The sequence below is a fragment of the Ostrea edulis genome, chromosome 7 (genome assembly GCF_947568905.1).
Source record: "Ostrea edulis chromosome 7, xbOstEdul1.1, whole genome shotgun sequence".
Classification (NCBI taxonomy): domain Eukaryota; kingdom Metazoa; phylum Mollusca; class Bivalvia; order Ostreida; family Ostreidae; genus Ostrea; species Ostrea edulis.
In genome coordinates, this window is record NC_079170.1 from 19,670,779 (window position 1) to 19,727,186 (window position 56,408).

General features: G+C 34.5%; 2 protein-coding genes across 9 annotated transcripts; one reads left to right on the plus strand and one right to left on the minus strand.

Annotated features, from left to right (window-relative positions):
* Positions 1-2,679: 2,679 nt before the first annotated feature.
* On the minus strand, positions 2,680-28,647 carry LOC125656862 (uncharacterized). 8 transcript variants are annotated; one of them, XM_048887484.2, is made up of 11 exons: positions 27,773-28,647; positions 26,111-26,139; positions 14,652-14,724; positions 13,598-14,410; positions 12,965-13,103; positions 11,107-11,191; positions 10,085-10,123; positions 8,526-8,619; positions 7,706-7,808; positions 5,169-5,214; positions 2,680-5,018 (listed from the first exon to the last, which is right to left on the minus strand). In XM_048887484.2, the coding sequence occupies exons 4-11, from the start codon at positions 14,309-14,311 to the stop codon at positions 4,409-4,411; spliced, it is 1,830 nt and encodes a 609-aa protein (XP_048743441.2). In that variant the 5' UTR covers positions 14,312-14,410; positions 14,652-14,724; positions 26,111-26,139; positions 27,773-28,647; the 3' UTR covers positions 2,680-4,408. The 8 variants fall into 8 exon arrangements, with proteins under 8 accessions (XP_048743441.2, XP_048743440.2, XP_048743439.2 ...); XM_048887483.2 differs by lacking the exon at positions 14,652-14,724; XM_048887482.2 differs by having other exon boundaries at positions 13,598-14,724.
* A 2,411-nt stretch (positions 28,648-31,058) lies between these two features.
* LOC125655506 (uncharacterized) lies at positions 31,059-50,437 on the plus strand. Its single transcript, XM_048885829.2, has 10 exons — positions 31,059-31,233; positions 34,611-34,782; positions 36,490-36,635; positions 38,765-38,882; positions 41,865-41,923; positions 42,189-42,305; positions 44,202-44,288; positions 46,371-46,437; positions 47,036-47,122; positions 49,250-50,437. The coding sequence occupies exons 1-10, from the start codon at positions 31,135-31,137 to the stop codon at positions 49,309-49,311; spliced, it is 1,014 nt and encodes a 337-aa protein (XP_048741786.1). The 5' UTR covers positions 31,059-31,134; the 3' UTR covers positions 49,312-50,437.
* The last annotated feature ends 5,971 nt before the right edge of the window (positions 50,438-56,408 follow it).

The window sequence follows — 56,408 nt, forward strand, 5'->3', positions numbered from 1 at the left end:
GACTCGTGCACGTCAAATCGCGAGAATATAAATTCACGAGTGCTCTGTTGATCCAGAGTTTTTACATGTATTTTAACAATATGAAAATAAAAGCAAATAATTTTATTTCGCGATTGTTCCTTCTCATGAAATTACGCGATGAGTCCCTCGTGTATAATTAGGAATTTCACAGTAATCAACAGGAATGCAGCTGTTGAAATACAAAATACTAGAGCACTTGTAAGGCACACTGTATTGACCAATCCAAAGAACCAGCAGCTCTTTGGGGAAATAGCTCTGAAGCCAATGACAAGGAAATTAAAATACTTTCAAATCTCAAACCACATCCATGTGCCTTAAAATCTACTTTTGACTGAAGCCTCTCTCTACACCAATTTCCTGGGTAGTTGGCAGACAAACGAATGAAAACTAACCTTAATGTACAACCTTCAGTTTATGAAGGGGGACAACTCTAGTTTATACTTTTTAAAAACTTACCCACACCAGGTTATATTGTGTATGCCCCAAAATTAAATCCATTCCTTAAAATGTAAATGTGTATATATATATAGATAGTAAAAAATATAACAAAGCCGATTGAGTATATACCCAATTAGTTTCTTCAATTCTTCAGTAGTATATGAATGTTTAGTGTACATGTGTAACTGAGCAATATTCCACATATACAATGTACTCCTGAAGAAACTAGTTGAGTACACATGTATACTCCATCGGCTTTGTGATGTTTTTAGGTCACCCGAGTAAACCCTTCTTAATAACTACCATGCCAATTCTTTTCAAATTTGACAATGCCCGGAGTAGGGGTTCTGACCCCAGGGCGGGGCAAAACTTGTTATTTAGTGTTTATGTGTAAAACACTTAAATGGCATCTTCAGTGCTATCGATACTGAATTGAAAATAAATGGATCTTTAGAAAGAACAGGTATTCCTTTACCAAAATATGTAAATTTGATGATCCCAGGAGTAGGGGTTTTGGTATCAGGGTGGGACCAAAATGATCAGTTATTAAATGGGTGAACAATAGACATTTTTAACTTGATATAACTACCAATTCTTTTCATATTTGGTATGAAACATATTTGGAACAAGGGGAATTGACATAAATTGTAAAGAGGTATAGCGCATTTGCTTTGGAAAAGGCCGACTCAGAAATCTAAATGGAATACACCGGTTTCCAATAATAGACTGGCGTGTTATATTTAGATATAAGGCCAACGTTTTTGATGTGTCGTTAACTGCCGCAGTTTATCATTACTGAGATTTATACGAGTTGTTCTTTAATCAATAAACCATTTTCCTATTTGGAATGATGGACAGTTGAATATTTTCATAGGTGCATTCATATTAATTACACAACAACCCTTTTACATGTGGCATTACTTAACTGACTGTCTTTTTCTGACATGACTGCAGCACCTTTAATAGATTTCATCAGTTCATTTGCTGTTGGTTGATAATTCGAGTGTTTAGCTTTGCCTAAATATCATACGACAGTTGCTACATGAGTTTTTATATTTACTTTCGAGAAGTCAAATTGTATTACAGTTCTTTTCCTCCCTTGACCTATTTTTACTTATTACATGCTGTGCATTTGTGCCCTTTTTCTTGTAGTATTTGTTTAGCTTTTCATCAGCCACATTACGTTTGAAAATCCTGTGCACACAGGAACATGTTAGTGTAAACAAACGGAACTACAGTGATCTCGAAATTAATTCCTTTACTTTAAGTCGTAACTTGCAAATATTGGAAGTTATGATGAAAATGATTAATATTTGTTATAATATATGTATCACATTTATAACACACACACACACCCTCAAGAAATGAAAAGCAAAACAAAAAAAAATAGATTGGGAAAATATTGGACTTGAACTCCGAATGTTTGGTTTAAGTGTTAGATTACCGAGCACCTAAACCACTAGGCCACCCAGGCATGCAAGTTTAAAGGTTGAACGTTTGACAAGCTGCTATATCTCGAGGTAAATTTTGAGAACGTTTTTTTTTCCATATTTTATCATTTTCAACAAGAGGGCCACCTTAAACCAAATTTCCTCAAATGGACTTATGTGCAGTCATACTCAAGTAAAACAATTTCAATGTTTTATTTCTGGTTTAGGATGGCCTTTTGCAACTTTTAGGCCCATTACATTACATCTACTATATATGATCACAGTGATGTTTACGCTCATCAAATAAAGATACTATCAACATATAGATATCTTGATTAAGTAATTTGGGTAAACAGAAGTATAAACTGACATTGTATAGCAGAATATTTGTAAAAAATGATATTCAAGAAAAAAGTATTTATGTAGGCGAAATTGCATACCAAGTGCGCTATACTCCTTTCAGGATTCCTGCACCCCTCGGGTCTTAGGGGTGGGACAGTGAAGTTTTAAGAACACATCTTGTTTTATACTGTTGCTGGACATTAGAATTTAGCTTAGATATTCAGAACAGGATTTTTTTCTAGATTTCATAGCCTGTCGGAGTGGTACTTTTTCCATTATAGTATTCAGGTGACCGATAAAGCCTCTTGTTTATCATACTTCTCGTGTACATTTTTCTATACCTATTCTTGGATTACATACATGTATGATATATATATACACACATATATATATATATATTCACACAAACATAAATTATTTTAATGTCAATAAAAACAAACACAACTGCTAAAAAATAAAATGAATATTTAATTCTCTTAGTCATATATATTAAACATAAATTTGTAAAAAAGAAAAAATAAACCCACCAGAAACTGCCTTTGGATACATGCACAGCATACACAGTTGATCAAAGAAGGCCTCATTCTATACATTCACAAGAGATTTCAACAGTTCGACCTCTACAACTATCACCCATGTCTACCAGTATATATATATGCGATATAGAGATCGAGTATGAATTCACACATTTCATGATATAATAAAAAATTAATTGCACTTCACTCCATTTTCTTGTTGATCTTCGCTCAGAGTTGGTGTGATTCTAAATGAGGCCAAGGAACATTTGCTGCAATGCATCTATGCAACGAGATAGACAATCAATTTTAAAGTCTTATTTTACTCCATCATGTAACACTACACATTTCTAAATCACATGTATAATGCATTTGTACTATCATAATGGTTTTAACAATTTCTACCAATGACTGCACAACAGATCGATGTCCGAGACAAGATAGAATGGACTGATGAAGTATTAAGTGAATGTTCGGGGACGCTTAAGAAATGAATATCATTTCTGAAAATGACGAGGGTTGACACTTCATGCTTCAAGCATTGCAGTTCATACCTGCATATATCTTAAAAATTGAAATTTACTCCTTATATTTATGTTCTACTTTCATTTCCTTCCGAATTCCCAGCCGTTCAAATAGTTTTACTATGTTTATCACGCATGCCCATTTTTTTTTTTACAACTTCAGGAGAAAATGGCTATCATTACCATTTGTAAAAAATATCTGCATCAACGTTTCGCATTGGATAAGTAAATATTAAATATGTAGAGCAGTGACTGAGCAACGAAAATAAAAATATAATTATATAAAGAATAAATGTTGGGGTATATTGAACAAATATGCAAAATTCATCTACATGAAATATACATTCATACATAAAACAATAAGAACAAGAATTTGCTATTTTCCCTCGCTGGTTTGAAGTGGATGACTTGCATATGTATTCATAATGTGTGCGATCTGTATGGGTGTGACAAATACACAATTATCATGACAGACTTGTACCTTATGCAGCGTCTAAAATGTATTTTGAGCCAATTTAACAATATATATACATATGTATCTTTTTGTTTATTTCACCATATTCAAAAAGTAACTATTTTAAAAAATGGATTAAAAAATCTTCTCTTCAAATCTGTGCATTCACCCCACAACATCTATAACTGCACAATTCATCACAACCTTGGCTTCTATGCATTTTCTCATCTTGGTACAAGTTCCAAACACTTGTTCATTAATATCACAGACAGAAATATCCTAATCTTTATATACAGACACTGTGAAAATCATTCTGAAAGCACAGAGGAATGAGTCTGGGGAAATTTAAAATGAAACGTAAAACGTTACAAAAAAAAAAAACCTACATAGCAAAAATGTTGACAAAGCTAGGGTACCTAAGTTTTCACTGGATGCCTTAACTTCTGAAAGTACAGGTAGGTATCAAAATGAGGATATTATTTAACAATGTAGAAAGACATTATATATACAACTTTGGTTTCCAATATCAAGGTGCTAGTTATCATCAGTACGTATTCAAAAACAAGATTACACAATTCAATGTAAAAATGAAAGTAAAATGGCATAAACTACTAAGGAGAGATCATCTCCCATTCTGTCTGAACAGAGGATATGATATGAAGAGTTAATGGAATACATGTAACATTATAAATCCCAATCAAAATCGTCGCTTGGAGGCGAGGTCTGGTACAGAGAGAGTCGAATAGCTCGCTGCCGTTTCTCCATCCCCATCTGCAGGGCCATCATAAGGTCCTGATCCCGCCGTGACATCCTTTGTGGCCGCTGTAAGGGGTGAGGCGATTGTGACCTACTTCTAGTGTACTGCACCACACTTCTTCCCCTCACGGCGGGGGACACGTTTTTCTGTACGGCTCGTCCTCTGCGCTCAAACTGATTCCCACGACTGTCTGCAGAATGGCTCCGAGAATGGGGATTTTGAGACGCCACATTTGGAGTGGTGATAAAATTGAGCTTTTCAAAGTATTTTCTGGCGGCCTGCCCTTTAGGGGACAGCAGCCAATTGTTGGTGGAGTCATGGATACTGGGACGGCGGTGATAGGGGTTTTTCTCCACATCTGTTGCTAGGTGGAGCTGACTGGGACTCTTGTATAGGTGTTGGATTGGATCGTAATCCGCCGAACTCATGTCTAGTGGATTGTCGGCCTGAATACCATCCGGAGTATCCGAATTGAAGGAATTGTTAAATTTTTTAGAGACAGGAGAGGAAGTTGATTCCGGAGTAAATTCACCACTTCTGATAAAATAGGAATTTAAATTAATATTTCAAATGAACAACTTTGCTGAATTTGTGTATGCATAAATTCAAATATCAAAATTTTTTAAAGATTAAAATTGATGAAACACTGCTTGTTGTGTATAAGGGAGATGTTAAATGACAACTTACAAATTCCTCAGGTTTTTCAGTCCAAGAGGAACCAGCTGGCCTGTACCTGAAAATAAAAATGATAAGTTGCCTGCATTTTCTGCTGTATTGATGCAGTTTGAAAGGCTATACATGTACATGTGTCTGTTGGAATGGGTTTAATATGATTTTTGTTAACTTTTAACTGTACAGTAATTAGAAAAATCATTGAGTTATGTGTAATAGAATGCAGTGTTGTATATATCCCAATTTTCTACTTGAAACTTAATTAATCATCATCAAATCATCAACATTCTAATAATAAATAAATTCGAGGATAGAGTACTCTTCTTTAAAATTCATGCTCAGTGATAATTTTTTTTTTTTTAAAAATAGAACAAACATGCATACAAAAACTATTCCACACTGTAATCAGTATATACAAACTGTACGTAGCTCTGATTATATAAAGATCTAACTGAACTATTCTGCATATATAACGATTACTTTTAAGTTGCCCATCCCTTCATGAAAGGCGTACAGTAACACTATATCACAGAGATTACTATCAACACTACTAATTATAGGCTCTATTTTTCTACCATTTCTAAAGGCTGTAATGGAATTTATAAAAGTCTACAGATCCAGATGATTACAATTCAGATGATTACACATCCCGATGCATTTCAAAGCAAAATAAATAACATGTTATAAATATTGCAGATTACATGTTTATAGTTCACGATTGTGGGAAAATTCCGTAAAGCTTTATCAAGACATCTGGTTTTCTCAGATTTAAATACCCATGTAATTGATGAAAAAAAAAATAATAATACCCTAAAATTTTACTACTTCAAATATGCTAACAAGACAATTTGGCTCTGGTGTTGCCAAATAAGTCAAATTTTTGGGTCATGTGACCTGTCTGTTAACCAAATATAATACCTTTAAAACACAGAGTTCTCATCATCGAAAACCACGGGTTATTGTTTCATTCTATTTCACAAATAGAATGAAACAATAACCCGTGGTTTGCGATGATGAGTTCTCCTTTACTAAGTTGTTTCACGAAGAGATGGAGAAAAGGACCAGGCTCTAAGATCGTACACTGAGAAGAGACTTGTGTCAAAATTTTGATTACTTTTACCTTAAGATTGATCCAGCACAGATGTTTTAAAAAACTGCAGGATTATATAAAATTCAAATGCATTTCATTATACACTGTCCTGAAATTTTATTTGTTGACGAAAATTATTTCAAAAGTTAGCTGGATTTAGACTTAAGAATATTCTCAGTTCATGGTCTTGAGGCCTAATATCAACAAATATATATGTCAGCCCTATAATGCTTTTCTACTGCAGGAACAGAGTGATAATGATTTTTGACAGTTAATAATAATAATGGTTGTTGCATGGTTATAGCAAAGCAGTTATAAAACTGGTGTGGTTATATTATACTTTGTGCTAGAATCTTGTTAGAATAAATGTGTTATGTTAGAATGAACAAGACTTATAAACAGTGTACCACACACGCAGGGCTCCTAATATGTGAATACAGGAAGGAAAACTGAAATAACACAACATATCAGTTACTATGGCAACCATTTTCATAACACTATAGAACAATTGATATTATTTTACATATATCTGTGTTACAGACTTTGTGGTAAACATCTAAATTCTTCCTGCAAAAATGAAGATCGGATGTAACAGAGTGAAAAGGGGGGGGGGGGGGGGGGGGGGGGGGGGAGGAGGAGGAGGAATAACGTAATTATGGGGAGGGGGGGGGGAGAGGAGGAGGAAATACGTAATTACAAGGGGGAGGAAGAGGAAATATGTAATTACAGAGGGGGGGGAGGAGGAAATACGAAATTATGGGGGGGGGGGGGGAAGGGAAGAGGAGGAGGAAATACGTAATTACAAGGGGGAGGAAGAGGAAATATGTAATTACAGAGGGGGGGAGGAGGAAATACGAAATTATGGGGGGGGGGGGGGGGGGGGGAAGAGGAGGAGGAAATACGTAATTACAAGGGGGAGGAAGAGGAAATATGTAATTACAGAGGGGGGGAGGAGGAAATACGAAATTATGGGGGAGGGGAAGAGGAGGAGGAAATACGTAATTACAAGGGGGAGGAGGGGGGGGGGGGGGGGGGGGAGAGGAAATACATAATTACAGCAAAGAAGCACTTATGAATGTTAATGTCTACTTTTCACAGCAAATATTTACTGGTCAATAGTTACAACAATTAGATTGAAAGATAATGATGAAATGGTTGGGTTAAATCAATCGCTATTGTGCTGCTAATGCCAGATTTTAACACTACCTGTCCCCACTATCAGTGATTTACAATCATAGTTTAATAAAATATGAATGTCCAATATCATTTGTTAAAATGTGATGAATGGGACACTGTATCAGGTGAACATGATAAAATAAAATTCTAGACCATCTGTGCATTTTGTGAAGGTACGGTAGTCCTGGCCTACGACAGGGTGTTCAAAGACAGTTGTATAATCAGTACAATTACTGTACAGTTATAGAGTGTCTCAGATGAAAGTGAGGCTTGACAGTCGGCTTACCATCGTCCTGCACGAGGCGTTTCACACAGACGATAAGACGTTTGGACCGGGTAAGGCAGCTAATTTGTTTTTCTGTTAGAGCTCGGATATCGACGCCATCAATCTGCAAAACATTTGAAAATACCCATCATTCTATCAGTTGGGTTTTTCTAGCTTTACTCAGGACTGACATGTGCCTGTCCCCTGTGTGCCAGCAGTAAATAGGTCAAACATTTTCTATGCATGCCAGGACTGTTCAAAAAGATCACAGAAAAGTTTCGTTATTATACGCCCGAAGCCAATGAAATTTTGTTACTTAAACATTTTATAGCTCGGATCGTGCAACTATGAATTATCCCTTTATTTCCCCATGCGAAATCTGCTGTGTTGTCAGTGATTCTCGGATGTAACTGAGCTAAAATACGAACAAAATAACAAGCACTGACAAGTCATGGTATAGAGATACATATATACAAAAGATAGGTAAAAGTTCGTCATCTTGTGTTTTGTTTTTCTTGATTTTACTAGGCCAAATTTGTATGCTGAGCGTATTTTCTTCTTTGCAATAGATATGTACGAGTTTTTGAATACTTATCACGAATTTCTAGAATTCAAACTAAACAAAATATAACCCACAATCCCAAGCATGCAGTCATTTTCTTGTAATTTACTATTAACAGAGTCGTAAGAATTTTTTGAACAGCCCTCGTAAGCATATATAAGATATTAAGAAAATTTAAACGTTTTCCAATATTTTGAGGAATTATTCATTTCTTATTAAGAATCTAAGATTCAGTGATGTATGTGGAGAATACTTGACTTTTTATGACCACACCGTTACCTTGGTAATGTAGTCCCCCACGACTATTCCTGCTTTCTGTGCAGGAGAGTTCCGGTCCACTTCCTTTACCAGTAAATATCGGATCCTGTTTTGTCTGTTAAAAAGAAAACTTTGAATAAATCATCGGAAATCAAGGGTACTATCAAGCAATAGTTATGGAACAAATGACTTCTAACATGCAATTCTATTGATCATAGATCTAAGAGTAATAAATAAAAGCTAGGCTTGAACATGTGATCAACTTGGCATGCAATAAACATGGTACATGAACATTAAACTTGTTTCCTCTATATTGATTTAGCTTATTGGTTTACAAGTCATTGGTTGAACATTAGTAATTCAATGCACAACAATAAATATCTTAATGATTATAAATGCATCACTGACACATGCACAACAACAACAAAACCCCACTCAAATACATGTATAGTCATAAATGAACGTAAATCTAACCTTTATATTTTAAAGTTCAGTAACAATTTCAAAATTATATGTGGAATTAACTCATGAATATTAGTAACAAAAAAAAAAAAATGAAAAAAATCTGAATGAATTAGTGAAAATCTGGTGAAAGGGAACTGGGAAATACGTACATCATGCAAAATGTTCTCTCTCATTACAAAATTAACATAAAACAGATAAAGAGAATAATTAAACTTAAAATGAATTGAACTACTTGTAAAATAATTAAACTTAAAATGTTGAATTGATCGAACTACTTGTACTTGTATTAGAAGGTGCCTCTTCTACAAAGTGTACTAAGTGTAATATCTATGAAAAAAATCCCAGTGAGATTCACTCTTTACTGGTCTGCTATGTGTTTTTCTTGCTGTCTCTAATTGATTACTTCAAAAGAAATCTATTAAAGATGTATATCTATATTTGGAAAAATTCCTTACTAATTAAGATGTAAACTTCAGCCACACAATCTTGGCAAATTTAATTATCTATTTTTCATGCCATTCATGTTTGGTTGTACAATTATCCTGATTTCCTTTAAGCTTGTTCCATTTGTATTGCAGACCTGTTGTACTAATGAGCGGTTAAAATACCACCTAGTCAACAAACAATCAGCTGTTTCACCTTAACTTGCTCTGCCATGTACGCGAGAATTAGCTTGTTACTCGAGTATTTAAAATATTTCTTGCACAGAGTCTAACACGATACGTAATTAACTAAATTATATGAACTCCTGAATTTGGAACTAATGCCTTGTATTTCTCATTCACCGGATGGATTGTGAAATACTGAAATATTGAATGGGGACTACGCGCTTAAGACTAAGAAGTGCTGAGGAAGAAGGAAATAGCGTCTGCAGGTGTGAACATATCTACAGGTGCCCTTATTGTAAAAAACATCCCATATCAATGTAATCCATTTCATTAACTTTTAAATGTCGAAATTCAAACATCTCATATACAATAATTTTTATTACTATAAATATATTCACACCATTTGTAAGCACAATTAAGAGTTGTACAACTAATCACTGTTATTTTGAAAACATCATGGTGGTAAATTAAAAATCGAAAAAACAGCATCAACTCCTCTTAACTTGCCTTGGTAAATTTTCAGATGTTTTGTTTTCCATAAGAACACTGTTAAAACACATGACAAAATGCGACATCAAGCATTGCTAAATACATTAACACACATTCTGACAACAGGGTAGATGAATTTTTACGCCATTTGCATTTCATTGTTATTCTTATAAGAAAGAAACAGTCAGTGAAACAGGGAGACTCTGAGATCAAAAGGGAGCTCATCCAAATTTTACGGCCCCCAGAGCCTGATGTCTGCATAACAATTTTTATTCTGCTAATATATCTATCTTATGTATGTATTTAAAGTTGAACTTCGATATCCCGAACATCGGTATCTGAAATACCATTGTTATCTGAACATCGATATCTGTAATACCATGGATATCTGGACATCGATATCCGGAATACCATGGATATCTAAACATCAATATCCGGAATACCATGAATATATCTGAACATCGATAACCGGAATACCATGGATATGTCGAAATGAGTATAAGTCCCAATTACATTTTCTTTAAAGCATTTTAATCTCAGTATGTTGAACACTTGGATATCTATAAGTTTTCTCTCAGTTCCATCAAGTTGGAGATAACGAACTTTGACTGTATTTTGTCATACCATATTGTGTATTATTGCCTGCTGTGTAAAGTTCTGAATTGCATTGCATAATACCACTCAGTCTCGGGTCATGCTTTACAAGTTGCTGTGTATCCTATACATGTACTTCCCACTGTTTTAGTAGATCTAATGCTTTATAAACTATTGTGTAGCATCCCCTCAAATGATTGTTGATGTGGATTATCAGTATACAATCAAACCTCGTTATCTCGAACTCAATGGGACCAAGAAAAAACTTCAAGGTATCCGAGGATTCGAGGGTAAAATATTCAAAGAATAAGTGGTTGGGACTTTCGAATCACTTCAACATATCCATGGTGTTCGAGATACTGAAGTTCAACAATATTCATTCCTGTGGGACATTGCGTACCACCTACGTATATAGTCTCGGCATACGTTGTATAATTTGCGTATACCTGTTAGTAGAACAGCCCAGCCGGCCATCTGATCCAGGGTAGACAATCAACTCAATCTCGCGTACCTGAACATTACGTGGCTGGTCTGAAGAAAAAACCGAAAGATTTTATAATCTTATTTCTCAAATGAACACATTATACAATTGTTAAGTCATTTATAGTACAGAATTAGGCTTAGCAGTTAATTACAATTAAATTGTTGATACACTGGAAGTGTCAATTAATTTTGAACTTTCATTGACATATTTACATTCACTGAATCTTTTCTCCTATATTTCTTTTGAAATTGACATTGCTTTGATCATGCAATAAATACATTTGTTGCAAACTAGATCGATCTGGTTTTTCTAGTACCAATTACCAAATATGGAGTGTCATCAAGGTCAAAGGGTGTATTAGCTGTTCCGTTTAACGCAACAAATGGGTCAACCACATGATATTTTTAAAAACCTTAATTCTAGTTTATATTTTTGAATAATACATAAAAATATATTAAAAAAACCAGCAACAATAAAATGTCTTTCTTTGTTGTTTCATCGGGTGATGAAGGTAGCATGCAATCACTGCAGAAAAAAATTGCTTAACTGGCCGCTTACGCATTTTATTGTTTAAACCACGATACATGTGCATTAGCATATATAATAACTCTAGATTTAAATGCTAGCAATAACATTAATACAATCTGATGAATTACGAGAGCATGGTTATTAATTAAAATCTGATAGAATTGGCTGTTATTGATTCAGAAGTCTCTTCCCTTTCAGACATATCATTATTCATTCACTTTCATGCTACCTTTCCTTCTACACAGTTGGTTGTAGATTGACTGGCACTCCAGTCTATAAGTTATCAATCATTTATTGTCATCAATATTTTAGCAGGCAGATCTACATTGCACTTTGTACCATGGCGATAAAGAAAACATATAGCACGTCACAACCAGCATTGCCATAGGCGAATAGAACAATGACACCTACGGAGTCTGACTGGGATTCAGAAACAAAAACACCGGCATAGCCATACAACAAAGGCATCTACAAAGTTCGACGGGGATTCAGAAAGGATACGATGTTTGGAAATATTTTATCTAACCCAAGTGTGGCACTATAGTATTGGGCACATTCAAAACACAATACACCAATACTCTGTCAGAAACACTGTACATGATACAAAACACAAAACACCAATACTCTGTCAGAAACACTGTACATCGACATACAAAACACAAAACACCAATACTCTGTCAGAAACACTGTACATCATACATTCTTTTAACATTTTAACCATATTAACAGATTTGCAATCTAGCGCAATCAGGATTGATGCCATTTGACAAATCAATCATCATTTGTCAATACCATTTTCTGTGATAATGGATAAATTGAGGATTTCATATTTTAGCCAAACCATACATTAGTTCTCTTGCCTGATAGCACTAAAATACATATTCTGCAAAGATACATATACAGTATAATTATAAAGATACAGAGGCCCTTGCATACTTTAAAAGTTATGAGTAATTAAGTTGAAACTATAAAAAGGCAAACATGCAGACAACAAACTTCTATGCTTTATAATATAGTCTAATGGAGGCATCAAAATCAAACACTAGAGGAATGAACATGTGCAGATTTCCTACAAATTTCCAGCAACCCTTTAAAAGATTCATACTTATAGCTGTTTTCCGTTATCTTTCTTATGATTGGCAATTACATATATGATTCCCATAATGTGATTGGCTGACTTAACAGGTTTGTAACTACCAATATCCGAGCTATCTTCAACCTGATTGGCTGACTTAACAGGTTTGTAACTGCCAATATCCGAGCTATCTTCAGCCTGATTGGTTAAAACTTACCTTGTCTGTAGCTGGCTGCTGACTGGACCTTCATAATAACGTTCCAGGCATTCCTCATCAATGTCACAGCCTCTGCATGTGACATTTGTTTGAAGTCCGTTCCATTCACCTCCAGGATTTTATCCCCTGCTCGTACACCCTGTTCAAATTCAAAGTATAAAACTGATTAAAAGCACACTATGCATTTTTAAGCATGAGCATGTGCAGAGAATATCAAATCACAAAAAAAAACCATGTACATAAATTGTTTTGTTTTAATGGGAATTCCACATTTTAACATCTCTAGCATATAGTATAGAACTTTTACATTGGAGGCTTAAGTAGGTACTCTACATCGTCATAATGGCTGACTTCCTTTTAAAATATGGATGAAAATATGAATATCAACATTATCTGCCTATTCATTTCAAATCCAATTGCATAGCTGAGTAGCTCAGTAAGTTAGCATGTCAAGTCCAGCAGGGTTTAGATTTTTTTCCAGATTATATTCTACTAAAACTACATTTTTTTTACTATTAAAATAAAGTAAATTTCAAAGTTTTCAATTTCAAAATAGTGTTATACATATCCTCCACTTTTCATCCACATTAAATTTCTTGGGTGTAGCATTCCTCCTTAAAACCAGTCTTTTACCTGTTCAGCAGCAGGCCCATCTGGATCCACCACACTGACAATTATATCAGATCCATACTCCCTACCCCCGACAATCCCCAGCCCCAGACTGCCATCGTCTCGTCTGGCGATGAAGACTCGTCGGATGCCGGTATCGTAGGCATCTCTAGACACAAACGCAGACTTGCTGGATTCAATTCGTCCATATTGTGGGGTCCATACAAACACATCGTCTTCTTTATCATTACCCATTTGTTTTAAGGACGTTAGGTCGTCGTTTTCACTGTAAATTCCGCTAGTCACGCTGGTTCCATGCTGCGATATTAGGTCTCCATTCTTATAACCATTATGATTTACTAGAATTTTCTTCTCACTACCATGCGACACAATTTTAAATTTTCCAGAAGAGTCTTGAGCGATTACTTTTGGGATTTCCGCCATTGAATTATTGTTACCATAGATTCGAAGATAGGTCTCGTAATTTGGAAACTGAATGCTGCAGAGTCTATGGAAGTCCTCTTGGAGGGATTTGGGTATTCTGCTACAAAGTTCAACAAGAAGTAGGAGTTTTTCTGTGGAGTTAATCACAGGACGAAGCTGGTGGCACAGTGTCGGGATGGACTTGGCCTGCTGGAAGTTATTGACGGCGTGTTTGAACTGTCGATACTCAATGTCTGACAGGAGCTGTTGGGCCAGGTTTCGGAGTATGGCTTCACCCCTCTGGGTATCTCCCATGACAAAGGAGGAGTACTGATATGTTGCAGATGGCCCTGTCTTCCTTCTTCTTTTCACCAGGGGGCGCCACGATTTATGTTCTCTCTGTGGGTAAACTGCCTGAAAATATTTCATGCTTGTTAATTGGTGCACTTTCAAAATCTGTGCAAAATATGAAATTTTACAAGGCAAAATACCACACGTTATTATTCTCTCATCAATCAGATGACTGCACAAGGAAATGGATGAGTTGAGTCTAAAGGATCAATGGATATTCTACTAGTCTTTATGAGGGTAATTTGTCTATGCTCCCCTATTGGCTGTATGTAATCACCTGGGTATACATTTAGACGTTAGATACCTTCAGATTGAAATCATCACTTCTCCGTGCAAGCAAAGCAGTTTCAGCAACAAGCAACTTGTCATGCAATCCTCTGAAATGTATTGCAAAAATCTATAGTTGGTCTTGAGACAATTTTACATGAATCCAAACACCTTGACTTTGGAGCACGAATTGACTGCGAGTATATCTGAAGGTTTTTCTTCACTTTCAGCATTATATTGATTTGAATCCCATGAATATATGAATTCATATTACTCAGCATCAGTATTCATTGTAAAGGTTTGTTATAACCATTTAAAAGTTCCATCCATTCTTTGTTCATTGAATTCTAGCTATCACTATATAAACATGAGTTAAAACTTCACAGAAGTGATCCACCCTTCCGCTTCACTGGGATCTTTGTGTGTCAAACATTGAATGAAATCTCGACCCAGATCTTAGAATGCTAAGGCAAAAAAACATTTATTATTCAATTATCCTGTCCAAAGTCAACTTCAGCTCAATAAAAGTTTACACATTGCACAACCTTGTTCCTCTGCATACAAGACCTGATACAATGAAGGGTTCATCCCTTTGAGTGTCAGAAGGCGATTCTTTCCCGGCTTTCTAGTTTCACTTGTGTTAATTTAATACAGCACCTCAGAATTTCTCATGAAAGTCAAGAATATGCATAACGACATGCAGCAGAACATTAATAGCAAAAAATCCTAGTGACAACTGAACAGTAGCACGAGAACACATCGACACCGTCTGTCAGGAGAAATAAGTTAAAAGGAAGAGTCAGTGAAATGCCTATATAAATCATTAAATCAATAAAAGTCTGGTAGAATTCAATGGAAGATCTATAATGGTTAATGGACTGTCCACGGTACATGTTCTCTGTTCCTCTAAGTCAGTCGTGTGTATCGAGCCGGTGGGGTGTATCAATGGTCAAATCCTTGTACAAATATGTTATCATGGCAGGTGCAAAAATACACACACGTCTGACAAGTATCGGTATAATCACAATTTAAAGTCAATGAAAGGTAATAAAAAAGGAGGACATGCAGTAAATCGTACAGAGGCAGAATAACTATACATGCATTACACAGCTTCTGTAGTATCAGTCATTCAAAACCTTTCATTTTGAAAAGATAATTCATGGTTTACAAATCTGAATCAAAAATACTGTGTAGAGAAATTGCACAGTTGACAAATTAAAAACTGACACTATTATTAGATAAGCAACTGTCATTGCAATTTCATATTGTTTCAAATGGAATTTCTTCTCTCACAACATGAATGAATAATTATAACTCTCTCCCAAAATAAAATTTATCAAAGATAACTTACTTATAAATATGTTAATAAAATCCTAGCTATCATAAAAAAATCCATGCATGCAGTCCTCTTCTTGATGGACTCATTTCCACTGATATGGCTCTATAAAAATGTGTGGTATGGCCTCAATTCAAAACGGGGGCGTTAGTGATCATTTAGCCTAACATGCTATTCCAAACAATGGTCCTGGTCATTCTGCCAGCAAATTCCAAAAGCCTACACCAGATTATAATGCTGTGAGAAAAATATGTCCACTGAGGCATTAACTGGACCCGTTAGAACCAAAAGATCCTTAACGGTTAAAGTTCCCATTGTCTTGTAGTCCGCACATTCATAATTCTAAAGCGGCTTTCCTATTATAAGTGTTTGATTTGTCTTAAAATAGTGTACTGTGAGTGGGTAGCATGTATTCACAAATGACAATCTGGAGTTGGAAAGCCACAAACCCTGACTCATAATAAGTACATCTACAAATGACTCAATATCTCCTGATAATCCATACTTAGTCTATCATAATAGCTTCGTTTTCTCGATAGTAATCAGAATCTGAATGAATGTTAATCAATATTGAGCAGCAGATGGTACAGTAAATATTCCATGAATGGATATAGAAGACTTAGCTATCAATAAAGCATAGGGTTACAATTATCAGTGTTTTTTCCCCCAGGTATTTATTGCTATCAAGGGTCTGGGCCTTTCCAGTTGGGAAAAACTGCAACATTTGCTTAAGAAGTAGCATATGAACCCAAACCAAAGCATTAACTTTAAGATATAATTGGACTCCAAGTGACTTTTAATTTGGTAAAAGCTTAATTATTACCTCATTTAAATAAGCAGAGGCCAAAGAAATTTGGTTTTAATACTTTTAAAGCAGTTTTGAGGTAAAAAATTAAGTGTCGATCGAGACTAATGAAAAATGAACAACGCTACCTTGCTTCGATTTGTTTTCATTGTTTAGGAATTTTAGAGCAAAAATATTGCGGAAAATACCTGCTGTTTTAGCACTAGGAATGGGGCCTAATTTCTGCCCCTACCAACCTAAAAAAAAAACCAACAACAAACCACAATTATATACATTATTAGCACACAATGCTGGAGAGAAGACATGACACTGCACAAACCAATGGCCATGGTCTTTGTAACATATCATATACACCTATCCAACAGCTATACATACGCTAAAACAGCGCTAAGCCTCAGCCATACAAAACCTAACTATACATATATATACATTTGAAATCAACCTGATAAAATCATACTGACTTAGCAATTTTATATTACACAGTGACATTCACCTTACCTTAAATGATCTCCCTCATAGCTATAACATGAGTTTGCAATTATCGTGTTAATTTGAATATGGACACACGTCTTTTTATAAATAAATAGCCATAATGGGAATTTTCTCTCTCAAATGAATAAAACTAATGAAGTGTGAATACCAGATGGGCCTGGGAATCATCAGTTACCTCCCCTTGGGGGCAATAAGTGCTCCAGTCCATGGGCAGCTTACACAAGAGATATTAATATTATCAATTAACTTTCCTGTCAAATTGTTACATGTTTAGGGTTTTTTAGGCTTGTTCAGAGAAGATGGATGGTCTTCATTAAGCAGAGTCAAGCAGGTAACATTGATGGGACTCCGTGATGTTTAGTGACGAGAATTCCTGACAAACACCCACACCATGCAATTCATCATGGACCTGCTCTATCTGTAAAATCACTGATCAGTAAAATCACTGATCAGTAAAATCACTGATCTGTGAAGTCACGACCCTGTCACTTAATTAAAAAGTATGTACACTAGCTACTAAAGTAAATGTTATCATTATATTGAAAATTAAAAATTTTCATGAACAATTAATTTTTCACGCATTAATTATCTATACATATGAAGTACGTACTTTTAGATTTCACAGCACTGTTATAATAATGATATACTAGTGTGAGACTTGACACTTAATCGGAGATAAACATATTCATTAGAAGTTTTCATTAACTTGGACCTTAAAGTTAATATATATTATATACATGTATATACCTTTCGGATCCTAATTAATTCCAAATTAAAATGTGTTTACCTGAAGAAAAAAAAAACAATGTTGCGGTTTTTTTAATTTTGGTTTTTGTATTTATCATGTTTATTAGTTGCGTCAAACATGCATGCATATTTGCAGCATTCAAAACACATTGCATAAAAAACGGTATGGACTGCTCTGGCCATAGCATAACTTGTCTGACGAAATTTTTCAACCGCGATTAATATCAGTGAAGGTAGGGGTGTTTACACAAATAATTATTCAGACCCATAAATCATATGTGCAATCCTTCAGTATTTTTAAATGTAGGTCAAGTCTTCGAAGGAGTGAGAAGATCTTTAAAGAAAATATTGTCCTAAGTTTAATGCGCCTGTCACAAGTAATTAGTTTTTCCTTACACTGAAACACACCTCTGGCAGCTAGAGTCTAACTTTTTTTTTTACTTAAGAAACTCAAGACACAATTTAATTGGTAATACTGAAAATAAAGAACATCCCTTCAGAAAAATAAATTCTATTCTCTCTATACATAACTAATCCAGTGTTCAGTTAAATTCATGACATCTATCATTTCAGAAATCCATAAAATGCACTCGTCTGGTTAATAATAAAACCCTATTGCTACATAAATATGACAACATTAACAGACAGGACAGTATGGTAATCAATAGTAACCACTTGGTCACATGTTGCTGGTGGAAATGGCCGAGTTGTTACGATTGTATGGTAAATTGTGTGACAAAAATTTACCGACATTCAAACAGGACTATACTGGGTATACTGATCCTGATAGTTCGTTTCAGTCGGATATTAAACATAATGTCACATAACAATAAAATACCAACAGATTTCATAAATCTGCTGAAAATCACTAACACCCCACTCTCCAAGTAATCACCAATTAGAAAAATTTTGTTGCAATTTAAAAAATTATTTCAAAGGCATGCATGGATACTTTATTGAAAACAGATACGACAAGTATTAGAAAGGTATTATTCAATACTGGATTTGAAATTTCTTGACAGTGGTGTTAAAAAAATGCCAAACAAGGTTTGTTGGATAATCAAAAGCAATTTGGAAGTCGTACCAATTAATATAAAGGTGTTTTTTTTTGTTAAATGAAAAGTTAATCCAGTACAATTCTAAAACTCCAAAGGTAAACTACCTTTAATTTCCTGTACCTGACAAAAACATCCGTAAATTAATCACTAGGATTCCGTTGTGGTCAATGGAAGTTAATTTTTTGAATAATTACCTTCTCAAACTCTGAGGATAGTCTAACATGTCCGTGAACTGTCCACAGGTACTTAGGATGTGCCATCTCACAGTTCTAAAACAATCTACTCCAACCTGACACCACTCTATATTGCAGAGCTCTCAATTTACAAATGAATTAACATGCGACTCAATTAATTCATAATGCAAGTGTCAATATACACACACAAGTGATATAACGCGTAAAATGTATATAGCGATCTGATCAGGTGTAAAAAAAAAAAAAAGTTAATCACAGACTCAAAACAGCCCTCCGACCTCATCAAATAGAATTCCGAGGCATCCTCTTGTGACAAGAGATTAAACTATATGTATGGTGTGCTAGCTAAGATTTAAACTGGTTCTGCAACTTTCATCGCTCCAACTGTCAACAATAATATGAGAAAATTATCATATGTGCATCTAATGATTCATAAATGATAGGATGCCTACGCTTTATGGATGTCTACTTTTTTTTATCTACCTGGGAGCAACCACTGTCATGCTTTACATCAGCTAATAGAAATCAAAAGTACTGAACAGTACTACATATATGTGAATTGTGAAATTTACCGAAAATACACAGCTTATAATTTTGCAACTAACACGGTGTAATATCATATTAGATTTTTTTTTACTAGTAGTTCTGAATGTGCAATTCATCACATCCTTGATAAAAAGAAGAAATGATATATGTAAATGCAGGCTCTACATGTATCTATAGGGTTTTCTTTGAGTCCACTTTCTGTGAGGTTGGTTCAGGTGAGTTCTAAAGATGTACATCGGCCAGCTAAAAGGTTAATAACAACGGCTGCAGGACTGAATTGACATTAAACCTCGTAAGACATCAGGTTATAATGGCCCACTGAGTCTGACATCTCATCGGAAGATAGCAAACAAGTAGATTTATCCGGACAGTTACTAGGAAATTCCACTGATGACACAAAAGTGCTAAAGCTATACTTGTAGTGCTGTATATTAAAGAAAAAAATACAGACATATATCAACAGAAGTACTTATCTTTACTATAGATCATTGTTAAATGTCAATCTCACATTTCTTATGAATAATTACAGGTTAAGCCAAGTAAAATTAATAGATTATCATCCCCGCCCACCCCTCAAAAAAGGGCCCACCCCAATGTTTTTTATTTACGCAAAAATTACGTTTTCAAATAAACTTGCTTTCCATTGACATGAGTGAATGATTAAAGTCACAGAATGTTGGTTTTATATCTTCTACCAAGGATTCTTTGAATGTTAACTTGATTTAACACTTGTGTGATATGCTTATTGTTATTATTTTTCTCTCTCAGGAAATAAAAATTAAAATCCTCCCACCCGCCCCATATTTTTTGTGACCCCGGATGATACATTTTGTAATATACTAATTAAGCTGAATTGGCTCTGATTCCTGACAGACCACGACACACCTGGCCCATATAAAAAACACTCTACCGTTTAAAAAAAAAAAATTCAAAAATAATTGTCTGTGCAATCATCTCTATTGAATTTCGTTAAGTTTGGTTTCCTAACTTCCTAAAATGTGAAAAAGCCTGAATGCAAGATTCCCTTTGTATTTATATACCTAATTGAAAACTAATTGATCAGGCAATATGATATGTACGCCTTCATTGTGATCTCGAAATTTCTAAATCTGCTGACATTATTCCATCACCCTCCGTCCATTAAGTCATTAAAAAAAAACCAGCAATGGAGGTCATTGATAATAAAACCTTCAATAAATAGAAACTCATGATCATACATCAAATATTGCAATTCATTGAAAACTATTTTTTGAGACCATTTTAAGTTCCATACACTATTCAAATGATAAGTGAGACTTAAAATTTCAAGTAAAAAATTAATGCATACACCAAATACACAATGCGTATCACTTACATACATTGCAAGTACAGTACTGACTATTGAAACTTTAATTGTTTTCACTGTGTACACTCTGTTTAATAGTTTTTAAAATATTTCAAATACCATGAATAATTTGGAATTAAACCTCAATGACATTACTATTTAAACTCATTACAACTTGGTGGGGAAGCTTTTGTAATTCACTAACTAAATGGGTCAGACCTTGATGACAATATCGTTTTTCGACATTTGTCCTATTTCAGGGCCTTAGAACGGCACGAGGTGTTAACTTGCATTTCACGATCAGATATAACACTTCTGATGAGCAATCTATTCACACACCGGTGTCTCGCAATCTTGTGCGTACTATTGTTTAAACGTGGACTTGTTGCCCCGACTGAAGTCTTTAAATCACCAGAACTCAACATAGTGAGCAGAACTTGTACTAGCCAGAACACTAACTTCATATCACAATTATTATATAGTCAAACATTGTACTTTTCATAAAGTGGAAATATTTTAAAATTATCTTGCCCCCAGTTTGCAAAATGTTCACAACATCGTGTATTTGATTGATTGATTAAATATATCTTTTAATGTCCCGCTCGAGAATTTTTCACTCATGTGGAAACGTCACCAGTGAAGGACTGCAAAATTTAGGCCTATAGGCTCGGCGCTTATACAGCTAGCCATGCACTGAGCAGGGTGGGATCTTTATCATGCCACACCTGCTGCGACACGGGGCCTCCATTTTTGCAGTCTCATAGGTCACTGTGAATTAAGATTGAAAATTATATACATGTATATACTGTATACTTTCAAAAAGTGGAAGACATTTTCTTAATTGGTGTCTATATATCACAAAGATATAGTGCCGCAAATACATACATTTATATATATACAAAAATGAGTTATTTATCATTCAGGAGCGTCTCTCCACTGGGGAATAATTAACTGCAAGTTAATTACAGACTAGTAAATAAAATCTGCAAAACTAATTCAGTTAACGTAGTTCCACACTCGTGTGACGTCATAGGATTTTGCAAAGTCAATAATTTAATGATAGGAACATAAATTTTGTTGGAATCTTTTTCAATAGTTATTGTAAAAAATCTTGTTAGCCATAAAATATTTCAAACTTCTTAGTTATATTTGAATAGTCAATGATATGTTTCAAAATATTGAATCCAAGGACAATAACTCTGTTTTCATTCAATTATTTATCAAGTCCATAATGCGATAGATTTCCTTTATTTTTGACAAACATTTTACCAAGGTGATAAGGAATCATTATCTGTGTCTTTTCATGAAATTACATACAATTTTAATCCCGAGTGATTTAAATAGCTCAGCTGTATGGTGCCAGACTTCAGTTTTTGATGGGGGTATACATAATCTGGAAGCTATAGATTTGAAATTATTAAGGAAAGGTATGGATTTTTTCCCATGAATAACTATAACAGATACTAAAATAAACAGAAAAAATGATATGTAAACCATGCTATAAGGAAAATGCGTCCACATTTGTTTGTTTTTTAACATTTTGGAGAATAATGCTAATTCAATAATTTTCCACATATTATTCTAAAACTTGATGAACATATTGAAAATGACATGTGTTTTAGTTATTGACATGTTTCCTGATAAATAAATGCAATTCAAAAAATATTTTGTTGTTTTTATATTAAAATAACAACAAATAACTGTTTCCAATGAATTTCATAAAAATCTACATCGGGGTATATGACTTTAGTGGTGTATGTAATGAAAATTAATATGAAAACCCTTAACTGTTTTGCCTTTTTTCATTACTCTGAATGTTAATTTATTGATTCCAAACAAAAAAATGCTACCTAAACCCCAAAAATCCAGGACTAAGGACCTACCTTAAGGCTTGGTGATAATTTTATTGTTTTAAGGAGACTACTACAGTATGTGTACTTCCTGTGTTGGTGGATTAGTGAGTCGCACTGTTGTCCACAGAGCATCATACCTGTAAAAATCTCAGCCTTTGAGGCACAGAGCATGAACCTATTACACCATAATTGTTTACGTTAATATCATCATGATCATTATAATATAAGTTTATTTTGTTTACTCGCAGAGATACATAATACGTACCACAGAGTTCGGGCCCAAAACAGACTTATAGCCCCTGTGGTGATATGAAGAATGCATTTGTAAGGTACACACAGTTTGACAATGTGCATATATGCAGGGGTCACAGACTCAATTCCATCCTCAGGCCACTTATCATGAGAATTTATAGTGTGTATAAGTATAAATAGAGAACTTTATATTCATATTATTCAGCAGTTCCTCTATAACAATTTGTGTGAAAATCAATTCTGATGACTTTAAAGAGATGAGTAATCAATAAAAAAAAAAAATCTTGTTAATTGTATAATGTCGGATTCAAATAATTTGTTTCAGCGCTGAATAGTAGTCAGGTATCACTATATGTCCCTCCATCGCAGGTACAAGTACCTACACGTAAATCTAACACTCTCTCGACTTACTGGGCCGTTCTGTTGAAATCAATATCATAATTGCTTAATTCTGACTTATAGGTACATCATTAGATTTCTGTACCTGGTGAGTTAAACCATAATCTCACCAATTTCCTTCAGGACTTATATCATGTATATTACAATAGCATTAAATAACTAAAGTTAAAAGAATTCTGGTGGTTGTATTTGTGGGGTTTTTATTGAACAGCTTAAGCTGATTCTGTCTGCAAAGCCCATGCAGTAATGGGTAAAAAAAAGTTATGTACTTATTTAAACTCTTCACGACAAAGGATATATATATATTGCTTTCTTTATCAATTTTAATAACTATAATTCCACTCATTGACAGTAGAACCTGGACTCGCGATCACCTTCTGAAATTTCTGGTCTCTCAAATAATCAGAATACACCATGTTTAAAACTATCAATTCACATAAAAAGTAAACCAATTAAATCATAAATGACTGTCCCTTTCAGTTAGTGCAACGTACTTCATAAGTTATTCTCTACAACAAAAGCATCAAAACATTCAAAACCCATAGTTTAAAAAAAAAATTGTTTGGTTTTAATGTCTTTTTAAAACAAGATCAAAAAATAATTGTTGAGTTTCTGCGCGCTAACTTCCAGGATAAAATTAGGGGATTATAGGTAGGAAATGGATTATATTTTTGTCTAAAATTTTATTCTACGAGTACACACTTAATGTGTAGGGATGTGCAATCTTACTGGACGTATAACGTGATCGTCGCCCGTACAATACGTATTGCAATACAGCAGAGAAAAACCCAGTATTTTTGGACACATATACCGGTAATATGTAAATTCTGGAAAAATAATGTTTATGGATTATAGGTTTTAAATTTACTGTTAAATTATAGGAAGTAACAAAAAATAAGATGGTGTCCGAACATGGTAAAAACGTTATAATTTTAATTTTCTAGTCACAGTTTGTGAGTCATTTGATAATTTAACTAATTGATCTGATTTTTTGTTATTTGTTGTATTACAGTTACTTATACAAAATAAATGTTTAAAAATACTGAATTTGGCTTCTTTTGCACTTTAACACCCAATCTGATTGAAATAAGATCTTTGATCCGCTCCGTTATTGTTATGTCGCCACACAAAGTAATAATAACGGAGCGGATCAAAGATCTTATTTTAATCAGATTGTTTAACACCAAAACAGTAATGAAAATAATAGAGAATTAAGGAAAAACAGAATGTTCTAAAATATAGAGATATTATCATTATGAAAAAAAAAAAATTGTGATACATCGCAATATAAATTTTTGATGATACCCATCAATAACACCTATAGAAACATTCTATTATCATCCTTCACTTGTCATGCACGATGTTTCTCGATCATCATAAATAATTCACAACCAGGACCTATCAAAATGTGCTAGTTCTAAAAAAACACTCTGATTTGGTAAGCATGATAATTGAATAAATCCCATTTTTTTTTTTTGGTAGAAACAAGATAGGATTGCAAGTGAATTATACCCAAAATTAAAATATTTTCTTTTACCCAACTATATTTTGTTGGGTTGACTGGAATAAGAAAAAACCTTCATTTCAAAATTTTTCGTCAACTAGATATTTAAAAAATTTGGTTAGGCAGATCGATCTGTAAACCAAGAACTCGAAACACTGTTAACTTTAGGGATGTAATACGGTGCACAATGAAACCTTTTACTTTAATCATCTATATCGCAGCTGTCAAAGCTTTCCTATATTTTTTTTCCACACATTTCAAAAAAATATTTACAATATGTCTATAACAAGTGCCGAACCCAATACCCATTAATTACAATTGAAAGAATTTCATCAACCTAAAGGTATATTTGCTCAGTATTTAGCAAAAGCTTGTAACTGTATTCGACAATCGAGGATTTTCTCGAACTCTGCATACTTATGGAAGTATTGTTTGTTCTTTTAGAAGTGTACACAGACCTGTATTTAGAAATCTCGATGTGACATCATTTCTTTCAAGTCTAGTTTTACTTGGAGGTCAATAATTCTGTCTATACAAGTCTCTACAAATATGGCCTATTAGGCTTAGCCAATATATTTACACACTAGAAATTATAAAACCTGCTGGTCTGAAGGGCCTCTGGCAAAAATTCCGTGGACACCAAATATTAAAAAAAAAAAAACCATGTGACAATAATGATATGTAGCCATGCATGGATTAAAAGGAACCCTTCTATTTCAATATTCTAACATTATGTTTTAACATAAAATTAAGATAATGAAGTAAAAGGGTTCCTTTTCATCATGATTCAATTTGTCTCTTCTTGCATACAACTCTCTCTCTCTCTCTCTCTCTCTCTCTCTCTCTCTCTCTCTCACTCACAATTAACTTCCTCTCTCCAGGAAATATGAATTGGTTGTTTGGTTGAATATTGCTTAACATCCCGCTTGAGAATTTTTAACTCATATGGACATGATGGAAATGTACACAATGTTAGATAGACTCACCAGTCAGCAAGATCCTCGATCCACCAGAACTACGAAATAAAATAAAGAATAAATTCTACATCATTATACCAGTATCTATACAAAAATGTACGACAACTGTGCAAAGATTTCACTACAATCCTAAGTTTTCATTAGGCAATTTGTATGTAATATTATAGTTTGATACCATTATGCAACAAGAGCACTGCACATGCTGCAAACTATGTCCATGTATATTCAGTAATGCAGTACTCCCCAGTAATCAGTACTCCCCAGTAATCAAAGATAGGATTTTTAAAAAATTTAGGATTGACATCTTAATAAACCTTTCTTTGGTATAAAAAAAATAATGGCTCTAACATTGTTCTTTGATCAATGGTCAAATGGAAAGTGTGAACAAAATGTAAGTTCTATTAAAAGGATGGTTTTGTTCAAGATCAAATCAAAGATTTCACTCTTGATAAAGTAAAACTTCAGCAAAACTATTATTTTTCAATATTAATAAATATATGTAGTCCTCAGTATCCCTTGCTTGTCGTAAGAGGCAACTTAATGGGGCGGTCTTTCAGATGAGACCTAGCTAGAAAACCAAGGTCCTGTGTAACAGCAGGTGTGGCACGATAAAGATCCCTCCCTGCTCAAAGGCCATAAGCGCCGAGCATAGGCCTAAATTTTGCAGCCCTTCATCGACAGTGGTGACGTTCGCATGAGTGAAAGATTCTCGAGAGGGACGTTAAACAATATTCAATCACTATATACTTAGCATAAACACAATGGGGAACATGTATACCAAGTTTGATGATCCTAACTTTATTTGTATTGTGCTTCTTTCATGATTACCCATAGAAGTATGACCTTGACATTGAGAAACGACCGACATTTTCCTCCCACCATGGGGAACATGTGTGCCAGGTTTGATTATCCTAATTGGTACTCTTTATATTCTTCTTCCCTCAAGGTGCTGATACATGAACAGACATATACACTGCACCAAACTGTCATACAATCTCTCTTTGATAATTGAATATGTGTATCAAGCTTATTGTTTTGTGCCTACTGAATTTTACTCATGCAAGTTTGACTTTGAAAAAACAATAGGCTGCCTTTTTCCTCTAATCATTAGAAATATTGTGTACCTGATGGTTGAGGATTCTAACTATACAAGTAATGTTTTTATCTGACACACACACAATCTCTCATACAGAGTTGTCGACCCTTACCATGCTCAAAAATCCACAACTCCGTATGAGAGATTGACCAACAAGCTAAGGTGCCAACAGATAGACAGACAGACATACAGTGCCAGATCATATTTACATTTCCAACGTTTTTGCCTTTCGTATCTTGATAAATTGTAATGATAGCCATTTCCTGATTAAAGGACCGCAGTTGTACAATGCGCATATGAATTCTGATACAGAATATTTATTTTCCCATTTGAGATTGAGCATAATATTGCATTCACAGTAATACTCGATTTTCAATTCGAATTATGCAGAGCCTTTAATACAGACCTTAATTTCGAAATCTAGAACAGAACATACGAGTAATTCCCTTGAGAACAGCTTGACGAGACTGAATATGCTATTGTGGTATTGTTAAACAGAGTACACACACAGCATTTATACAGTAACAAAGCAAACAAGTCCAATAGAAAAACTAAATCAATAAAATACAACATACCTATTTTAATAAGAATCCATGCATCTGGTCCGGAAAGTTTAATTTTCACAGGGAGACACAGGAAATCGGTCGTGGATTGGGAAACAGGAATTTCCAGATTTGAGATCGGTGAAGTACAGAGAGCTGTACAATGCAGATCCGGGGAAATTCTCCCAACATGAAAGGAAGAAGCAAATTAATACTGCTAGCCCAATTAACTTCAAAACAAGGATTTCATGGCTGGGTAGAATTTACCCTTGACAAGTTCTGAAGTACATCTGAAATTGAAGACAATGGGATTTTTTCCTGAATTGTCCCCAGTGTGTAAATGGGGTGTTTTAAATACACAAAGCCGGACTTAAAGCATGGCTCAACATGCTGTAATTCACCCGATTCTTCTGATCAATGTCTTATTTAGAGTAATAGCACTGTAGCATACAAATTCTCTCTCTCTTTCCTATTGAACACTCCTAAGCCATTGGGAAATATTTAAATTACCCGGCCCCTATGCTAAACCTTTTCTAGGCCATTTAAATTAAATGTAACAATAAACACAAATATCCTATATAAGACATTTGATAATTAGTAGGGGATACAATATGGTGCTTATTCAACCGTGACCAACATCATTCCTGACACATAAAGCACTAACATTACACTCAGTCAATGACTCCGAGATGCAATCAGCGAGTTAAATATGTGTATTTATCCCACAGAGTGTTACAATGACAATGTTGCCCTCTGTATAGGAGTATCCATTACGTCCATTTATTTCAGACTGAAAGTGAGGCGAACAGAATCCTCCTTTCCACCCAGTTTGATCAATGTACCATTGAATTAAAGATTAGTGTAAAAGGTGACTTTGTACAAAATAAATTTGTCTTAAAGACATCCAACTGGCATAATTTTAACCCGTTCCAGTTTGGGGAACAGGATAGGCCTATAACACGTAATATTTACATTCACCATGATTATTTATATCAATTGTCATTACAATATGCAATGATATGATTCTTTAATGTTTCACTGTTTATAATTCTTCATATAAATTGTGTCATGCAAGTGAATTTTCAACTTTTCAACAAAAAACTATATTTAAAAAATTTAAAATTACAAAATGTGTAGTATAGGGGGGAGAGAGAGAGAGAGAGAGAGAGAGAGAGAGAGAGAGAATGGAAGGCTTATGGTAATTTTGGTCAATTATGCAGAAAGGAATTTTTCTTTTTACTTCATGACACATTTGCAACTACTGCATGTGAGCAAAACTGTTAGTCATAGTAGAAATCCCTATTGATTTCTTTAGCCCACTGCTATTTATAAATGATACTCTAATTGCACAGACTGATCAGTGCATGTGTCAAGAAACTCTAAACCCAGTCGACAACTTATGAAGCTCTGTCGAGTGAGATATGTTGTGTTTTGCGAGATATTGTCCATGAAAATTCCCACCACTGTTTGGTCATCAAGATCACAGAAATGTCCCTGTCTGCAATATAAGCTTGAATGTCAAACATGTGTGAAATGGAAAATGAGAGGCTCATGGGCCACATCGCTTACCTGAGTCACCTTGGCCATGCTGGTGTCATTTTCAAAAAAAAAAAAATTTTTTTCAATCTATTCCAAGACATATATATATATATATATATATATATATATATATAAATAAAAAGCACTAAAGAACCAACAACATTCAGTATCCAAAACTGTCGGATCTATATTAAATAGATACAATGGTCAGGGAAAATAATTATATAAAGCACTAGAATGACCAACGACATGAACAATTGGAATTGTCAAATTTTCGGGACAACCTGTCCCTTCGTCAGGACGTGAGAGGATTACATTATGGAGAAAACACAAATATAATTAACAATAAGCACTAAAGCTACACTACAAAACTATCTAAACACTTTTCCAGCGGATTACATGTTGCAGGCTTTGTTATTAACTCAAAAAAGAATAACAATCAGGGTGTCTGGTCACCGTGGTATCAGTTGGTAAAGTGTGAAATTAATTAATGGAAGACCTTGGTCGATCAAAAGGTGAAACAGTTAATTCGTACATCGTGGTATTCTCCCCTAGATCAAACTATTGAAAATCTAAATTTCAGATAATAGTAAATGAAATTGGCGTAATGTCTAAGCTATTGGTTACTTGTAAAAAACTAAAAATGGAACTTGTTGATGATGAGTGCCAACTACGTTGGCAGTGCTGGTACTGCTATGCATCCAGTTGGTGAAGCAAGGCGATGTATCGTTGGTAATATATATATATATATATATATATATATATATATATATATAATTCCAATGTTATTTATTACAATTGTTTTGATTGGACAAAAATAAAGCTGAACAAGAGTTTATACATCAATAAATCCGAAAACGCGATGTATTCATACACGCCTGAAAACAAATAACATAGTGCGGGGAAACTATTCAAATTTTTGCAATTTTTAATAAAGTGAATGAATTGGAATTCTAAGAATCAAACATTCTTTTTGAAGAATTTATTGATGTGTAAACTCCAGACATTTTATACTCACAAACTTAACATAAAAGTGCTTCGCACTTTTATTCAGTTTGTGAGTAAAATGTCCGGAGTTTACACATCGATAAATTCTTCAAAAAGAATGTTTAGTCCTATAATTATATATATATATGATAAAGCCATGAACATGAATTCACACAACATGGGGATGCATCAACACTAATATTACTCACATGACCGTGCTGTTCTGGGAGGTCAACGTTACATAGATCATGGTAAGAATTATAAAAGTTCTACCTTTAAAATCTAGTTCAGGAGATCGAGATATTGAATAGGCACAATTTGACTAAAGTACAGACCTATATTACTATTAGGTCTGAACTTTAGTCAGATTGGAATAGGCAAGTTCTACAAAGTTCACCCCACCACCGGCCACCCAATGCTGATGAACAAGTATACACCATCATATTTTCATAAAACATATGAAGTTTTAGTACATCTACAACATTTTCATTTAAATTTCTTAAGCACCTTTATCCAAGTCAAAGGATATGTGCAATAGATGAGTAGCCTCAGCTAGTAGTGCTCAGTTATGATTATTATATATGCCCCCACAAACGTTAATAAGACAAACCTTTCTCTAACTCTGTGTTACGTTTCTGCTGCTCCCGAAAATAGCATTAATTAAGCTGATCACGATTATTACAAAATGCATGAAAAAATCCATCAATAATGTTACAATAAACCCACTACTCAGTGTCAACTTTGAAATCAGGCGGGAAATGTGTCATGCGAGATGTTCCGAATGTCTGTTTTGGTCATATGATTTTTGTTCGGAACTCTATTTTCACTTCAGCATATACGATGTAGTAAAAACCCACCAGAAAAGTATTATGTCGAGTGGTGGCAGTAACGTTGAAGAATCGACAGAATATTCTAAATACGGAATCAGGGATGCCCCTAAAACAGCGATCGTCACCCCTCTTGGCCAGGTAACTGCGCAGTACAAGTATGCCTGAACCTCCCAGACCTAGACAAAAACACCTTAACAGGTAGACATGTGACAGGACATATGACGCCAGATTGTGTACTTAATCTCCATAATATTATCAATGTTTCCTCCAAGTTTGACTCATTTGTAACATAGAGATAACTTTATTTAAACACAGGAACCAATAATTTTATATTGTCTGAATAGTTGGGGTCTATACCATACCACCCCCTGATAAATAAACGTGTTTTTTTTTTTATTAGGGGGATGGTATGGTATAGACCCCTACTACTATTATTACAGACAAAATTACCAGTTCCTGTCCGTTCCTGTGATTTAAACAAAAAAAATAGTATCACAAGACATGTCGCATTCCATATATTAATATTGTAACTATTTAGCAGGTTGGGAATGTTGAGTTAGCAAGATATTCTCGCTAAAACGCGATTATCCCTTTTTAATGAAAGTAAATATATCCTGTACAACAGAGAAAAACACCTATGGAGTACATCTCTTTCAAGTTTGTGTTTCATGTGAATAGAAGAAAAAATGCTAAAATGTCTGATACTTCTGCAAATATATTAATCAAAACAAAAACACTCACGATGTGTATTAGATTTCAGACTGCTTCCCTCTTACGCAGCAACTTTGATATGCAATTTCTTGACTGTGTAGTTAATTTCATAAAAACAATTTGCATCATGTTGAGTGTGTGTCGCACATATTCGGCATTGCACGGCATTTGCCATTATTTTCAATAAAGACGCCAAAACACCTGTTTATGGCAATGTTTACTCTCTTGCTAAAGAGGGATAATCAAGTTTTAGCGAGAATATCTAGCTACAGGGGAAGTGTTCCCAACCTGTTTAGAATAATCCCATCTGATTAAAACCAGACTTTCAATCTCGCTCCCCCCTTTTTTCTATGTCCATTCATTGAAGCGGACAAAGAAAAAAGGGGGAGTTAGATTGAAGGTCTGGTTTTAATCAGACTGAAAATAATCTGTGTGTTGGGACAGGACCGGGTCTGTAGGACGTTATCGCTTTAACATCAAAACATTCTACTACGGTACAATGTATATTGTAACCAGTTTAATAACCCCAAATTTTGTTAGCAGTGAACACCCACAATTAAGTTTACTAGTTCCAAAATTAGCCTGTGATATGTTACATATAAAAACTAGATCACTGTCCTGAAGCTTTTATTGTAAGTACCCTATCAGATATTTTCACCCTCTCCGATATCTTCACCCTCTCAGATAACTTCATCCTCTCCGCTGTCTTCACCCTCTCAGATATCTTCACCCTTTCCGCTGTCTTCACCACTCTCAGATAACTTCACCCTCTCTGCTGTCTTCACCCTCTCAGATATCTTCACCCTCTCTGCTGTCTTCACCCATTCTGCTGTCTTCACCACTCTCTGCTGTCTTCACCCTCTCAGATAACTTCATCCTCTCCTCTGTCTTCACCCTCTCAGATATCTTCACCCTGAAACTCAGATGTCCACACCCTTTCAGTTGATTTAATTCTGTGTACTATGGTACTACAGTGAAACTTCTCTAAACCGGATGGCTATCGGACGGGGAAAAAAACCTGCTGGTTTAGAGGGGTGGCCGGTTCACCAAGAATTTAGGATTTGGAGACATTTTATCTCAATATTCACAAAGTAGGTACTGTTCACTTTATTCTGGTGATCTATGGTCAATCATCGGTTGAAATTAGTCCTCTTGTATCTATAGGTAATTATAGATAACAAGAAATATTCTCGCTGAAATCATCTAATATGAAACTGAAAATCTATAACAGGATACATAAAGAAAACACAGAGGCCTATTATTGGAATTCCTCTTACCTATAAAAACTCTTTAAATTCATCACTTATATAATTTGTTTGATGTTTTTGAAAAGTACAGTAGTAAATATGAAATGTAATTAGAATATTTCTTAGGAATTTTAAGTCTATGGAAACCAAGAAAATCAATTCATCTTATAATGTAATAATTAGCATCAAAGTCATGGCATGGGTTTGTTCTTTTTTAACTAGTATCTGCTTACATTGTATATTCATTCCATAGTATGGTGCAACATTATGGCATTTGATACTGTATTCGTTCCTAACTGTTTTGTACATTTTGTACAGAATTTGGAAGGGTCACTTGGATTAACCAAGTGTCACTTAATTAACACCCTTGACAGCAGGTAAACCAGGGCTCGAAATTAACAAATGCCTGTCAGTCTGGCAGACTGACATACATTTGTTTTAGTCATTCCGATGGGACTGATTAATTTTCTAAAGCATCATTTTGGAAAATATATACTTATGAAATTTTATACACACATTTGGCATATATGCTTCGATCTGTAGATATCAGACGAATCTGATTCGTAAATATAAATCTCACATATGTATTTAAGTGTTGCAATATTGTCTGTGACATATTGAGTTAATTTTCATTATAATAACATTAATGAAATATGTTTAAATGTTTCTGTAAAACTCTGTTGGAATGGTAAATTTTTCTGCTGACTGGTTGAAATTATACCCCATCAGTCTGGCTGGACTGGTGACATAAAAAGTTAGCTTCAAGCCCTGTAAACAATTGCACTTATAGAGGCCACTGGTGTTTTTCACACCTCCTGTGGATAATTATAACCACCTGGGCCCAGTTGCACAAGAATTAGTTAACTTTAACAAACATTTAACTTGTCATTAACTCTTATATTTATATAGTGATAACTAGATGTTAACTGTCAGTTAAACTTTAACTAACTTTTGTGCAACTGCATGGGTCCTGGACAGTTAATAGTCAGTCAATTTGTGTACCTGGCCATTGCAATTGAATCTTGATCACCCTCTGGCCAAAATTTTCTAGTCTTCAAAAAGTGGCCGGTTATCATAAGGGTAAATTACACGTTTGTTAACAAATGTACTTTAAAAAGTGGCCAATGTCCGGTTTTCAGGGGTGACCAGTTTTGTAAGACTTTCTTTGTAAGGAAATGTTAAGATTTCTGCAGGGACTTTGAAAATCAGCTGACATTCAGGGAGAACCGGTTTTCTGAGGGGCTGGTTTGGAGAAGTTTCACTGTACCCTATTGGTCTGGTACAATTAAGTAATATTGACGGTACTATAATAGATTAGAAGGATACATACACTGTACATTGATATTTGTCATTATGACCTGTAGTATATTGCTGCATGTACTGTAAGTGCAATTGACCTTGTTTTAAAAGTAGATTGAAAATATACATTTAAGTACATGTACTTTGACCCTGCTCATCAAATCCAGACTTTACTAAATACTAAGGATGATACATATCAGCCATGTGTATAAATTTATACATTGTTGTAACTAATCGTGATGAGTATTTTTGTTTCAGACTAGGACATGCGCCAAGTTGAATGCCAAGGAGGCTGTGTTTTTGGTTGTAAGCATTGTGAACATCCTGACAGCACTAGGGCTGACTCTGTATCGCTTCATCACTGTTATCAAGGAAGGCAAATCGGATAGCTCCGATTTCACCTTTGCTCTGATTCTTATCATCAATGGAGGTAATTTAGCACTTCATATGCATAGGTTTGTGGTATGTCAATTTAAGCACCTTGCTTTAGGCCATAATAAAATGTATGTGTGTTTCCCATTTCACTCCCCCCAAAATAGGAAGGGTATCAGGGTTTGACATTTACTTTTTTGAACACTAGACCAGTCGGGCTACTTCAAATGATGTTTACTAGACCTGACCTTACATCCACTATCCCTGACCAACTTTCCAGAAAAGGTTAACTGATAGTTTCTCCATATTGAAATACTTAATTCAAGTTACAAACGTTAAGTTTGAACTAAAACATATTTGTCTAAACAAAAAAAAAAAACGTCTTTAATCTCGTCATTCAATTTGATGCTTTTATTTTCAAACACATTTTCTATTTCTTTAAATTCTTGATTAGAGATGTGTGTTTCCATTGGATGACCAACAAATAGTATTATCAATCCTAACGATTTGTCTAAAAATTTGCTTTTGGTACGATGTTGGAGAAATCAAAATATTGTATTCACTCAGAGGGTGTTTTTTCTAGCCACTTAGAAAGCTTTGAATTATTCAATCACATAATATAAAATATGATATAGGATTAGCAGCTTTCTTTCATTAAAATTCATAACCTTTATATACTCTGCCTGAACTGTATGTAGCATCTTTTATGGAATGTTGGTAATGGTAGATTACTATGGCAACCATAGCACTGTATAGTTACTAAGCAAAACCATGCACAGAGATATCATAGTAAATTAGTAACAATATATTCCAATATTAACATATGTATGTAAAACAGATTGCTATTTATGCCTACCCTTTTACAGGGGGGGGGAGGGGGGGGGGAGGACATACTGCTTAAAAATTGTACTTTCTGTCAGGCTGTCCATCTGTCTGTTACAAATTCTCCTCCTATATGGTTTATCTGATAGATTTGAAACTTTGTACAATGCTTCATTGCCATTTGTAGATGTGCATATTGTCAGGACAGGGGGATCCATTTATTTTCCTAAAAGTTATAGTGGGATCTTTGAGGGTTGGAGGATGCTGTACATAAATTTGTGAAATAGCTTCTGAACTCTTTTCCTCCTATATGGCTTATAGGATAGTCTTCAAATTACAATACTTCATTATGATTGACTGATGTTCACATTGTTCTGAATCTTGGATCTGATATTTTCCTACAATTTACAGTGGATCAAAGAGGAGTGTTTAATATCTTTTTTTATGTACAGGGTATAGTGTTCACTCTCCTACAGGTACTTCAGCTTAAGAGTTATTATTGGTCACATCGATGCCGAGGTCTTTTCTCCATCTTTTTCGTCAATGTACTAATGAAGTGCTTGAGGTTCATAATCTCTATCCTGCTTATGCTTTCTCCTCCGTATCATGCAGTGCATTAAGGAGAGGGGGTGTACGTGTAATTTAGAGCATTTTCAATTTGGGGAGCTGGGTAGACATTTGTTTAACTTTTTAACAAAAACAAATTGTATTTTAAATGTATTATAATGTAAATGATTGGCTATTCAAGTCATTTGAGTGACATTGCATGACCACGTACATGTATTTCTCTATGTGCAATATGTCATGGACAGATCACGATCAACAAGGATTTAACACTTCTAATCTAAGTTTCTATTGTGCGACACAAAAAAGTACTCAGTTAAACTACTGACTTAAGGCCTGATTGTTCCCTCTGTAAAATAATCTTACTCTTTTTACACAGCGTTCTGTATATTTTACGTTCTGCATGGTCTGCTGCGAGAGAAGAAATACGAGTTGTATGTCCTAATTCTGGCTGTACTGGTGGTACTGGTGTATTGTGTGGTGGAGTACATTGTCAATGTCAGAGGCAGGAGTACATTGAAACTGGTATGATATGTGGACCGTATGTATTACAGAATTATATCGTACACCATGCATCACGCCCTTGGTATATCACCATGCAGGCATGTGAAACAATACAATATTTGATCTTTTCAATTTGTAGTTATTTTATTCTATAATTGTCCATTTGTATTGCATATTTTACAATTTTTATGGTGTAATTTTTTTTATTTGTATTGTATAATTGTCTATTTGCATAAATTTTGTGGTGTATATTTTAGCTCACCCGAGCCAAAGGCTCATGTGAGCTCTTCTGATCAAAATGTGTCCGTTGTCTGTCGTCATTGTAAACTTTTCACAGTTTCATCTTCTCTAGAACCACTGGGTCAGTTTCAACCAAACTTGGCCAAAAGCATCTTTGGGTTTCAAATTTGTTCAAATGAAGGGGAGATAATCACAAAAATGCGAAATTAGGGTAGGGTCATTTAAAAATGAACAGAGGAACTGAGAAAAATTTACATAAAAGCTTTCTGATATAGTGCAGATTCAAGTTTGTTAAAATCATGGCTCCTGCATGGGGGTGGGGTGGGGCTACAATAGGGTATCAAAGTTTTAACAAATTGAATAGATTATAGAATATTACTACATTTCAAATGCCATACCTTGGAGACTTCTTATAAATGCCTAAGCATGCAGGCATATAATCTCATTGACAAGTACCTGATAAACAGATTGCCAGGTGTACTCGAACAGAGAAATTTTCACCTCCAGTCTATTTTTGTCAATCCCCCCATGTCATTAATGATGGACATAAATTGAATTTTTTACTGATTATTGTAAAGTAGCAAAGATATCTTTTAGGGAAATTTAATAATGGGAAGATATTGTTTTCCAGTGTTGCCTCGGTAAATAAAAATAAAGTGGCAATAATTTCCCTAGTATATAATTAAAAGTATTTCATGATCTGTGTGCTGCTCAGATTTCATCTATCCATTCAATTTTTAATCAATATTTGGTACATATTTGGATGTCACTGCTGTCGTATTGTTTTTGAAGTGTGAGGATTGTTCGGGAATTATTGAGACATTTCCTTTAAGGAGCCATTATATACTTGTAGTCATGCTGCATGTGTCAACTGACTAGGAGCAATTAGCAGACAAATTTTTACATCTTTGTAACAGAAATTGAACGTTATAAACAATTTACGTTTTACTTTTAATTGTTCTTTTTCAAAGGAATACTTCGTGTAAATGGACATATTTCTTGTGATTAGCTACCCTCTTTCCATATTCACTTTTGCACCGGCTGCTATCCAGGGATCTAACAGCATTTTAAAGTGGCTTGTTTTCCGTCAAAGGTTTATGACTTGTTGTTGCAAGTCTGATGTTGGACTGCAGTGAAACTTTGCAGTCTGACATGCGTCATTCCTCGATGACCGTAACACTGCTGACGTTCGTTCCTCTGAGATAATTGACGGTCGTCCAGCTCCTTGTTTTCAGTTTGTCAGTAAATCGTTTATGCCAGCAATAAACTAAAGCCAATTAATTGACACCTTTCATAGACACTTTGTTTCAGCAATTCTTTTGTCTGAATGGGAGTCCAACCGAGCTCCCCATACAGAATTTTATACGTGACCAATGCTCCACTGTGACGTCAAAATTCATTATAGTTTGTATAGTTTCATAAAAAATGTGCACATTATGCCCGTATTTGTTGTTGACATTCTATCAACTTTTTACAAAGTGATGTCACAACGATATAATAAAAATTGACATACAAAATTTGAATTAATTTCCCACTTTCTTTAGAAATTCGAAGACTTGATAAAAATGGTACATAATTTTCTTATATTTTCAGCATTTGATTTCATGACTGGTCTGGGTACTCATACCTTCCATACATAAATATACCATTTCAAGAAAACGATGAATTATATCTGAAATAAATTTTGATTTTATTTCCTGTTAGTGTCTATTTTTACCCAAAAATGCCGCTTCGAAAGGAAAACAAACAGAGTGTCTCAATAATTTCTGGATAGCCCTTAATTGTATTTATGCCATGCTGTTTGAGGCCACTATTTGTTTTCAGCATTTAACCTCATAGGTTTTTATTCCATAAATTAGTGTTTATACCATTGCAATCCTAAGTCGATAATGATATCGCTGTTATTGTAGGTGAGGTTGATCCTGGCTGTTGTGTTGGCCCCCCCGAACGTAATCCTAGCATGGTCTGTAGCCAGCCATTTTGGTTATCTTACGTTTCGAATTGTCGGGGCATCGGAATACTTACAGCGTGAGTATTATTGTGAAGAACCGTTATAAACGTACAATATAGTGTATGCAGAGGCGGCCTTCACAAGATGGTTAACTATCCAATAGTTACATTTCCGCTGTGTTTTGCCTTTGATATCTTTACCATTTGTAATGGTAGTAGGACATATACATGTATGTACGTATGTATGTGTATATAGATAAAAAATCCTCATGAATATGTTGCAGTAGTGAACAATCTGCTTGTGAATCTTGATCAATATATGTATGTATATAATTAATTTATATATATATATATATATACACACACACACACACACAGTGCTCCCTAGATATATTGCCAACTTTTGTTCAAGACCAATTTGGGCAATGAAACAGCTAGGGGTGGTAATATAATGAATTAACCATTATTATCAAGGGTAATCCCTATTAAATATGACCATTTGTTTGTAAAAATCAGTGGCATATATGACATTATGCGGGGGTGGCATTATAATTGGGTTGTTAACATGCAAGGAAAATGTGTTCTTTAGGATTTTCAGCTAATAAGTGGGGGTGGCATTATGAAGGGGTTGTAAACATGCAAGGAGAATCAGTTGGCAGTGAAGTTTTAAGAACATCTTGTTTTATACTGTTGCTGAACATTAGAATTTAGCTTAGATGTTCAGAACAGGAAATTTTTACTAGATTTCATAGCCTATTGAAGTAGCGATACTTTTCACTAGTAATCAGGTGACTGATAAGGCCTGTGGGCCTCTTGTGTCTCGATCCCATCGAGTCTGAGATAATGAGGTTTGACTGTATAACTTTTGTCTAGGTTTGACGGTGTAACTTTTGTCTAGGTCATATTCTTTGCAGTGTAGAAATATTATATGATTATATGTTAACTTTTAAGTCTTATTGTGAATTAGAGATGACATAACTCTCTCTCTCAAGGTCAGTTACAAGGTCAAAGTCATTGGAATTAAAACAAAAATTTAATGCTGTTTTGAGTTTTAGAAATCATTAATTCATTTTGTCAGTCTAACTGATGGCTATTTCTGCAAAGCAGTTTTAAATTCAGAATATCAAAATTCAAATGATGAAGATTTCGTGGTAGATGGACTCTTTAAGTGTAGATAAGAGTTGTTGACCAAACAGACATACATGTAATATACGATATCATTAAAATTGACATTTTCTTATTTTTGTGCTCTGTGAATATATGTATATTAGGCCAAAATAAAAATATTGTTTGTTTCCCCTCGCCCGACCGAGTCTGAAAATTCACACCGACCCATAAGTTTTTATTACGCCATTCTGGTGAAGTTTTTTTTTTTAATTTTAAGAAAATTTCAAGGTCGTTTCTGGTGCAGATCAGTATTTTATAATGACAAAAATTTTCTATATCTTCTTTGGTTTCGATCCAAAATTAAAAAATAATAATACGAATACAGGAGGTGTTCTGGTCCGAAATCTAGAAATTTCGCCGCCTCCAGCTGGAGGCGGCATTCTCTGGCTGATTTCAAATACTTACAAGCCGAATTCAATTTTAAGCTCATAACTAATCAATAAAACGATTCTTCTTGTACTTACTAATATCGATTTTATGGGTTCTTTCATCACATAAACAGTCTCTTGAAAACATTTTATCAAACTGTCGAGCTTTGTTTTGAGTCACGAGACTCGTTTGCTCAAATGGCGGTGAAAATTCGGTTGACTACAACTGTTGGTTTCTGTTTAATATCGAATTTTGGATTGATATTTTCTTTTAATCGATATTAATAAGTACAAGAATCATGATTGTTTTATTGATTAGTTACAAGTGAGTTTAACATTGAATTCGACTCGCAATTCGGACTAGTGATCTGCAAGATCGAGATGGAGAAATGTTGTCTATACGAGGAGCGAGGAAACAAGAGAATTCGGGGCATCCAGTGTGCAAGTTGTGTTCTTCAGTAGGGGAAGTGTTGATATTTCGGACGGATGCGATATTTTTGACAGTCAATCAGAAGCATTCTCAATTTAACTTATTTCTGAACTAATGCTATATTTACAAACTGGAAAACACCTAATTATATGCACATGTGTAACTCAGCTCTGATTGGTTGATGTCAGCATCCATTTTGTTTGATCGGCAAAATCAAAATATAATCAAAATCACTATCATATACAAATTAAGATAATGTGCAAAAAACAAAAGCATAAAATGTCAGTGAACCATAAATAAAAGACAGCAACCGAGTTTACCAATTTTATAACACCATGTGTCCAAAACTAACACCATTGTCCATAGTTGCAACATTCTCCCTAACTTTATTTAAGTGTTAGTATGTGGCATAAATAGCAGAGAAAATTCTGATGAAACCCAATGTTCGTCGAATCAACCAATATGTATACATGTAGTCCAATGCCTAAGTTTAGTGGTTAGATAATGAGCATTTCCAAAATACATGAAGTACTGTCCGAAATATCGACACCTTCCCTAATTGCAAAACGTGGCAATCAAAGCAGAATTTACGCGAGAACTGACTATACGAGTTTGATGAGGAAACATGGATGATGTGCTTCACGACGTTTGGTATCGGGCATTGTTAATGGTTATGGGAATTTCATAATAAATAAAATTCTGCTAGCTAAAAAAAAAAAAACTTTTTACCTACCTACCGACCTTCCTCTGAAATTTAGGGTCGGGAGAGGGGAAACAAACATATTTTTAAATGTGGCCTTAAGGAGAATTGAAGAATTTAGTGTTCGAGGCATGAATGATTGACTTTTTAGCCATGACCAATTATAATGTGTGTACAAATTTCAAATAATGCCACAGTATGAATGAGCCCTACAGAGATATATCTAGTCTTTAAGGGCAGGTCTATAGTAGGACTTGCTCTATTGAATAGAATTGATATTGTTGTTAGTTTTGGTGTGATGTTTGTCTATGAATGCCGATGTGCTTGCTCCAATATATCTAGTTTATTTGTGCTTTTGTGATTTGATCCTCATAATGTCAATTTTTGATTTTCAGACTTGTTTAAGCAGGCATCGATCTTTTCCTCTCTGTTGAAGTTTGATGTTCAAGTGACAGTAAGTAAAAGTTTTGATGTGTGAACATTGTGATTGGACAGATATATAGATATCACATGTGAATACAACACACACACGGTAACAACACACTTCTTAAATTTGACCATTTCACAAAGCTACAGGTATTGCATTATTGGTAATAATTTAGGAAATTAGTACACATCATTCATGTATTTTAAGAACTATTTCACGTATGTTTCAAGAATTTAATTTTCTTCCAGTGTGGATCAAGGTAAATTAATTTATTACCATGTTTATTTCACAGGCAAGTTTTGTTGTGCTTGTACTGAAGGATGGCACGGAGCTGAATGACTTCCAGATTGTCGCGTTATCTGTGGGTCTGCCGTACTCTGTTCTGTGGAACATCTATGGTTGGATCACTGTAAGTATTTTCTAAATCGTTAAACTTCGTGCTGGATGGCTGTACTCGATGATTTGGCTGGTTCACTGTGTCTCGGCTGTACTCAATGATTTGGCTTGTTCACTGTGTCTCGGCTGTACTCAATGATTTGGCTGGTTCACTGTGTCTCGGCTGTACTCAATGATTTGGTTGGTTCACTGTGTTGGTTGTTCATGGTGATTTGGTTGGTTCACTGTGTTGGTTGGCTGGGCTGTGTTCAAGATCGTAGCGGCAAGCCTAGTTGCTAGGCTAGATATCTAGGTATATTGAACGCACTGTATAAAGTAACGCTTGTTATCCCTACGTAGGGCTAGCCTAGCACATCGTTCAAGATTGTAGCACTACCGAGACCTACGTAGCCACTACGATCTTGAACGCAGCCCCGTACTCAATGATTTGGCTGGTTCCGTGTGTAAACTATAGTACGCTAACCCTGTTTTATTCAGACTGCAACATGGGAATACACTGACAGCACTCTGTGCTTTAGCTGGTTCTCCGGATGTAAACTAGTTTCCTTACTCTGTTATACTCAGCAGGTTAGAACTCCACAAAGCGGGGCATCCCCTCGCAATGAAGGTGATCAGTAAATGCAAGTTTTTTCTGAAGTCCCTTAGTGACCTTGACCTTTGACCCCCCCAAAGTCAATAGGGTTCTTCCGCTCTTGATGACAAAGCAACAAGGGAAGTATCAAATTAATTGAACAAAAAATGTGGCCTGTAGAATGTCTACAAACTCAGAGTTGCACATACAGTGTACACATACTAACCCACACATGAACGGTACAGACTTTGATCAGGAAATTGGCCTCCAAAATGCAGGAAATTGGGGATGATCACTTCCTGCAGATTTTTGTTGTGTGTTGTGATGTATTCTCGACATAGGAGGAATTAAAACAGCTATTTTCAACTCAAGTCTTTTGCTTCCATAAGAGAAATTGACATAAAAGCAAAAGCGGAGATCAAATAATACATGGTAACATAGTAGAAAATTTTAAATAAAAATCTTCTTCTCAGAAACAGCAGTGTCATGATTTGTCATCATTATTATGCAGGCATCTTCAGGTACTCTTTCAAATCATGGCTTGGGGTACAGGATAGGGCCTTAATAGGGAAACAAAGTTTTACATTGAAATATACGTAATCTTTGAAAATGTTCGTATTAAGGACCACTGACTAGATAAAATTATTAATATGCAAGCACTCTAGTGTAGTGTAGATTCATAATTGCCTAGGGTTGGCTTAAATGGGAATATAAGTTTTACGATTTACAAGAGAATATATATTTGAAAAAGAAATATTTTCACTTGTGGCAGGGTCACACTAAATTAAATCATATGAATATGCAAGTGTTACAAAATGAGGTTTTTTAGGTCACCTGAGTCATTTGGGTGACCTATTGCTGTTGATTCGTGTCTTTCATCGTTGGCTGTCCATCATGTGTAACAATTGAACATTTTTAATTTCTTGATAACTACCCATCCATTCCTTTTCAAATTTGTTATGAAGTATCTTTGGGATGAAAATTGGGTGTAAATTATAGATATCAGGATTGCTGCATCCCCAGATCCTGAGGGCAGAGCAAAAACTGCCAAAAAACTAGAATATACTGTAGTGTTTATGTGTATAACATTTAAATAACATCTTTAATTCTATTGCTACTAAATTGAAACTGAATGATATTAATTATAATCAAAAGCAAGTGAGGTAACCTGCCAAAATTTATATACATTTCATGATCCTATGGGTAGAGATTTGGTAACAGGGTGGGGCAAAAATGGTAATAATGATTAAATGTATGTAAACAATGATAGAACTTCTTGATTGATTTAAGTTGTGTTAGATTTTACAAAATGCAGTGTGTGCTTCTTTGTTTTTATAGTTAAGGAGAGAATGGAAGACATCAGCCTGGATTTTTGCCTTCCTGGGTCTGGCCAAGCCGTCATACTACATCTACCAGATCATCAGGGTAAGGTGGTGACAATTCTAGGTTAGGTCAAGTGGTCATACTACAAATCTACCATGCTACAAATCTACCATACTACAAGTCTATCACACTACAAATCTACCATACTACAAATCTATCATACTACAAATCTACCAAACTACAAATCTATCATACCACAAATCTGCTATACTGCAAATCTATCATACTACAAATCTATCATACTACAAATCTATCATACTACAAATCTATCACACAACAAATCTATCATACTACAAATCTACCTTACTACAAATCTATCATACTATAAATATACCATACTACCACCATACTACAAATCTATCATACTAAAAATCTACCATACTATAAATCTATTGTACTACAAATCTACAAAACTACAAATCTATTGTACTACAAATCTACCATACTACAAATCTACCATACTACAAATCTATCATACTAAAAATCTACCATACTACAAATCTATTGTACTACTAATCTACAAATCTACAAAACTACAAATCTACAAAACTACAAATCTATTGTACTACAAATCTACCATACTACGACTCTACCATACTACAAATCTACCATACTACAACTCTACCATACTAAAAATCTACCATACTACAACTCTACCATACTAAAAATCTACCATACTACAAATCTATTGTACTACTAATCTACAAAACTACAAATCTATTGTACTACAAATCTACCATACTACAACTCTACCATACTAAAAATCTACCATACTACAACTCTACTGTACCAGATAATGACATCTACCAGATAATCAGGTTAAGGTGCATACATGTATGTATATGTATGTCGGAGATGAATAGTGTTCATGCAGTTAAAACAGACAAAATATCTTGGATGTTTGTATACATATTGTTCATTGATATAAAGTGAAGTTTTACGACTACAGTGAAATGATGAAATTTCTGTAGGAAACTGAAATTGTTTACACCATAATTGTTTATGGAATTTCCAATTTATAGGGGCACGGACACAATTTGAGCTGAAGATTTTTCAAATTTTATTTTTCCATTTTCAATGTCTTGAATGCTTAACTAAGATATTTCTAATGATCAACAAAAATTTGAATGTTGGTTGTCAAAGTACATGGGAGATACAGAGCTCACAGTTCATTGTTATGTAAACAAGGCGTGTGCCATTGTCTCCGTTTACACTCCGCCAAATGAGGTAGGGTGAGTACTACCGGACTCCATAACCGTGGCTAGCAACGATGTGTCTGTGTCTGACTTTTAAAACACACAAGAATCTGCATTTAGAATGAGAATTCAAGGGTTCTTAAATGAGACCATTAAAACCAAGTTTCCAAGTCGCAGCAGGCAGTAACATGATTAAAGAACACTCTCATTTATGGTTCTGAACACCATGCATGAGTCGTTCTGGTACTTCATCTACAGCTGGTGATGTCTCAACAAAGTGCAAAATTTCTCAAAGAAAGGTCAAACAAACAAAGATTTTAAGCGGTTGCTATGGAGATTCATTGTATCTTAATTTTTATCATTTTGTGTTTTTCTTAAAGAAGGCTAGTTGTTTTTAGTGCACCTGCACAATCATTATAAGGTGCTTGATGTACTTGTAGCCTTGCTTCAGTTTACATGTATGCAAATTGGATACTGTGTATTTGAATTTAAAATTTCATTTGAAAAAAAATCATGATCCCAGATGGTACAATTTGAATAATATGATTGATACCATTTGTGAGGAAAAAACTCCTTTCAAATATCTGATTTTGGATGGGAAAAATAGATTTTTTGGAGGCATCACAAATTTGTGTGATAGATTAACATTGAGATAACAGTATGTGTATAGGACTTATCTATGTTATCCAAAACAATCTGAAGCAGCTTATTGTAATTTTAAATTGTATGTGAAGATGTGATTCACAGACTGAAGAGGATATGTTCTAAAAACTGTCCTTTAAGTAATAGTCCTTCTTATTTAAAATAAATGATATTTCACTGGTTTATTCGGCATGTAAAACAGATATTCAATTTGTTTTTCCTTGATCTAATATATTGACATGAATTATCTTTTCGATTTGAACACTGACAATTTCTCTATTAACAGGAATTCAACAGACTTAATGAAGATGCCAAAATTGATGAAATCATCGTCTACTCTTCACTGGTGGCAGGTAAATATTCTCAGTCACTTTGGTTTGATGATAATTAACATTTAATTAACAGTACTTTCGTTCCTTCATTGTCATATGCAAACAATTTTGTGGTTTTGCCAACAAATAAAATATCATTTGGAATGTGAATTAAACTGGACAAATACCCTCCTTTTATTTGATTACAGTAACTCTGTTTTTAAGCGAAAACGACTTCATGAATCTTGTACTTGCTTTCATGGGTTTGCTCAGTAAAACGACATTTAGTGTGCTCATCCAATAATGACGAGACTACAGCTGATGATCCTGCTCTGTATAATAATGAGACAACAGCTGTAGATGATGATCCTACTCTGTATAATAATGAGACAACAGCTGTAGATAATGATCCTACTCTGTATAATAATGAGACAACAGCTGTAGATGATGATCCTACTCTGTATAATGCTGAGACTATACACTATACAGCTGATGTTTCTGCTCTGTTTAATGCTGAGACTATATACTATACAGCTGATGATTCTGCTCTGTTTAATGCTGAGACTATACAGCTGATGATTTTGCTTTGTTTAATGCTGAGACTATACACTATACAGCTGATGATGCTGCTTTGTTTCAGGAACCCTGGCCCTGCTGATTTGGCTCATCATTATGATAGAACTGGTAACTGTGTACAGAAATTTTGGCAAAGGATTAAGGGAGAGAGGTAATGTGTTGAAGAGTATTCTAATCATTGTTACTGTATATGTGGAATTTTAGTGAGACATATATTTTGCGATTTTTTCATAACACTGGGTATATATATTTAGCATGAGCTGATATAAATTCTAGCGACTTTACAATTCTAAGAAGATAATTATTGTCTCCAATGTGGAATGAATTATTAGCAATATACCGATATTCAATTTTAGTGATCTAATGGAGCCAAAATTAAATCCTGGCTAAAAAAAATTTATACGGTATTCATTTTCAGTACGATTATTTCTCAAGTTTATAGTATTAATTAGCAGATGCAAGTCCTCAAATGCTAAGTATACAATGGGGACAAATTATGTGACAATTTCTTTGCTATGGTCTGTTACAAGTAAGAGAAATTGACATAAAATCAAAATGTGTATTGAGACTATTATACCAGCACACCTCTTCCCAGCTTTTAAAGTGGTGGTATAAGAAGTGCTTAATATCTTTAGCATCTTCTCTGAAGGTCTAGGTTTCAAACATTTAAAACATTAAACACAATCCATGATATGGGTAGATATTGTACAACCATTGTCTAGATCAATACAATGCTGTAGCTATTTGAGAAGTACAATATTCATCCAGCTCGGAGAGAAAGGTCAATATTTACACTTTGAGGGTAACTATAGCATTGTATTGAGTCAGACCATGAAAATGTCGATAAATGTTTTTTGATATGATTTGATAATTCAAAACATCAGAACTGGCAACTAGAGCCTTACAAAACAATACCTGGCCTGGAAGTTATAAAACTTTTACCATACTCAAACTCGAACTCAGCCATGTTTGTTTTGAGTACAATTCTGAGCAAGCTCCCAGCATGCTTGAAAAATCTTGAGCATGTACTCCATTTGAGTATGAGAATAATTTCGTAAAAGTTTTGTAGCCTTGACTTTTGAGTATGAGTACAATTTAGAGCACAGAGTTTGAGTATGAAAACGTGCTCAAAAATGCTTTTTAACCTCCAGGCCAGGTCAACCATCTTTGTATACAGCAAGACCTAGCTGAAAGTGATCAGAGACACAAGGTTTTGTTTATTATATGACTGAATAAAAAACGATGAACAGTAGAACATGTAGACTTTACCAAACGATCATGATCATTCATCTGTAGATGGTGTTCGATGTTACTATAATTCAAGGATTATGTTACTCCGATTAATGTTTGTAGTCATTCATTCTCTACAATTAATACAACATAGTCGAATCCGAGTGGAGATGCAAGTATTCAATGAGTGACCAATAAAATAATAATTAGCAATTTTGGAATTCAGAATCCATGTTTTGTCTGATATAGGAAAAATCAAATGTTATATTCACCTTAAAGGCACGTGCAGATGGAAACAATGTTTAAATTTTCGTAGTTCAATGGATCTCAGCCAATCGAAAGCATGGAATTATTCAGATCATATATTAACACAGACAACTGAATTATCAGCATAAGATTAATGACCTCTTTCTGGGGAATCTACAGTGTGTATTTCCGATACACAAATTTCATAATGCACGATCTGCAGGAGTCCTTGAAGTACACACTGTACAATCCATTACCGCACTTTTAATAAGTATTAAGGGGGTACCCTACATGATCATAATGGCTGACTTCCTTTCAAAACATGGATGAAAATATAAATATATCAGCAATATATGTCTATTCATTAAAAAAAAAATTATCGCCTAGCTGAGTAGCTCTGACAGTTGATTAGCATGTTGATTGCTGAACTGTAGATCGCGGGTTCGAGTTCAGCAGGGGTTTTAATTTTTTTTTTTTTTGTATTGCTTAAATTTCGACTAAAACTGCATTTTTTTTACATAATAAAGTAAATTTAAAAGTTTTCAAATTCAAAATATTGTACATATCCTCCAGTTTTCATCCATATCTAATTTCTCTGGTTTAGCATTCCTCCGTAAGAAATGTTGAGTGGCAAATGTGCAAACACAGTAGAGAAGACAAATGGTGTTCATCCAAATAAGCTACCTGAAAGAAACTTCCATCAGTGGAAATTTTATAAATTAGATCCAATGCTAACTTATAATGGTTTCCATAGAAACAGATGACATTGAATTTTGATTTTGTCCTGTCTCTTTTATTTCAGCCTTTGATGTTTTAGCCTCGGAAAACACAAGTTTGATCACAGGCCGACGTGTACATCGCTGAGACGCCACATCTTCCTCCATGTTCAACAGTCAGTCAATCGTACAATGGAGAAGTTTGCTAGTACACAAAGAAAAGCATAATGGCCCATCAATGGGACTAGTATATATTTATACACTGTACTTTTAGGTTTCTTTTAAAATAGCTTTGTATTCATCTTGTGGTTTTAAGTCATATTTATTTTTGACATTTGAAGTCATGTACATATTAAAATTTTTAGTTTTTGATACATGTGTATGTGATAGTTCCCAGTCAGTTCTGAAACTGTGTTGTATAAAGCAGACCCATGATATCCACGTTGTGTTGGATTAATGATGTAAAATATTCATATCAATATACAACAATTGCCATTGTTATTGGTCGAAAGACAGGGTTGGTTGCATATCAAAATGTGCATCAACATTACTTGCTGAAACAAAACACTCAGATGATATTTTAGACAATAGATTGTTTCTTAGATTGTGTTCATATTTTTATCAAAAATTTATAATCAAAGAACCCAGGTCCCAGTTTTATGCAATGTTTAATTTAAACAATATTTATAATTAAAATATTCAATGAATTTTTGAGATTGAGTAGCAGTCATAACCTATATGAGCCCTCTCCCTAATTTAATGAGTATCTTTTAAGCACCTCATTTTAACCTACTAAAACACAAAAATATGTGCCATAATAAAGCATAATTTACCAATTCATTTTTAACCATATTCAGTTTTTGTGAAAACATTTTTTACTTAGAAAATGTGACATTCACTGTGAGCATACAATGTTTTCAGCATATCATATAACCGCTGCAAAAGATTGAATTTGGTACAACTATTTTTGTCCATCATGATCAATATTCATGCTTTTTTCAAAAAGGTACATTTTGTTTTCTTGATGATGGCCATTCAAAATACTGTTTACGCAGAATGTTCAATTTAAATCCATGCAATGCTATATTTTGTAAAGGAACTCGGATGCAGCTCTGTTAATTAAGATGACAACACTATAAACATGGTATTTTGCAGCCATTTTCAGTATTTTGACTGAAGATGAATAGTTTCGTGCACTTAGAGAAAGTTTATATTTATACCATAGTTCTATCTTTCCAGAATATGTATGTGATAGTAAAGAGTTTGTGCACGCAGAGCTGTGTTTTATGGTTTTTGAAAGAGAAATATTTCTCAAGAGTTAGCATCCTAACTAGATTAGATGGACATGCCGCTTTTGATGCTCTGTACATTAAAATATTTGTAATTATCAGAGACAAATTATGTGAAACTGCGTTGGACATTTTTCTTTTATGACATGGATGTAGATATAATCTGTCTTCAGCTTTAAAATTCAGAGTTTCATTGGAGAACAGATAACTAAACTATAAATATCATACATAGTCCATACTGAATTAATCTGGATATTGTGCAATTTAGGGGGGGGGGGGGGGGGGGATCCATCTTGTTATTGAATATGCATGCATGTTTTTAAAATAACATACAGATTTTAAGAAAAATATTAATTCTGATAAAAACACTATTATCAGTAAACATGTACATATATATCTCACTGTCAATATTACATTTGATTTCAAAAGAGAAGAGCATTGCTCGTTTTATATTGAATAAAATGTTTGTTGCATGACATGACAATATTTTTGTTCCTATTCTTGGCTCCAAAATACATGTATAACAAACAAATTACACACTGAGTAGTTAATCCGTTATGTGTGAATGAGGTGGATGTAGATTAGTTTTGATGGAATATGTGTTATTGTTTTAAACTTGCCTTATTGCTTGACCAGTGCATGATGTGGGTTTTAGTGTAATATTGTACAATATCTTATTTCTGTAATTTTAGGACACGCAGATGTACAGGGTGTATTGAAATATTTGTTGGGTTCATGACCTTGAAAATTTAGTGAGCTGTTCTGATCAAAGTTTGTTGTCTGTTTGAGTGATTATCATCTGTAAACTTTTCAGAAGAACCACTAGCCAATTTCCTATTCAAACATGTTATGGCACAAGTCATCCTTAAATAAAGAAGATCCAAAGTTGTTTAAATGTAGGGCCATACCCTCTACCGAAGGGAATTCTAAAGTTCATGCTACATACTGTATCAGAAAGCCATGAATTAATGGGAATTAAAGCTTTCTCATATAATAATGTAATGATTTGAGTTTTCCTAAATTAGGACCCCTGAAACAATAGGGGTTTAAAGGAAAGTATATGTATAGCAATATAGGTTTATGATGGGAAGTATAAAATTGTTTGTTTTCTTAACTGGCAAGAACCATAAGACCACAGTTTATCAGATTAATATGTATGTACAGGCCTCTTCATTTAGTTTTAATTCAGGTTTGTGACACCACGGCTATAAGGCTCAGGTTACCCGGTGATAGTTTAAAATTTTACGTGTGTAGATGAGCGATCTGGCCCATAGGCCTCTTGTTGTTAATGAAACCCTGTGTAACTGATTAAAAAGAAATGCATGATAAAATTCATATAAAAAGTTATGTTATCATGATCAGTGTATTAAAAAATGTTATTAAATGTAATCAACACTAATGAATGTTGTAATTTCACTCAAATCATCAGCATTGTACTAGCTGCTAAATACTATTGATGGGAGACTGCTGCAAGTAGCAGCTGCATGTCGTTATGCTAAACACAATACAACCCACAGGAAGGTAGAAGTCAGTCAGAGCCCAGATAACACTTTACCACAGAGTGTTTACTCCCTGATTTTCAAATCAAGGAGTATTTTGCTTTTCAGAAAAAGTCAAAAATGTATTTTGTAATTTACTGAGTATCTTTGCTGTTTTGCCACTAATACAGAATTGGATCGTAATCATGTGACTGAGTGTCTGACATATTAAATTTCAATACCTCCATGATCAATTAAAAAATCCTAATGACAATGAAGAGTTTTAATAAAAAGAACTACAAAGGATTTCCCCCACCCCGTAAATATACAAGTATTAAATAAATGCGTGACTCCCATTCTCGCAAATGTAAAACTTATACGGTACCAATTTTGATGCACCAGATGCGCATTTCGACAAATAATGTCTCTTCAGTGATGCTCAACCGAAATGTTTGAAATCCGAAATAACTATGAAGTTTTAGAGGTAAATATAGCCAAAAACAGCGTGCTTTTAAATATTTTTTGAGACAATACTGCTGGAGCAGCGTTTCAGAAAAACTTTTTAAGTTTAATGGATGAAGTATTGTTTATCCGGTAATATTTTCTGTACCATGTTTTTAGCAGCAATCATATCATTTGTTTGATAATACAAGGGTTTTTTTCTGTGATTTCGACCACGCACTATACCTCTTTAAGAAAAACGTATAACAATTAGTCCTATATAGTTTTGAGTTAACTCTTCCAAACATTCAAAATTCTGATTGTCATCGCGCTATTTCATGTATGAGCAAGCCCTGGGTTAACCTCAATTCATATGAATAGATATTTGTATTTATATCATACTACATGTATCACAAATACGCATTACTTTGGGGGTATAAAGCGTATTTAAATTCGCTAATGCGTAATTGTATGCATGGTTTTCAGCTTGCATGCGCATTTGGTAAAATTCAACAAGTATTTACGCTGATACGCACCTTATCTGGAGCTCTGGACTGGCCCGAACGTTAAACTCCAAATTAACACAAATTATATGTCCCGTGTGGTATGTATATTTCAACATCGTCACCGCTGTCTGGCTATGGAAAGTCCGTACTTTAAACATATGTTGTTCTTGCCACATAGGATGCAATATGTCGTCAAGGTCATTTCACCAAATTCAAGGTTATTATGTTTCGAGGGGATAACTTGTACTAAACAGTGGTATTTGCTTCCAAATTTGAGGCTATGATTGTAATTCAGATTTTAATGTCCCTTTCAAGAAAATTTCGATCATATGGAGACGCCACCAGTGCCGGTGTAAGAGTTTCAAATTTTGACCTTTATTTGGTACTCAACCTCATTCTTGGTAGTTGCATAAAACAGATAAGTGCACCATTTCACCACTGCACGTGCATTTCCAGTGAGAAATAGATTTCGCTTTCAGAGGCGGATTTGAGGAGATGTGCGGTCCCTAAAATTTTCAAATTTATGGTAAATCGTGGTCTCTTAATTGTTTAGAAAAGTGTAAACGATACATGAAACAATATCTTCCACTCTCGGAGAAATAAATGACAAAATCTTTTGATATATTGAATTACTTTTATTGGTAGAACTGACATTTTTTTCATAAACCCTTAAAATTTGAGTCATTTTATTTTTAAAATTTCGCCGCCTTGTTGAAAATGACAGAAAATAGTAATCAAAGTACTTAAAGTACTCGTGGGAGTTGAACATTGTGGAAATTCAGTTAGAAAAGATAGTACTGGAAGGGTAGGGGGATAAATGACTGAATATTATCATGATTTTAGATACAAATCAACTGTTGTTGTTTTTCAAAGCGTTACAACAGCAAACATGGATAATGGAAGGCCCATGGGCCACAACGCTCCTCGAGTAACTGAAGTCGTGTTGTTGTTTTCTAGAATTTCACCCCTTTATATTCTCATGAAAAATGTGACCACATATTATGGCCCAGACATTCAAATCAATATGGTTATCAATGCCTTGCAGTTGTGAAGAAGTTTTTCCCCTGTATATATACATTCAAGTTTAATCCTAGTTATAGCTAATTCTGAGGATTCATTACTTGAAAAGGTAGTCCAATATGCTAAACTGTCACCTGAGTATACTACAGTCCTGTAGAGGATCAATGGAATGGTAAATAATTGTATAATAACTCAAAATAAATGAAATGCAAAAAAATTAAAAATTGTCGGGCATCGGAAATGCGCAAGCCGAGTTGCGTAAGGAATGGGCATAGAGGGAACCGGCAGAAAAGTTTTCAAGAATTATCAAGCAGGGAGCAAAATTTTGCGTACATAAATTTCAGCCGACTTAAATCCTTTGTGACCTTGACCTTTAACCCTTGACCAAAATCAATAGGCTTCTTTGTCTTATCAAGGGCGATAATCCATCTAAGTTTAATTGAGATCCTATAATTTGTTAAAAAATTATAGTGCAGAAAACAAAATTTTCTCCAAATTTCAGTCTATTTATAGCCACTGTGACTTTGACCTTGTGACCCCGGAATCGATAGGCTTCTTGTCTTACTTAATCGATCTAAGTTTGATTGAGATCCTATAATTCGTTCAAGAGCTATGGTGCGGAAAACAAAATTTTCTCCAAATTTCAGTCTATTTATAGCCAGTGACCTTGACCTTTGACCTAGTAACCCCAGAATCGATAGGCTTTCTCATCTTACTGAGGGTGACAATCCATCTAAGTTTGAATGAGATCCTATAATTTGCTCAAGAGCTATGGTGCGGAAATGAAATGTTGATGCGTGCCCGCCTGCCCGCCCAAAGGCACTTCATCATATCATAAGCCGAGTTCGACTTCATAGCAACTCCGCTAAAAATGAAACACTAGTCAAATAATGTTATTTATTGCCAAGGTATTTGGGATATTATACTGTGGCTCAAACAGGGGGTGAATGAACCTGACAGTATGGAAAGCATATAGTGGAATCAGACTTGTGATGCTGGAAATCTATAGTGATTAATAAACTATACATGTACAAGATCCATAACTATTTTTTTTTTCAGTTTGTGAGGGAGAATCCTCATGTCTCTTTCATCTGTAGACAAATAAACAATGTATTTTGACCAGAGCAATTTCCAATCCTTTTTGCAGCATAAATTCAACATTGTGGCAACTGGGTTAAACTTTGATAGTGAAGTTATACATGGCAGCACCTTATCCCATGCTCTTAAAATTTCTGTTTGACACACACTCATGACATCCACTCAAACATTACAGAGTGCAGCAAAATCCCATTGTAATAGGGGATTCAAAATGGATAACTGTTACAAAATATGGTACATACTATTAAAAAAGGATAATGAATTTGACATATTGATGTCTTGGAAAAGGAAATTCTGACATCGGGGCTCTAAGCGTTTTCAAACATTGTCATTTGATAAAAGTGTTCTACATTTTTAAAAATAGAGATTAATATGTCTTTACATACATATGTGAGAAAGTTTCCATTATTCCTAGCCGAGACATACCATGTATGCGCAAAAAATCCATAAACAAATATCACACTACTCACGTAGAAAATGTGGATCTTAGCGTCATCAAGCGCAGCGAAACACGCCATTTCGAGATTATAGTCGACGAAAGCTCGGTAACAGTAAAGAATAAGGTACACTCATTTTGTATCTATTTTGTGACTTTCTTTATTAAAAGGAACAGTTCTCTAATGTGTAACGTGCAATTACTACGTAATTCAATAACTTGAAGCATGAAGAAGTTTCACTTTGCCACCGGATTTATAAGAAATTTTATTTCGTATTCCGATCCCAATCGAAAGTTGTTGACTGGGAATGACGTGTTTTAATTCAATCTACATGTAACATCAAGCATTTTTTATATCACATTAAAAAAAACACCAAATATATACACATACACAATGTTGTAGAGTTATTTCTTGTAAATTTTCTGAGGTTTCGCACCATATTCGATATTTCGCGCCACGGTGTCAATAGGGCTTGTGTGCAGTTGTCGTTCGTTTCCCTATCAATGTTTATAGGTGACGCTGCGCTACAAACGACAATTTTCAACCTTATCTTTTATTTTTCTATGTCTATCAGTATCAATTTGATCGAAATCTTGTATTCAAATTGATTTGAATACAATATCATTGCATTTATTTACATGTCAATTATCAAAATTAGATTAATTCAGAAAAGTTACATGGATTATTTAATGGCGGATGTTTATAAAAGTTTATGTTGATTTACCTAGGAGTAAATCAGCTGACACAGAACCCTCGCTGACGACCACTATACAAATCAATACAAATTACTGCGCAGAAAAGTGCGTGATGACCCAGGGAGATTGAACATAGTTCAACTCCCAAAAATCACTAGGCCTACATAGAAAACATTTCAAGCTCTGTAAAATCCAAGAGCTTCCGGGGGCTTCGCCTCCAGATCCCCCACCAGGACTCAAGGTGGCCCTCCAACCCCCTGTCTCATAAAGTTGTGCCTTCC

Coding starts and splice junctions, on each gene's coding strand:
- LOC125656862 (XM_048887480.2), bottom strand. CDS start 19,312: ATGGCACATCCTAAGTACCTGTGGACAGTTCACGGACATGTTAGACTA. Junction 11,192..12,964: donor AGCAGCCAGCTACAGACAAG/GTAAGTTTTAAC, acceptor TTTTTTCTTCAG/ACCAGCCACGTAATGTTCAG. Junction 5,019..5,168: donor CTGAAAAACCTGAGGAATTT/GTAAGTTGTCAT, acceptor CTATTTTATCAG/AAGTGGTGAATTTACTCCGG.
- LOC125655506 (XM_048885829.2), top strand. CDS start 31,135: ATGTCGAGTGGTGGCAGTAACGTTGAAGAATCGACAGAATATTCTAAA. Junction 42,306..44,201: donor ACATCTATGGTTGGATCACT/GTAAGTATTTTC, acceptor TTGTTTTTATAG/TTAAGGAGAGAATGGAAGAC. Junction 47,123..49,249: donor CAAAGGATTAAGGGAGAGAG/GTAATGTGTTGA, acceptor CTTTTATTTCAG/CCTTTGATGTTTTAGCCTCG.